Source organism: Protomyctophum bolini (assembly GCF_963924005.1).
Source record: "Protomyctophum bolini genome assembly, chromosome: 8".
Lineage (NCBI taxonomy): Eukaryota > Metazoa > Chordata > Actinopteri > Myctophiformes > Myctophidae > Protomyctophum > Protomyctophum bolini.
In genome coordinates this window covers 46,962,002-47,034,090 of record NC_137869.1, presented here as the reverse complement: position 1 = coordinate 47,034,090, position 72,089 = coordinate 46,962,002, and the positions used below count along the sequence as shown (strand labels likewise).

Below are 72,089 nucleotides of genomic sequence, written 5' to 3'. Positions count from 1 at the left end.
CCATTCTTGGTGACATAACTAAGGTATGTTTCAAGGTTGGTTTAAGGTCAATAACGGGTCTAAATGATTTAGAATAGCATGCTCTGTTGCACTGGCCTAAAAGTGGGTCCTTAAAAACTGCTTCAACTTCTGAGATGTATGTATCTAGGTATATATGTGTGTATGTATTTAAAAGGGGGGCTTTTTTGTAAAAATCCCAGCCCACAATACCTTCATGTATGTATGTATGTATGTATGTATGTATGTATGTATGTATGTATGTATGTATGTATGTATGGCGGGGTATGTACAGTATGTTGGTGTCCTCCAACAGCAATTCTTGGTGACGTAACTAAGGTATGTTTCAAGGTTGGTCAATAACGGGTCTAAAGGATTTGGAATAGCAGAGAGCTCTAGCACTCAGTGCAGCAGTCGTACCCAGACAGACAGCAGAGAGCTCTAGGACTCAGAGCAGCAGTCGTACCCAGACAGACAGCAGAGAGCTCTAGGACTCAGAGCAGCAGTCGTACCCAGACAGACAGCAGAGAGCTCTAGGACTCGGACATGGCCTACTTGTGTGCAAGGCGCAAGTTGGCATCTCAAGAGTGTGCATTTCTAGTTGTTACTATTGTTGTCGTTATTATTGCTGTGGGTATTATCTTTGTTGCCCTGTGTCGTGGCAAGGTAAATGCAGATGGCCACCCAAAGAGCCTGGTTCTGCTCGAGGTTTCTTCTGCTGTTCTTTTCCTTGCAACCGTCACCAAAAACTGTCTGGCAATTTATACCGGGGTAGAGTGGCCGGTAGAGCAGACGGATGGAAACCGCGAGGTTCCCAGTTTGAAACTAGGCTCCCCCAGAGTTAGTATTGAAGTGTCCTTGAGCAAGACTCTGAACCCCTAATTGTCCCTGATGTGCAGGTTGGTGCCTTGCTTGGTTACCTCCGCCATCAGTCTATGTGAAGTGCTTTGGATAAAAGCGCTATATAAATGCACCATTTATAGTGATTTGACACTTTACATTGATTGTATTGAACAGCAATGACAAAGTTTACTTATACAAATTGTACTCAATATTGAATCGATGCTTACCTTGTCGACGTCATCTTGACAAACTCCTTCCTCATGAGGTAAGCTCGTCCAAGAGCCTGAGTCATTGTGACCAGAGTGAACAGCTTCTCATCTCGCAACTCCTCCAGGGTACCCAGCAGACCAGCTTTGAAGAACACCTGAACACAATGTTACAAAACACTGTCACTAAACAGTCAAATCAACTTTTATATGGATAATGTTAAAACAGGTTCACAGTGTGTTCACCTTGGTGTGTCCAAACTTGTACTCATCATGAGGTACGTCAATGGACCCAAGCAGCTTCTCTGAAGCTTTCTTGTTGTCCATGAAGGCGCCATCGGGGCACGCGCTGGCGTTCAGTACTTTGTACCTGTTTTTATAAAAGTTCATGGTCATTTTGCGCTGGCATTCTATACTTTTGTAAAAGTGGGTCATTTTGCATTGACTTGGTTTGGAAATAAAAGCTGGGGGGAAAGGAATGAATACCTCTGCTTGAAGTCAGCGTATGGGATTCTGCTGGGGAAGCCCTTTCTACAGATCCTGATGCCCTCCAGCACACCGTTACACCTCAGCTGGTGGATGACCAGGAAGTTCTCCATCAGGCCTGTACAGATTCAGTATTAGATGAACATTATTAGAAGAACAAACTCTGGCCAAAGTTGCATTAAATGACTGCCTCACAATGATAGTTTAACATTTTTATTTTCAGTGTTTACCTGGACACTTCTTCTCGTTGGGAATCAGGCAACGCACAAAGTGAGGATGAGTGCTCCTCAGGTTGGTCATCAGCATCCCCAAGTTTGCCTATTGAGACATAAAATAGCCAATTAGGTTTATTACTAGTAAAAAGTCATACAACTTTTTTCTCCTCTACAATTATTTGAGCTATACTTTGCAGATTCAAAACATACATTAACCACTTAAGCCATATTTTAAACTTCAGTCACAATAGAAATGGTTTCATTCCAAAATGAATATATGTGCCTATTTCTTACATGAATTGAATGTTGATAATAATAATGCTTCACTCTTACAGGAATATAATGTTGATAATAATGAATACAAAATCTTACCCTGAATGCACTAGACACAGTCTGCATGGAACCACCCTTCTTCTTGCCTCCCTTCTTTGTATTATCTGTTTATATTTGTTAGAATCATGAGTTATTATCATTAGTCATACAGAATGCAAATGCCTCCCTTCATGCCAGATTCTGAGTGTTCATAGTATTAACTCAAAATTCTATTTGGCTGTAGAAGAAGACGGCCTCCTCCACTACCGACACAGCAATGGTGAAGGTGGCCGCGCTGATCGGATTATTCACTCGCTAAGTCTTTAGACGCATATATTTTAGATGCGCGGTCATGGGGAAGAGCTATTGAGCCACTAAACACAGTCGCGTTATTTATCCAGTGCGATTTGCAATGGACCACCTTGCTCTTTTGTCAATGCATTGTGCCTGAAGGGGAAGCAATCAAGCATGGAGCTGCCGCTCGAGGGGAGCTTTGATTAGCGGTAAGCAAAAATGCCTGCAGTTTCTATTTGCTTGTATTCCCCATCGATGATGGTCCTTTAATAGGTTTATGAGGTTAATATTATGATATGTTTGTAACCATTTTAATTAAAGCAATAAGCCATGCAAGCCCAGTTTACCCTGTATTTCATAATGGCTGACAGGGTCGGAGACTCTCTGCTATGCGTTGGGTGTCACTACACATCTCAGCCATTACAAAATACCCGGTAACCTGAGACCTCTTGTGGCTTATTGCTTTCATTAAAATTGCCTAGAGGGTGGGCTGGTGGGTGTGTTGGACGTCACAAATGTAACAGGTGCACCGCTGCTCTGAACCGCACCAAACTTGACTTGTCACCAACACTGACACAGAGGTCGGCCATCAGAATAGCTGGCCACTTGTTGCCACAGGCACACCATTAATCAGTTCCCAGCATCCCAGAACACATTGCATTATCTTAATAAACATACCTTCAGGCTCAGGTGGGGGATAGAACACAGCCAGGATTTTAATTGAAGACTTCTGGAACAGCTGAATGACAGAGTCGTTAAGAGGATCTTTGTTCTTGTCCAGCCAGCCTGTGATGCTGTAGTCCACCGTTCCAGCGTAGTGGACCAGGGAGAAGTGAGCCTCGCCCTTGCCTTTGCCAGGCTTGGGCTTCTCAAAGGCCTTGTTCTTTCCCAGATGGGCTAAAACCAGCGCCTCTGCGAAGGATTTGTCTGTAGCCTTCGGGAACATGCACTGCTCTTCAAGGATGGAGAAGATGCCCAAGGGCTGTGTAAAGGAGACAAAAAAGACACATCACCAAATACAATATTAACATCATGTCCATTAAAGATGGAGTGCCACAACCTTTTTATTTTTTCCAGTTTTTCATGTGTCTATGAGGTGACAGTACTTCATTAGACACCCTGGAGTTGTTTGTATGTGCAATGGTGTATTAACTTTGTATTTAGGGTTTCTTCCTGGAGGCTGAACCCTTGACAGTCAAACGGGCCAATGAAGTAAACAGTAATATAGTGACATCAAACTATCAGCCCCTCCCCTAACCCCTCCCCCTTTACCATACAACTACAGCTGTGGGTGCGTCTTCAGTTCAGGTGGATCACCACCCACCAGGCAAACCAGGCATACTTAATGAACTGGTGGGTGTGTCCACATAAAAGCATGATTTTAACAAATACTGTACACTTTTTGGAAAAAGTTCTTCCCCCTTATATTGTAATAATACCTGATGATCATGTTTTAGGGTGGAAAAAAATGGTGGCACTCCATCTTTAAAATAAGTAAGTATATAAGGCCTTGCCGAGCAATGAGGTACATAGAGGTACAATGAGCCTATCTCTTGTAGCATGAGGTGTATGTACACGCACACCCCCTGGACATGACGCTAGTATGTTACATGTATCGATTGGACCACGATCCAAACCCTTGATGCTGAGTGCCAAGCAGGAAGGCACTGGGTCCTATTTTTAGAGTCTTTGGTACGACCCGGCCGGGGATCGAACCCCCTCAGGGCAGACACTCAAAACAAAAGGCCACTGAGCTGGTGCAATTAAACTAAAGCACAGAATAACTGTATACCTTCTCAATGCAGATAGCCAAGTCCATGATAATAGATACAAATGTAATAATAATTGTATACCTTCTCAATCAGCTCAATGCAGATAGCCAAGTCCATGCCGAAGTCAACGAGATCCCAGGGAATTCCCTCTTTCATGTACTCTTCTTGTTCCAGAACAAACATGGTGTGGTTGAAAAACTGTTGCAGTTTCTCATTGGTGAAGTTGATGCACAGCTGCTCCAGGGTGTTGAACTGTGAGTGGAAATATCATTATTAGTCCAATCTCTTGTAATTGTGTTGTGTAATATTGTGAAAATTACACAAACATTATTAGGCCTAAATTCTCCCACTTAAAACAAGTCCATGCTTACATCAAAGATCTCAAAACCAGCGATGTCCAGCACACCAATGTAGAAGTTTCTCTGCTGCTTGGTGTCCAGCATCTCGTTGATCCTGATGACCATCCAGAAGAACTCCTTCTCATAGAGGGACTTGGCCAAGGCACCGACTGAGTTCATTACCTAAGGAAATAGGAACGTTATTAGAGTACGAGTGTGAATTACGCAATTTACAATTTAGACATTTATCAGATTATCTTAATCCAGAGTGATTTACAGTAAATAATAAGGAAAACATGAGGTAGTAGCCTACAAATTGCATAGAAATAGTAATCGAGGAGCATAGGTAAACCAAGAATCATCAGTCAGTAAGTAGTATAATCTAAAAATAAATTTATAATCTGTACATTGAAACTATACACACTATAGGGTGCAAGGTCAAATGAACCTTATATCATTCTAGCACGCTATCTAAATTGCATTATTATAAAACAGCAAGGTTGTCAAGGCTAGGGCACTAATAGTGGAGTCTGAAGATGATTTAAGACAGTGTGGACACAACTAAAATATCTCTCTATATGTCTAATGGCATGGTGTGTTAATAATATATAAATGTGTGTATGAAATCAGAACATGGAAATCATGCAACTTTATACTCACCTGTGGCACAGTTTGTCCTTTCGTGACATACTCGTTTCCCACTTTCACCCTGGGGTAGCAGTATGACTTAAGCATCTCTGCTGAGTTTATGCCCAACAGGTAGGCAATCTTGTCAGCCTCTGAAATGTTCATACAATTTGAAATTTACATTTTAGGCATTTAGGCATTAATCCAGAGAGTGATACAGTTGGCACGAGGTACTTCATCAAATGCATTATCCAAATAAACATCAGTCTAAAGTAAACAGTATAATATAAAATCATAATGATAATAGAAATATATTTAAAATAGAGTCGCGATTTGAAATAGAGACACGAGGAATCCACTGGGAACTGAATTCCGTCTTTTATTCATATATGTATACACTATATTTATATTCTATATTGTATAACAATGACCAAAAGCTACTACTTCTACTAGTACTACTAATACTAATATAAATAAAGACCAGCTCACCCTCTGTGCCGTCTGGTTCGGCCTGTTCCTCACGCTGCTTCTGTTTGAACTTCATGACTCCGTGGTGCATCACTGCACCGGTGAACTTGTAGATCAGCTGTTTCTCTTCACCGTTGAAGCCCAGGATGTCGATAGCTTCCTGATGTCAATAAGCAGAGAAGATGCGTTCAAAATATTGAGATAATTTAAGCATTAGATTAACAAATATCCTTTAAAACAGTGTACAACTCAACTGTAAACAAAGCAATATACAGTGGATGCAGGGTATCTATCTGCACATTTATAAAGTGGCAATTTAAGGACTTTTAATACCTATAAAATAAATACAAAATAAAACAAATGAGACCATTACTGCATCAAAAGTAATCAACAAATACTATACTATAATACTTGTCAAGCATTGGCCAAATTGACGAATATTACCTAATAGGAAAAACATGTGAATACATGCAGATCGGCTATTTTCACAATATTGTATCTGAGTCTTACAATTCCAAGTGCTTTAACTCAGTTAAAGTAGATGTTTTTGGGGTGGGGTCACAGCCTAAAAGCTTTGAGAAGCACTGATTTAGTGAATACATTTTGCAGAGCAACTGACTGCAGTCCACAGTAAGTATTAGAAAGTGTTTTTAAAATAATGTCCACTCACGTCAGTAGCGTCGAGCTCCACCTTGTCGTCAATGCTGGCCACAACGATCACACCCATGCTGATCAGTGGGAAGTCGTAGGGGTTGGAGCTGATCAGGCACATTTCTGAAAAGGGATTTAAAAAAGGGTGAACATGTGCTTTTTCGGGCGGCATGGAGTGGCTCAGGGGTAGAGTGGCTGGTAGAGCAGCCGGATCATCCAGATGGGAACTGCAAGGTTCCCAGTTCGATCATTGTGGGCTCCCTGAGAGTTATGTCGTCCTTGAGCAAGACTCTGAACCCCTGATTGCTCATGATGTGCAGGTTGGTGCCTTGGATGGCAGCTTGTGCAGTGCCTTGTAGGCGGTGAGGAGTATTTTGAGGTGAGTTATTTGTTTGAGAGGCAGCCAGTGGAGGTCGTGAAGGACTGTTGTGATGTGAGGCTGAGCTTTGAACAGTTTTGAACTGCATAATCAGTAAAAACCACTTACCAATAATCTCAGGTTTGTGGTTGGTCATCATCTGGAAAAAGATGTGGTAACCTCTCTCTGCAGCAAGCTGGTAGGTCACTCTGGACTTCTCCAGCAGATCTGTATGGGTTGTACATAACTCATAATAATACTAATAACAATGACTACTACTGACTAATTACTACTACTACTACTAATAATAATAATAATAATAATAATAATAATAATAATAATCCTAAAATTAAGGCATATCATTTTGAATCTGTGAACTTCATACTTACATGTCTCAATATCAGCACTGGCTAGTTTGCCCGATGTGCCAAAATGGATTCTGATGAATTTACCCTGTTTGATATACAGTAGCACAATTAGTTGCATCGCTCTACATTGTGGAATCATTGCAGGTTTTCTCATGAGATGTCATTATTTTTACACTTACAAAGCGAGAGGAGTTGTCATTCCTCACAGTCTTGGCATTACCATAGGACTCCAGCAAGGGATTGGCTGCAATAATCTGATCCTCCAGTGACCCCTAGAATGTTTTAGACATCGACCAGTTTGGTCAGAATTGTTTTAAACTGAATTGCTATATTGCATATAAAAGCTTTTATGTTCAAAACATTTATTTGTTAAAGTTAAGAATATATCATATATCAATATATCAGGCTCTACCTTGATTTTACCGCTATCGGCTGCCGATTTTTCTCCACCGGAACTAGCTGTTGCAAAGTACTGGATGACACGCTTGGTGTTCACAGTCTTTCCAGCACCGGATTCTCCACTGGTTAGAAGATAATGCAATTAGTGAATGTGTGTACAAGCCTACAAGGGCCTTGTTTTAATGCCTAGAGATGATGCAAACTTACGTGATCAGGACAGACTGGTTCTCTTTATCTGTAAATTGGAAAGCACACTTTTGGTCATGGATATACAGCTCAAAACCACTATAGTTTAATATTTTTGACATAGTCCAGTCTAGTACTGTACGTACCCATCAGCATGAACTGATAGGCGTTGTCAGAGACAGAGTAGATGTGGGGTGGAGCCTCAATACGCTTCTTGCCCCTGTAGGCATTTACAACCTCCTGGTCGTACACTGGGAGCCACTTGTAGGGGTTCACAGTTGCACAGAACAAGCCGGAGTAGGTCTGAAGGCGAGAAGAGAGAGAACATTAACATCATGCGACATAGCACTAAGCACGCCACATCAGTAGTGATTCCAAGAATTACATTGTGGGCAGGCAAGATGTGTCGTCGTTGTAGATATGCCACTGTGCCACATACTTGTGTAACCCAGGTCATGGAAACTGGGTACTAATGAAGAAATGGAGGAAGTCTACTTAACTTGATTTCCCTGTGTCATGCTACCAACAAATAGCCGGGACAACGGATCACTAGAGCTGGGAATATTCAGTAACGAGTTGCAAACTTGTGGCAATGAGCAATAAGCGTTTTTCTTTGGTTAAAATAAGTGTTAAAAAGCTCTAAATTGTGATTGTACTCCATTTCTATGGAGTGCTTGTTCAGTAACCGGAGTCTCCAGGTCACTCCACAACCTTACATAGATCATCCATGCTGCATAACGCTCTTTGAGGTTATACAGGACGGCGGCTTCACTGAGGTGGGTCATCATGGCCATGTCCTCCATCTTGTCATACTTGGGAGGGTTCATAGGGGTGACGTCTGCCTCAGGCACAGTTCTTTCCTAATACATTTAAAATAAAATAAAAAACACTTCAGAATGTGTTATGATTACAGTAGTACTGTGCCACTGTTTGAATGTAGAATACCAGCTCACCTCCTTCGTTTCGAGCGTTTCCACGGTGACTTTGCCACCGTCCTTCTTGAGAATCTTACACTTGACGTACAGCTCTGCCTTGTCAGTCACATATGCTGCCGTTTTGGCATCAAAGGGCGCAGACTGAGCCTCCATTCTCTCCTTCTCTGACTTACGGAGATATATGGAGGCCTTGCCGTACTGCTCCATCTCTGCGTCCGTACTCATGGTGGCGGCTTTCTGTCGACGGACAAATAGATGGTGTTTTTGCCTTTTATTGACTTGAGATCGGAGCAGATAATAATTTCTATAGGACTACAGCATGTTGGACTATTATTGTTGTTATAGCTTATTGTAGGTTTAATAGAAACATTATGAACACTCACTTTTCCCTTCTACCAGTAGAAATGGAACCTCGTGTGCAACCCCTAAGTGTGAGGGAGGGGAGGGGGGGGGCGGGGGAAACACATATACTCTTTAGGACATGAATGAATTTAATGCCTTTTTTTTAACCATGAATTCAATTGGATTATATTATTCCTGATGTTCATTCTTGTCAAACACCACTTACTAGTTCCACATCTGAAAAGAGGACAATTTCAATTATTTACATGCAAGGGAATAATGAAATTATACTTTCCCATTTTATATTTAGTTATATTTCGACATTACAGTTATATTTCGACATTACAGACATGTTTCTTTTCTTCCTTTTTTATTTTCTTTTGTACTGAAGCAATGCTAGATTTTATTTTCTTACACTACAATTCCATTGTATGAATTAAGGTTACATTCAGAGGTGGGCAGACTAGCAAACTGTATTCAATTATAAAAATAAACATTGTTGCTTTAAAATAGTATTAAGTAACTAAGTATAATACAGTAGATGTAAAAGTACTCACTACATTAATAAAAAGTAATGATCACGAGTGGGAAATGTAAAAACATACGGTAGAATGCAACTTATGTGTGTGTGTGTGTGTGTGTGTGTGTGTGTGTGTGTGTGTGTGTGTGTGTGTGTGCAAATCCAGTTTACAACTTGACACCTCATAAACATCTGAACCGCATGAGTACCAAAACATCAACACGAGAGCGTAAACTAAAGCTGTCAAATTTCATATGTAGTGTATAGTCTCAATGTGTGTTTCTAATTTAAGCATAATGTTACAATTCAATACACCTTTGACTTATGCTCATTATGCTCGTAATTATTATTATTTATTATGCTTATATTATGCTATTATTCTATTGTTTGAATAACATTGCATCTGTATGTTTCTTTTCTCCAGTTTGATGTTAACTTATTCCAACAACTCTACACTCTACACACTGTGCGCGTGCATGCGTGTAACCTCGGATCATGTCTGTAGCTATTTGGCACTATGTACAGAGTTATAAATGAATAGTTAACATGTCTAATAGATTTATCAACAGCATCGCTAAAACTTTCATGATGGACAGCTGCAAGGCTCACTCACCGCCAAGTGGAACTCCAGACTCTTCTGCAAAGGGTTCCATGTCAACCACCACAGCATGCTTATATTGGGTGTTAATTGCAGGCTATGCAGAAAGTAAAAGTAGCAGAGTTGCCTTTCAAGGTCCTTCCATTCCTATTAGGTAGTGCTTATTGTAAGTGACAGGCTGGTATGCATGGTGGGGTGCTGGGTTTCTTCATTTTGGCAAAGTCATTACATTTACTTCAAGTCTTGTCACATAATTGTCAGGGTGGTGGGGTGCCGGCTTTCTTTATTGGTAAAGTCATTAGTATACTTTACTGCATGTCTCATCAGATACATCATTTGGAACGTGTCAATAGTGAGTAAGGTACAGTATACCAAAGTAAGTACTCAAATGCTGTACTTTGGTATACGTTTGAGGAAGTTATCATTTTACTTGAGTATTTCCATTGTATGCTACTTCATAATTCCACTGCATGCACTGCATTTCAGGATGAAACATATTGAGACTATACACTACATTTGAAATTTGACAGCTTTAGTTTACGCTCTCTTGTGTTGATGTTTTGGTAGTCATGTGGTTCAGATGTTTATGAGGTGTGAAGTTGTAAACTGCTCCAACTGGATTTACGGGCATGTTTTCACTCTAGGGACACTGTAACTTAATCTTTTACCGGCCCATAGTTGTATACTTATCACATTTCATTTCAGCATGAGTCTACTGGAAGCCCCCATAGGTCCCATGTTAAACCCAGAAATGTTGCACGTTGAGCAATTTAAGTAGTTAGCATAATATGTGACCATACCATTCGATTCCAATCATTAGTCTTGCACAAAAAACACTCCTTGGGCTAAAAACAGCCATACCCGTCATCACAAATGTGATGAGGTCAGCACAATTGAGCTGACCTCAGGGCCGTTTTGAGCCCAAAGAGTGTTTTCTTGCAAAAGTGAATCATGCAAACCCACTAGTTTGACATGTCACATGATACTTAAAGACTGGTGAAATTTAGATTTAGTTTTTGCTTTATACAGGATGTTAATGGTATGTTCACTTATATTCTCAAATTGCTTGTGTAACTTTTAGCAACCAAGCTGAATTGCATCCATTAGGCCTATAGATAACATTTATATCATACAAGTTTATACTAACCACCATTTCTGGGTTAATGAAATTTCCAGTAGGCCTAAGTACACTACATTACATTCAGTGGTTTTAAAATCTTTTCATATCAAGGTCCATTATTTATTCTTACATTTGAGCCACCATTTAGGTGGTCACCACTTACAATATTTAATAATTTGTTGTCGTCGTCGTCGTCCACAATTCCATGCTGTACAGACGTGGTACCATAGGAGAAATAACAGGCAGTGATCAAAATAACAATTTAGCAGTTAACAGTCTAAATCCATAATATATTCCGACCCCTCCCCGAAATGGCCTAGCTGTCTTGACCCCTTATCCATCATTTATACATTATTGATAATTAGTTTGTACTTAGATTGTTATTCGTCTCAACTGCTCAATTCTTCTACATTCTCTAATTGTGTAGACGTCTTGTAAATCAAGTAATGCAGATTTTTAACAATAATGTAACTCTTGAGAGCATAACATGAAACCAAATGGAACTGTAAAGGTCCATTTGGTTTCATTTTACACTCTCAAAAGTTTAAAAGACAACTTTATTTATTTTTCAACCAAGGTTCATGTTTTAGGTTGTTATTAGCGAAAGTAAAAGGTGAGTACGTTTTTTTTGCTCCTTTTTTGTTTTAGGGATTTTAGCTGTTTTTGGCAGGGGGCGGGGCATCCGATCATGGGGCTAAATATGTATTTCTTTACTAAATGTTATAGCGATTTTTTATTATTATGTACTATTCCTACTAGACCCTTACATCTGTCCAAAAAGATCACAGGATCTACTGAATGTGTCAAACTAACATATTGAGCCTATGACACACAGGGCTGTATTTTGCGTGTCTTAAGGACCAGGTCTTATTCCCTAACTTGAGTAAACTAAAGACCTGGAGGCGTGATCAATGCTCTTTGGCCACTCAGAATAGCCAAATGGCATTGATCACGCCTCCAGGTCTTTAGTTTACTCAAGTTAGGGAATAAGACCTGGTATTTAAGACACGCTCCTGGTGGTATGGATGTTACGGGGACCCCCACATGGTAACTCTGTCATTTCTCGACTGCTTCGGACACGGGGCGGCTCGCCGGAAACGGCCCGCCCCCTGGGCATGTTCCTGGTGGTATGGATGTTCCGGGGACCCCTGGGGACCCCCACATGGTAACTCTGTCATTTCTCGACCGTTTCGGACGCAGGGCGGCTCGCCAGAAACGCCCTGGCAGGCCGGCACCCTGGCCGCGTTCCTGTGGGTTTGGAACTTCCGCGGACCACCCGGGGACCCCCACATGTAGTTGCACCACTCACTTCACAAGGAGCATTCAGTGATTTGGATAACCCCCCCCGTCTACCCCGGTAACATGAGCATGTGCATGCACTACAGTGGGGGGACACTCAACAGGCCAACAGCACGCACACCGAGGCCCGCCCCCGCTCGATCATGATTGGCGGAACGCCCCTCTCTATCCTGATTGAATGCAGGCTGGGCCACCTTACCTAGCCAAAAGATAGATAGATAGATAGATAGATAGATAGATAGATAGATAGATAGATAGATAGATAGATAGATAGATAGCTTTATTGTCATTCAGCAGATACATAAAATGCATAAGAGAACGAAATGTCGTTTCACTGGCTTTTAGTATGCTAGTTAAAAGAGCTAAAATACTATTAAAATCTAAAATCCACTTAAAAACAAATAAATTAAAATAAATTAAAAAGCACCATTAGTTCATTGAGAGACAGATATTGCACAACAGGAGTCCTTAATAGCAGCATATAGGGGGAAAGGTTTTGGGGATATTGCACTTGTTCAAAAGTCTGACGGCTTGGGGGAAAAAGCTCTTGGAAAATCTTGCTGTTTTACTTCCAATGCTTCGATACCTTCTGCCAGAAGGCAACAGAGTGAACAGTCCCTGGTGTGGGTGGGTGGGGTCATTCAACAGAGTGAACAGTCCCTGGTGTGGGTGGGTGGGTGGGTGGGGTCATTCAACAGAGTGAACAGTCCCTGGTGTGGGTGGGTGGGTGGGGTCATTCAACAGAGTGAACAGTCCCTGGTGTGGGTGGGTGGGTGGGGTCATTCAACAGAGTGAACAGTCCCTGGTGTGGGTGGGTGGGGTCATTCCTGATGTTGTTGGCCCTAGACAGACAGCGGTTGTGTGCAATGTCCTTGATGGAAGGCAGTGATGTCCCGATGATTTTCTCCGCTGTCCTCACTACTCTCTGAACTGTTTTCCAGTCTGCTTCATTGCAGCTTCCAGACCAGACAGAGATGCAGTTTGTCAGGATGCTCTCTATAGTTCCCCTGTAGAAAGTAGTGAGGATGGGAGCGGGGAGTTCGGCTCTTCTCATCCGGCGCAGAAAGAACAGACGTTTCTGGGCTCTCTTCACAAGAGAGGACGTGTTTGAGGACCATGACAGACTGTCTGTGATCTGTACCCCCAGGAACTTAGTGCTGCTCACTACAACCACTGCAGTGTCCTCTATGAGGAGTGGTGAGTGGCTGCGCTGGTTCTTTCTGAAGTCAACAATGACCTCTTTTGTCTTGTTGACATTCAGGACCAGGTTGTGTGTGTTGCACCAGCCCACTAGCTGTCTCACTTCTTCCCTGTAGGCCGTCTCGTTGTCGTCCTTGATGATGCCCACAAGTGTGGTGTCGTCCGCGTACTTCACCATATGATTGGTACTGAACCTGGCACAGCAGTCATGGGTCATCAAAGTGAACAGCAGTGGACTCAGGACACAGCCCTGGGGAGAACCAGTGCTCAGGGAGATGACGCTGGAGTTATTACCGACTCAGACAGATTGAGGTCTGTTCGTTAGGAAGTCCAGCAGCCAGTTACACAAGGGAGTGCCCAGACCCAGGGGGAACAGTTTGTCAACCAGTTGCTGGGGTATAATAGTGTTAACACTATTATAGTGTTAACGCACACTGGTGTTCTTACCGTCTAGATGGGCCAGGCTCCGATGTAGAACCGTAGCTATTAGCTTAAACGAAACATACAGGTTTTTTTTACCCCAGGGGTTAACTGGGCAGGGAGGAACTCATTATATGGTCAGCACACTCTATAGTACTTAGGGGGGATTATCACAAAAAAGGGAAAAAAAGTGATATTTGAATAAAGTGAAATCAAAGAATATAGCTTTAAATAATGGGATGAATAATAAATAATGGGATGAATAATAATATTTACAAACAACTTATGAACAACTTCAAATAAGTCCAGAGTCACTTATAATACTAAGACATGGTAACACTGCTCGCATGGCTACTGTGAATATGCTGATGTCAAGGTTGGGTTTGACATGTTTTTGTTTCTGTCCTGCTATGCCAACAGGACGTGAGGGCACTTCACATCGACTGTCAATATGGATATCCAGACCCTGGCAGTCTCCTGCCAGACTGACAGTTCAGCAATGAATGACAACCAAATAAGAGGTAAAAGAAAAAAAAGAAACAACACAGCTTTCTTGGTGGGTATCTATTTTTTTGCAGGTGGCATGTCTGTGTGCATGCATGTAGGGCTGGGTTTCGTTAAACATGTTTTATCTATACAGACTTTAATGATTTGGATACTGGTTCCTGATTATTATTATTATTGTTATTATTAGGGCCCGAGCACTGTACAGTAGTGTGAGGCCCTATTGAAATCTCAATGATTGTTGTTTTATCCACAATAAAACGCTATTGAGGCAAATGGCTCAATAGCGCCCCCTACAAAGGTTTCTGCTTTAAGCCCCACAATACGGTTTTCACGTATGTATGTATGAAAATTGGTACACACCTGCATCATGTCCCGACTTTAAAAAAGTCTCTTGGTGCCATGACATAAACCGAAGAGGAAGTCAGCCATTTTTATTTTTTTGTGGCGTTTTGGCGCAATTGATGTCATTTTCACAGGGAACACTTAAAATAACTGCTAGCAGGATGGTCAGTTCCAAATCAAACTCGCTCAGCGTACACAAAATACCTTAACGATGAAAGTAAAAAATCCTGATTTTTCCTTAGATGGCGTGACCGAGGCGAAGCGTCAATGGTCGGGGTTTAATTCTACTCTCCTGTGGTCTGTCAGATCAGTTGAAGATGCACTGCTCTGGGTTACGGTGTAATTCTCCTCTCTTGTGGTCTGTCAGATCTGTTGAAGATGCACTGCTCTGAGTTTAGGGTGTAATTCTCCTCTCTTGTGGTCTGTCAGATCCTTTGGAAATGCACCGGTCTGGGGAGCACGCCGCGCCCCTGTCCCCGCGGGCCGAGCCCGAGCAGAACCTGGACGTGCCGTCCACCCCTGGAGGCCACCACAAGCGCCACGTCACCGACACATACGGCGCCGGTGGAGACGCCCCCGCCAGCGGCTACCCATGGGCCAGCGACGACATATCGGCGCCCGGCACCTCTGACCTGCTCAAGGGCTACTACGGTGAGAAGTGCTCGGGACCAGAGCGGCCTTACGACTCGCGGTCCGCCGAGCCGGGTCCTTACCTGAAGACGGAACCGGAGCCGTGGGGGGTGGCGGTGGGCCCGCCTGCGTTTAAGAACGGCACCTCCTACCTGCCCGCAGGTAAGCTCCGCCACATGGCGGCACATTCGATTTACAATTTACAATTTAGGCATTTAGCAGACGCTCTTAATCCAGAGCGATTTACATTAAGCAAGAACAAAAAAGCATGGGAATACATCACATAAAAACATTTATCATGAAACATGCGTAAGCTAAGAAAGTAAGTGGATTATCTATATAATGAAACTATACATATATACTACTATGCTATACATATGTACTATGACGTGCTATGACTACATACAATGCAATTATAGTGCGGTCTACATAACATGCTATAAGTCTGTATCAAATGCTATCTAAGTCTACAGAAATGCTATCTAAGGGGGTGGGGTAAGTGCTACGGGCCATGATGGAGTCTGAAAAGGTGGGTTTTCAGACTACGGCGGAAGATTGGGAGTGATGCTGCAGTTCTGACTGCAATGGGAAATGCATTCCACATTTTTGGAGCCAGAAGGTAGAAGAGTTTGGGACGTGTGGAGCGTTGTCCCGGCGTTTTTAGTGAGGGTACTTCCAGCTTCCCGTTCATACACACCTGCATGATGTTGGCCTCGTAGCATAATTGTCTAAGGTCGTTTTTTTGGTCAAATTTAACATTTGTGTCCAACTCTACTCTCGTAATACTGCTGCTTCGTTGTGTCTTATTGCCTATATGTCCTCAGCCAGTTACATGATTCTATGTCCTGAGACTATGTCCAGAATGCTTGTTACTGTCCTCAGCCTATCAGAATGCTTGGTACTTTCTAAAATTACTTGCACAGAAAGTGCTTTTAACCCATTCAGGGCGGGAACCCCTTTTGGTGTTTTAAGGATTATGTTATACTTTATCTATTAAAAAATAGAAGCTCTACAAGCCATAGCGCACCACTGAGTGCTGCGCTACAAGCTTGTAGATCATCTATTTTTGAATTTTTTTGAATATATATTATTTCAGAGCGAATGTTTTTAACTCGAGTATTTGCTTCTGTGGGGTCACTGGCACATATGGCGCATATTTTCAGATGTGGGTCCGCACTCCACAGCCAAATACAGATAATCCTGGGGGTTCTTGACATGAAAAAGGTTGAGCACCACTGACATAGAAACGTAGGTTTTCAGAAAACCTTTATAATGATAATAATAATAATAACCTTTCAAGAACAGGTCACAAAGTGCTTAACAACAAAAGAGAACACAATAAAGAACACAATGATAATAAAACATTGGATAACAGAAGGAAAACAATAACATAGGAAAAAACACAACATTCAAAACTATCAAGGATTAAAAGCAGCTTTATAAAAATGGGTCTTCATGAGTGACTTAAAACGGGGAACCGAGCCTGCAATTCTAATTTCTAGGGGCAGGGCATTCCAGAGTAAGGGTGCACGGACTGCAAAGGCCTGGTCGCCTATAATTTGTTTTAGACAAGTTTTAATGGTAAGTAGAGCCTTGCCTGAGGGTTTCAGCTCGCGGGCAGGCTCATAGGGAACGAGTAGGTCAGAGATGTAGGATGGAGCAAGGCCGGTCGAGGCCTTTAATGTGAATAGTAGAATCTTAAAATCTATATGAGATTGGTAACCAGTGGATGGAGGCCAGGATAGGGGTAATATGGTCAAACTTTCTTGCCTCTGTTAGGAGTCAGGCTGCTTCGTTCTGGACCAATTGTAGCCGGTGAATGGATTTTTTTTGACAGACATAAGTATAAAGGGAGTTGCAGTAGTCGAGGCGTGAGTAGATGAAAGCGTGGATAACTTTAGTTAAGTCGGGGCGTGAGAGGAAGGGTTTGATTTTTGAAATGTTGCGAAGGTGGTAGAATGAGGACTGGACAACCTTTTTTACGGTTGGAATCTAGGGTGACACCTAGGTTTCTAGCTGCGGGTGTGATGTGCTGGTGTAGGGAACCAAGGTTGCTTTCTAAGCGTGCTCTATCCGAAGGTGGGCCAAATATAAGGACTTCGGTTTGGATAAAGTTATTGCCCATCCAAACTTGAATGTCGGAAAGGCAGGAGTGCAGTTTGACTAGGCTAGGGTTCATAAGGCATTTTTTTAAGAACCTGCCTCAGTCCTAGGGGGGTTAAGACTTAAAGGGGAATTTCAACATTTTACTATGTCATTAATATACCTTAGAGCTGTTGTGTGGACATAATAAATGTCCAACGGGTGGAAACGTTGTCATCCTTATACTTTAATATAATATCCATTGGGAACTACAAAACCGTGTGCGGACTACATCTCCTTTTCCTGTGTGTGCTGCATTTGACATGACATAAAAGGTTGTCCACCAGAAATATCTATGAAACTTCAAACGATCACAACCTATACGGACACACCGTGACGCCGGCCAATTTCTTGCTGGAAATCCAATATGGCCACCACAATATTAGCCCCCATTAGATATAATGAAGGGTGAATAGGGGCAACATTTTAAACTGAAGGATATTTTCACGAAACTTCACAGGTTGATCAATGACATGAATATGAATTGTTTTGTATTGCAAGTTTCCATGAAATCCAATATGGCCACCACAATATGGCCGCACAATATTAGCACCCAGAAAAAAGGTTTTGAGCTAGAAATGCAAACTTGGTGTTTATTTCATTATAGTGCATATTTACAAGATGGTGGCTATCCGAAATAGTGCTTTACCATGTTTTCTACCATGATTGTCGACTGTTTTGGCAAACACAAGCCATATTAATCCATTGGCTAAGATGTATGGCACAGAAGGGACATACATTCTTGAGCTTGCATATTGTCAATATGGCTGCAAATGTGATTACATTTCCCGTCAGATCCTATGTAGAGTTGTAGGAATGATTTCAGATCAAATCAACTTTCTAACAACTTCAGCTTTACGGGTTCTACTGAATGTGTCAAACTGGCATATTGAGCCTATGACACACAGCGTGGCTTCCCACCCAGTAGGCTACCTTCACATTCAGTAGATCCTGGGATCTTTTGTGGCCAGATGTAATTTCTTGGGGTCTAGAAGGACTATGATAAATAATTAAAAACAAACGTACATATTTAGCCCCATGCTCGAATGCCCCCGCCCCCCATGTCAAAAACAGCTAAAATCCCTAAAACGAAAGAAAGCAGCAAATGAAAAAAATAAATAACACCCATCTTTTACTCTCTAATAACCTACAACATGAACCTTGGTTGGGGTGGTCGCCAAATTATTTTGAGGGGTCCCCCCCACCAAAAAAACCCAACTTTTTTTCCAACTGGAAAATGGAAATTAAGAGTTTACATAGTACACACATACACCTTCCCTAATGATTATATCTGTTTTCAGTATTTATTTGTCTCTATTATTAAGGTTATATTGTAGCAGTCAATTAATATTGGGGGTCGGGAGGGGCGGGGGTCCTGAGTCATTGCCAAAGCATTTCTGGGGGTCGCCGGCCAAAAACGTTGAGAACCCCTGATCTACGCCAATGGCAGGGAATGTGTTGGTGAATGGACAGAACCTCGATGTTGGGGGCTCATTAAAAATCGTCAGCGACCACGCTGTTAAAATATTTAAGATTCTGATGACTTTTAAAGTTACGATCGCCACATTAGTGGTTCATTTGGGGTGAATTTGGGGGTTTTCAAAATGTTAAGACCCCACTGCTACAGGCAACGGTGAGGGACATTAGACTGAATCACGGGTGGCAGTCACCCATTTTGGACTGAGGCCAATTCTAAAAAAACATTCATAAAAATTAAGAAAGGAATACTGTACATAGTGTACAGAACCCCAAAAGGAGGTCCCGTCCAGAAGGGTTAAAACACCAAAAGGTGTTCCCGCCCAGAATGGGATAATAGACATTCCATTATTTTTGTCTCATGTGTTCTCTTTTCCCCCTAGACTTCCTGCACCTCCCTGTGTGTAAAGAGGAGTTTTCCCTTGAAGAGGAGATTAACTCCAGTCTCGTCCAGGAGGAACCACAACCTCCACAGATTAAATAAGAACAAGAGGAGCTACTACTAACACCAGAAGAGGCTTGTGGGTCAACGTTAGCAGTGGGGAGTCAAGGTGATGAAAACACAGAGACAGAGCCTCTAGCCAGTACCTCAGCTGAACACTTGAAAACACAAGCTTACATACAGCAGTGGGTACCATCACAACCAAATAATATCAACCAGCTCCTCTCTTCAAACTGTTCTGGAACTGACACAGATGACGACGAAGAAGAAGAAGAAGAAGAAGGTGGTGATGGCAACACAGAGGCAGAGCCTCTAGCCATTAGCTCAAAGGAACACATGAAAACACAAGCTTACATACAGCACTGGATACCATCACAACCAATGGATATTGACCTGCTCCTCTCTTCACATTCTTCTGAATCTGAGGATTCTTGTACAGTTTGTGGCAAAAGTTGCATTAAAGGTTATCTAAATGCTCACATGATGACTCATACAGGTGAAAATTCCTTTACATGTACAGTATGTGGTAAAGGCTGTATAAACTCAATTCAACTAAAAAGCCACATGATCACTCATAGAGTTGAAAAGCCTTTTACATGTACAGTTTGTGGCAAAAGCTGTGTTGGAAATGCTCTTCTAGAAAGGCACATGAGGAGTCATACAGGGCAGAAACCCTATGTATGTACAGTTTGTGGCAAAGGCTGTAGTCAGAAAATTCATCTAAAATCACACATGATGACTCATACAGGCGAAAAGCCCTTTACATGTACAGTATGTGGCAAAGGCTGTATTCAAAAGAGTGAACTAAAAAGACACATGATGACTCATACAGGGGGAAAACCCTTTACTTGTACAGTTTGTGGCAAAGGCTGTAGTCAAAAAAGTCATCTAAAAGCACACATGAGGACTCATACAGATGAAAAACCTCCACAGATTAATGATGAGCTACTTCAAAGACCAGAAGAGGCTGGTGGGTCAATGTTGACATTACTAGCAGTGAAAAGTGAAGATGAAAACCTAGAGACAGAGCCTCTAGCCAGTACCTCAGCTGAAAACATGGAAACACAAGAGGAGGAACCAGAAACTCCACAGAGTAAAGAACAAGAGTTGCTACTTCAAAGACCAGGGGAGACTAATGGGTCAACGTTGACATTACTAGAAGTGAAAAGTGAAGAAGATAAAAACACATGGATGGAGCCTCTAGCCAGTACGTCAGCTGAACACATGAGGGGACATACAGGGAGGAAACCCTATGTTTGTACAGTTTGTGGCAAAAGCTGTAGTCAAAGAAATCATCTAAAATCACACATGATGACTCACACAGGGGAAAAGCCCTTTACGTGTACAATATGTGGCAAAGGTTGCAGTCAAAAGGGTAAACTAAAAAGACACATGATGACGCATACAGGTGAAAAGCTTTTTACGTGTACAGTTTGTGATAAGGGCTGTAATCAACAGAGTGACCTACAAATACATATGAGGACTCATACAGGTGAAAACCCCTTTACGTGTACATTTTGTGGCAAAGGGTGTAGTCGAAAGGATAAACTGCAAACACACATGATGGTTCATACAGGTGAAAAGCCCTTTACGTGTACAATATGTGGCAAAGGATTCAGTCAAAAGGGTAAACTAAAAAGACACATGATGACGCATACAGGTGAAAAGCCTTTTACGTGTACAATTTGTGGTAAGGGCTGTAATCAACAGAGTGACCTACAAATACATATGAGGACTCACACAGGTGAAAAACCCTTTACATGTACAGTTTGTGGCGAAGCGTGTAGTCGAAAGGATCAACTTAAAACTCACATGAGGACACATACCAGCGAAAAGCCCTTTACCTGTACAGTATGTGGTACAGGCTGTAATCAACAGAGTGATCTAAAGAAACATATGAGGACTCATACAGGTGAAAAGGCCTTTACATGTACATTTTGTGGCAAAGGGTGTAGTCGAAAGGATCAACTGAAAACACACATGAGGACTCATACTGGCGAAAAGCCAGATAAGCTCTCAACTTGTGAAATATGTGGCAAAAGTTATAGTCAAAAGTGTCATCTAAAAACACACATGATGACTCATACAGGAGAAAGACCCTTTAAATGTACATTTTGTGGCAAAGGGTGTACTCGAAAGGATGAACTGAAAACACACATGAGGACTCATACAGGGGAAAAACCCTTTACTTGCACAGTTTGTGGTAAGGGCTGTATTCAACTGGGGGATCTGCAAATACATATGAGGACTCATACAGGTGAAAAACCCTTTACATGTACAGTATGTGGAAAAGGGTGTAGTCGAAAGGATCAATTGAAATATCACATGAGGACTCATACAGGGGAGAAACCATATTCTTGTACAGTTTGTGACAAAGGCTATAGTCAAAAAAATCAGCTAACCGTTCATATGAGAACGCATACAGGTGAAAAACCCTGCATTTGTACAATATGTGGCAAAGGATTTCGTCTGCATGGTGCACTAAAAACACACATAATGACTCAAACAGGGGAAAAACCCCATATGTGTGCTCTCTGTGGACTACGATGTGCTCACACAACTCAATTAAAGGCACACATGAGGACTCATACGGGTGAAAAGCCCTTTATTTGTACAATATGTGGCAAAGGGCTTGGTCGAAAGCTTGAGCTAATAGCACACATGAGCACTCATACAGGGGAAAAGCCTTTTACCTGTACAGTTTGTGGCAAAGGCTGTAATCGAAAGTCTTATCTAACAAAACACATGGAGACTCACACAGGGGAAGAAACCCTTTAGTTGAAGTTTGTGGGGAAAAAATGCGTGGGTCACAATGGTTATCTGAAGTTATGAGGATTCATACAGAGGAAGGCTGTGAATAGTAGCAAATACTTTTCACAGAAGCGGTCTGAGGCGAAATAATCTGACAATATCCACATGACCAAATCAAGTGAACACAATTAGTGTCGGTTGATTCTTATTACACTGGTGTTAGATTTGAAGCCTTTGCATGACCAAAACTTACTTTTCACCTGTTAGTGGCAGAAAATAGAAGCTCTGCAAGTTCGCAATGCTAGAATCTTATGAGGTCTTTCAACAGGATCTTTGATCATGAGAGCATGAGATGTTGAGGAGGAGAAGTGTGCTGGAAATGGAAGTTGTACAAGACAGTGGTGAGACCAGCTATGTTGTATACAGACTAAAATGTTGAGGTTCTCCCTGGGAGTAACGAGGATGGACAGGATCAGGAACAATTACATCAGAGGGACAGTGCATGTCGGATGTTTAGGAGATAAAGCCAGAGAGGCCAGTCTGACATGGTTTGGACATATACAGAGGAGGGGTTGTGAATATATTGGTAGAAGGATGTTAAGGTTGGAATTGCTAGGCATGGAGGATGCAAAGGACGGGGTGAGATGGAGGCACATGAGTCGCTGTGGTGACCACTGAAGGGAAAAGCCGAAAGGAAAATGACAATCGATGAAAAGTAAAAGATTTAAATTGTAATTATACAAAAGCCATCTGCTTTTTTTTTAAAAGTTACGTTTCAAAATGATCCGATCAGATTTTCAAATCCTATAGTTTGGGATCCAGGATCAGACAATCCAGTCCGATTTTGGCCGAGGACTTCAAAGAGATCAGCATTAGGACCACCTTGATCCAGATTCTAATCCTACGTATTGCCATTGGATATGAATGGCAAAGTACGGAAGCCAAAGCACTTTCTAATATTTTCCATTGGTTTTTAACCAACACACATATGTAAAGGCGCCTGATGGAGGGGAAAGGAACTGGTTGGAATAACATGTTCTTTCCACGCACTATGTCCAACCAGGGAAATTCCCCCTGTCAGGTGAAAAGAAGCAGGTTGGACTCCTCATGCATTGGAGCATGAGGTCAGTGAAAAAATAAATATATAAATAAATTGAATACAAAATAGTGGAAAAAAAACAAATGGCAACGAATATAAGACCCTGCATATGGAGGTAAAAGGACATGTCTCTAAACTTGTTTTGATTTATAATTGTCCCACTGCTTTGTCCCACTACCTTGTTTTGTTCTCTCTTTTTTACCTAAGGGGTTCTATGTATGTGTGTTTTATGCAGTCTTTTAATCTGTTAAATAAAGTTGTAAATAAGTATAGCAAGTTAGTCTAACTTTTGTATTATTATTATTGTATAATTGTATTATTTTGTTGATGTTTTGCTCATGACCTCTTTATTTGGTTGAATACACCAGTGGTTCCCAAAGTGGGGTCCTTGAGGGAGTTCTAGGGGGTACCCAGCTAAATGATAGTTTGGAACCAAATGGACCCTTAATGGGTCTGTAACTCTGAGAGTGTACAAATGGAACCAAATCCACCCACATTAACATTGATTTTACAATATTGAATTGGGGGTCCCAGAGATATAAATGACATTACATGGGGGTCTGGACTAATATGCATGTCAAACTGGGGGTCCTTGGAATTAAACGGGTTGAGAATGACTGCCGTCAAAATATTTTCTTATGGGGGGTCCCTTGCATATCTCTTTCAATTGGGGTGTCCACAGCCTAATTAGTGTAAATTTGGGGGTCCTTGACATGAAGCAGTTTGGGAACCACTAGAATAGACTCTGCTGGTTGTCAAACATGTGCTACGGTTGTCGAACATGCGCTGCTGGTTGTCGAACCTGCGCCGTGCTCCTGTGCTTGCGGTTAGGGTTAGACTTAGAGATAGGGTTAGTAATTTCAGAACAAGGACGTTCACCTTGTCTTCAATGTTTGGTGTTACGCAATGTTTGTGTTCACACGACCACTCAAACTTTCATTGTCAATGACATTTAATGTTTGTGTAGGACGTTTGTGTTAGAACACGCACTATAAAAGCTGGGCATAGGAGTGGCTATCACCCCTCAAAAATATTTAGATTTTCATATGCCCAGCTTTCCGGGTTTATGTGAACACAAACATTGGCTTGTGATTTGCTGATCACTCCATAGCGATGATTTGATTGGCTGAGCATTAAAGTACCCATTGAAGAGAAAAGTGAAGACGCTAAAGTGATTGGCCGGAATGACATTTGTGATGATTTGATTGGCCTAGCATGGGATGTGACGTATGATAATGTAGGCATATGGTGATGTATGATGATAAGAGCACCTTTGCGTGGAGTGAGGGGTGAATTGAGGACACCACAAGTGATCTGTAAACTTCACAGTGAATGTAAGTAGTAGTGAAAATAGACTATAATCTAAACAAGTTTGTGGCACGAAGCGATCCTTGTAGATTGGCTATTTCCACTAGTTTGGGTCCCGGGGCAAGACATCAAATGTCTCTTTTGGGTTGTAGGCTAAAACAATGTGGGAACCCCTGAAGTACACTATAGATACTTATCTTTGCAATGGGTTTATAAAAATGGTATAGTGGACATGAGTTGGACCCACCCAGAATTAAAACCTCACAAAAAACAACAAAATACAGTTTTTGCCACCTTTTATTGAATGCAATGGTTCATATTTTATGACTGTGCATGGTCCCCTGAATAAGAAAGAAGATAGTATTGATAACAAAATACAGTTTTTGCCACATTTATTGAATGCAACGGGTCATATTTTACGACTGTGCAGGTCCCTTGAATAAGAAACAACATACTGTTGTTGCCACCTTCATTGTCATATTTTATGACTTTGTACGGTGACTTGAACTGGAGAACTTATTCAGCAGCTTCTTTTCCCTGTAACAATAGGAACATAATGTTAGATATTCAACATGAATCTTTAGTTTAAAGAATAATGAACCTTCAGTTATTGAACATTACCTTTGAGTCGCGACTTTTAGATCTCATCTTGTTGACCTGCGATTCAGCGATGTCGGCGCGCTCCTCAGCCTCTTCCAGCTCATTTTGAACCTTCCTACACTTGGTCAGGTGAGAGTTGGCTGCTTCCTCCTGCAATATTATAGACATGGGTCAAAGCTGCCCCATACAGCAGAAGCATGGCAAGCTAGAGATTCCATGTTCCACTTGAGGAAAGCAGCAAGATGGACACTGAAGAATGCTCTGCTGTTGGTCATATGACATTGCATCATAACTGATTCCTATTATTCCTTTTAGTTAAACTATGACGACACACACCACTAACTAACAATGTCTATTTGACTTACCGCTTCCTCTGCCTGTCTCTTGTAGCCCTTCACCTTCAGCTGCAGCTTGTCTACCAGATCCTGAAGCCTGGCCATATTCTTCTTGTCCTCTTCAGTCTGAAGTGAGAGTGAATTTATAACATTAGCTGCATGTCCATCTATTAATTTAGTCAGTGGCATGATGATGGTTATTTAAGTGATATAGCCTACCTGGTATGACAGCTCCTTCACTCTCCTCTCGTACTTGCGCACACCTTTAACAGCGTCTCCACTGCCTTTCGTTGCACCTTCAACCTCTGCCTCCAGTTCACGCACCTTCACAATGGAAACATACATTATGAAGAGATTGTGTTTTATTTCATTGACATATAAGCCGTGTTGACCCATTGAGATCTGAGAGCAGATTCTACACGTCTTCTAAATAATTTTCTGAAAAAACTATTTCATGTGAAGGACCCCCAGAAATGTTCTTGTATTTGTGGCCGCCGACCCCCATCTGAAAATAGTATTGTTCCAGGGACCCCCAGAAGCAAAGATAAGAGTTAAAAACGTTGTGAAATACATAATTCAAAGATTTTCACACGTTTTTACAATACAAAAAAAAATCACAAATAGCAGCTTAAGGACATGCTTGTATATATTCTATTTTTCAATAAAAAAGTTAAAGTTAAGTTAAGTGTTTAAAGCCAAGGTGACACAGATGCATTCCAGGTCTTAATGGGTTGAAGTAAACTACACCTTACCCTGCCCTCCAGTTTCTGGAGCTGCTTCTTGCCTCCCTTCATGGCCAGGTTCTCGGCCTCGTCGAGGCGGTGCTGCAGGTCCTTGACGGAGACCTCCAGGTTCTTCTTCATCCTCTCCAGGTGAGAGCTGGTGTCCTGCTCCTTCTTCAGCTCCTCGGCCATCATGGCCGCCTGGAAAGTCATCGTTGTTGTGAGTTCAAATATACTTTATTGTCCCGCATGTGAAACAATGTCTGCGTCTCCTGCGTCATTCAACGCACGACAATGGCTCTTTAAAATCATGAAAGGTAATAAACAGATACATGTGTGATGTGTCATGAGACCAGAAGGAATCAAACCAGGTAATTCAATCACAATATCTTAGCACTCAGAATATTTAGTAGTAATTGTTGTTGCTATTAAATAGCTTGATTGACTAAATATATTGTTGTACCAGTTCAGTCTGCACTGTAACATTCTGAACCTTATGTTAAGAATGTTCTTTTCCTGAGCACATTATGTTTGATACAAGTGCTGAAAATAGTGATATAGTTCGGGATATAGTTGATTGTCATGGCTGTTTTAACAAGACATCCTTATGCAATGCCATAAGGATGTCTAATTGTCCTGGTACAATGGATCTCTGGAATGGAACTTACATCAGTGATGGCCTTCTTTGCTTTCTCTTCAGCATTCCTTGCTTCTTGAACACTGTCGTCCACTTCACCTTGAACCTGGACCAGGTCAGTTTCAAGCTTCTTCTTGGTGTTCAAAAGGCTTGTGTTCTAAAAGATAAACATTCGGATTAGCAATACAAGTATGCAAGTATGTTATAATGTTGACAGTTTTTTTCTCCAATTGACTTACCTGGGAGTGCAACAGTCCAGCGCGCTCACTGGCGTCCACCAGTTCCTGTTCAGCCACTTTGCGGCCTCTCTCCGTCTGTTCCAGAGCCACTCTCAGCTCCTCGATCTCAGCGACCATGAGGCCGTTCCTACGCTCCACCATGGCGCCTTGTTCCTTCACATCTTCCTGGCCTCTGAGAGCATCGTCAAGGTGCAGTTGGGCATCCTAAAGAAAATATGAGGTGGACATGTTAAGAGAAACGTCAGAATGTTGTTCGGATCATAGACAGTCAAAATGAAGGGACAGTGTCACTGTCACGCCCATAGACTCTACAGGCAGTAAATGAATGAATGAAAATCGTGGTGATTTAATATTTCTATATCCGGTCCAGAAATGCAACCGGAAATGAATACTATTGGCTGGAACCGCAGCGAAGGTGGGTCTTCACTCGGTAGAACCAGTAGAAAAATTACTTTAATTTAAAAATGTGATCAGAATTAACTAAACGCATATCATGATTAAAAAAAAAAGACTTCAATCTAGCGATTGAAAACAAAGTGTTTCTGAAAAGGTTTACTAAGGTTATAAAATCAAGTGTAAAGTTCGCCCAAGGTTCGTCTTGAAAACAGTAGAAGACATCTACTGGGCCATAAATAAGAACAGCAGCTTCAACAAGAAACCAGAAGTGGCTTCATTTCCAGGCAGCGAACAGAGCTAGCCCCTTGGTTCAGATGTTCAGAGCAGTTCCGTTGATTGAATATGTGTCTAGTAACTAATATGTTTTGCACCTTAAGCTGTCCCTGGATGTTCCTCAGCTGCTTCTGGGCCTCAGCAGCCTGGCGGTTGGCGTGGCTCAGCTGAACCTCCATCTCGTTCAGGTCTCCCTCCATCTTCTTCTTGACCCTCAGGGCATCGTTTCTGCTCCTGACCTCAGCATCCAGAGTACCCTGCATGGAGTCGGTCACCCTCTGGCTGTTCCTCTTGATCTGTTCCATCTCTTCGTCCTTCTCTGCAAGCTTCCTGTCAACCTCACCCTTGATCTGGTTGAGCTCCAGCTGGACACGAAGAATCTTAGACTCCTCGTGCTCCAGAGTACCCTGAAATGAAATACAGGATCAAAAGGTTGTAGGACCTTTTAATGTAATGTTGATCATATACTGCTATGCTGTTTGAATATTATTATTGAAAGAAATCTAACATATGGACAATTGTGTTGTTCATCTAGGACCAAAAGTGTTACCTCGGCTTCCTCCAGGGCTGTCTGGATCTCTGACTTCTCTGTCTCCACCTGCTTCTTGGACTTCTCCAGCTCATGGATGCTCTTTCCAGTCTCACCAATCTGTTCGGTGAGGTCTGAGATCTCCTCTGCAAAATGATGAATGCACTTTCAGCGACTATTTTGTATTTGATTTAAAGTTGTAGCCTTTATTTTAGTATTATTTAACTGTTAAAAGAATGATGTAGAGGAAACTTACGTTGCAGGTTCTTGTTCTCACGCTTCATGGTCTCCAGTTGGTCCAGGGACTCCTCGTAGGAGTTCTTCATCTTAAACAACTCGGTGCCGAGAGAACGAGCCTCTTTTTGAGCTCCTTCCAACTCCGCATTGCCCTCTTCATGTTTCTGCTTCCATTCTGCCAAGACCTGCACAACAGCCGTGATGAAATGTGTCATTTACCTCCACTTTCAGGAGGAAACAATTAAAATAATTCATGTAAAAGCAATTCACGTTGCTTAGACAACAGTCCGAGTGGCATTAGTCCGACAACACCGCTGCTCCCGAGATGTGCTGCCAGTTACAACTAACCTGTGGCTTACTGTGAAGTTAGGTTTAGGTTTGGGTTTTGGGTGGAGTGTCGGACTCATGACTGTAGGACTGTTAGTATGTCCGACCAAACACATGCACCCATTTCAAAGCACCTTATCGAAGTTCCTCTGTTTCTTGTCGAGGTTGGCGGCTAAACCGTTGGCCCTCTCCACGTCAATCATGAGGTCTTCCACTTCACCCTGGAGTCTCTGCTTGGTCTTCTCCAGAGAGGCACACTTGGAATTCACAGCCTCGATTTGCTCCTCAGCCTCCTGAAGACGCTGGGCGAGCTTCTTCCTGTTGATCAGTGTTGAAACAAATCAAAGCATTGTGAGCAATATTTTGTAAAGTAAGCAGTGTACTGTACAATGTTGTATAATTGTCTAATGTGGTTTTGTATAATGCTCTTTAGGATTTAATCACAATGACGTATGAGTTTTCTGGGGCTCGTGTTGTGTCTTTAAATGATACTGTATCATCATCATCACAAGCTGTCACCTCTTCACAGACTCTTAATTTTTTGTTGTTTTTTAACCAAATGTTTGCATATAAGTAACAAGTAATAAGTAGTATAAGTAAAATGCTGTGCTGAGCCTGAAGAAGGCCAGTAGTGACCGTTTCTATTTTATTATTGATGTGCACTTGCCTACACATTTATTCCTAAGCCTCAAACCTAGGTGTGCGAAAGTCTTTCTCTACACAAAATAGTGAGCAGTACGTCTAAAAAACCCCACTGATGACTTACTTAGCTTCCTCCAGCTCCTCAGTGCGTTGGACAGCATCAGTCTCATACTTGCTCCTCCACTGACACACCTCAGCGTTGGCCTTGGACATTCCACGCTGCAGCTCAGCCTTGGCCTCTTGCTCCTCTTCAAACTGCTCCCTCAGGAGGTCACAGTCATGGCGAGCTGACTGCACAGCGTGGGCGAGGGCGTTCTTTGCCTGGCAAAAGAAATACAGCAAACTAATGTCAGCTGGATGAAATTACAAAAAGATGGAATTAGGTCTGTTTCGTAAAAAAAGGCTGTTCCTTATACCTTAACCTCCTCTTCAACGAGTCTCTTCAACTCCTCGATCTGCTGGGTGAAGGCCTGCTTGCCTCTGGTGAGCTGAGAGACCAGAGCTTCTTTCTCCTCAAGTTGACGAGCAAACTCACCTAGTTAGACATTTGAATATTAGTTTCAAATATGTAAATCATCTTTGATCAATACATACAACTCCTGGGATAGCCGCTGATAGTATCTCTAATTATGGAATTTGCTCAAGTGCCATCAACAAACCATGTAGGCTAGTAGACATTACAATGATGAACATTTACCATTTTCAGTCAACAGTCTTGCTCTCTGAGCTCCAATATCATTGATCTGGCGAACATTCTCATCACTCTTGGACTTGATTTCACTGAGTTGGTCCTCAAGGGTGCGGCACATCTTCTCAAGATTTCCCTGTTGATTATCATTGGACATATTTAATCACTGAAGTAACCTACAATGTATTCCTTCGTTTCCCCCCCCCCCCCTGATTGGTTAATTGAACGTATTTTGTCATGAATTACACACAAGCACTCTATTCTACCTTTGCCTTAGCAACAGCTTCCATGTTGCTGGACAGGTCATCGATCTCCATCTTGTATTCGCTCTTCTCCTTCTCCAGTTTCTGCTTGACACGCTGGAGGTTGTCGATCTGCTCGCCCAACTCTGCGACGCTGTCCGCCTGCTTCTTACGGAGAGCAGAGGCAGTGGCCTCGTGCTGCAGGGTGGACTCTTCCAGGTCACGACGCAGCTTCTGGAACTCAGCCTCACGCTTCTTGTTCATCTCAATCTGAGCGGCAGTGGCTCCTCCAGCCTCCTCCAGCCTCTCACTGATCTCTTCAAGTTCCCTGGAGAGATCAGCTCTCTGCTTCTCAACCTTGGCCCGAGCGGCACGCTCTGCCTCAATCTCCTCCTCCAGTTCTTCAATACGAGCCTTTCAAATGAAGGGACATATTAAAATCCTAATTTTTCACTTACTTATCATCAATGATTTTAAATAAGATGGAAAAAAATAATACCTGGAGTTCTTTGATCTTCTTCTGCAGCTGGGCTCCCATAGATTGCTCATCCTCAATCTTACTCAGAAGCTGGGCTACTTCAAAGTCCTTCCTGTGGTATACATACAGTACATCATATGTTAGTGGTAGTCATTCTCCATGGCATTTCATATTATTATTGTTGTTGTTATTATTGTGCTCCACATTACTTCTTTATCTTCTCATCAGACTGCTGCTTGTCATTCTCCAGATCCATGATGGCTTCCTGGGCCAGTTTCAGATCACCCTCAAGCTTTCTCTTGGTTCTCTCGAGGTCCATGCGGAGCTTCTTCTCTTGCTCCAGAGAACCTTCCAACTGCACAACAATATAGTTTTCATGTTATTCAGTAGGAAAATAACCATACCGTATTCAAGTTTCAAAACATCCAATTGACTTGATGAACTCACGTCGTCAACTTGCTGTTCCAGCTTGGTCTTGGCCTTGGTCAGAGTGTTGACTTTGTCTTCCTCTGCCTGCAGGTCATCCAGGGTCTGCTGATGGGCCTCTTGGAGCGCCTTCTTCTCCTTGGTCAGCTTAGCAAGACCTTCATCTTGAGAGGCCATCTCCTCAGTCAGGTTCTTCACCTAAATAAGCAGAATGAATGGATCATTATCGTTTTAGAACTTGATATGACCGCTACGATAGAAGAGTGTATAATCGGGAATGGATCATTATTGTTCAATAACTTGATAAGACGGCTACAGTGTATGATCATGAACCTTGTTTTCAGTGGCGTGTTTCTCCTTCTCCACTTTGGCCAAGGTGAGCTCCAGGTCGTCAATGTCCTTCTTGAGCTCAGAGCATTCGTCCTCCAGCTTCCTCTTCTTGGCAGTAAGCTCTGCGTTCATCTCCTCCTCGTCCTCCAGTCTCTCGGTCGTCTCTTTGAGCTTCGCCTCCAACTGGATCTTACTTTTAATGAGACCCTCACATCTCTCCTCAGCATCATTCAGAGCCTCGTCTCCCTGGTTGTCATTGAAAGAGATAAGTGAGAGAACGTCTCAGCATTTGTTCTAGTGAGATTTCGCTCCTATGCCACTTGAATGTGGAACGCCCTACTAACAGCCATGAAGAAATGTGGATGTTTTTTTTAAAGTCAGGCTCTATCATTGTAAGAGCCTGGATGGTACAGAGGTGAGGACAAGGAAGAAGCTGGAGGCCATCAACCTCCAGCAGTGGCATATGCAGTAGATTCACCCTCCCCACAGAAGAACCACACATTGGGTCAGGCCTTTGTGCTGCTAGCCATGTAAATACAATGATGCCAACAGCCGTTGGGCCCACCAGGCATTCTCTGCCATGGTCTACAACTACATTAGATAAAATATACAAGGTCAGATAATAAACAATATGAAATATTATTAGCAACATTTCCTGTACAAGTGTAGCTACTTACTGATGACGCTGCAATGGCAAGGGTATTCTTCTCCTGCGTTAGAGCAACCAACTTCTCTTCTAGGCTCTTCTTCGAGGTCAGAGCACTAGCCAGGTCTGTCGTCATCTTTTCGTAGTTCTCCTTCATCGCTGCGAGCTCCTTCTCAGTCTCAGCGCTCTGCAGAAGAGGCTTTATCTTGTAGTAGACCTTCATCCATGGCCAGTGTTTCACAGCGACGAACGAGCGGAGGTTGAACTGGATGGTGAAAACGGCATCTCTGTGGAAAACAGTTTCATTGGATCATGTTTCCACGTATTATGACTGCAGGCGTAATACTGGTAGTAATAATAGTTACTATTATTGTGTCATAGTTACTTGCACAAGCAGAGCGCGCAAGTACTGCAATCGGTTGGGTATGTAGGCCTACAGTATGTATGTTGGGGTAGGTATGTCGGTGTCCTCCAACAGCCATTCTTGGTGACATAACTAAGGTATGTTTCAAGGTTGGTTTAAGGTCAATAACGGGTCTAAATGATTTAGAATAGCATGCTCTGTTGCACTGGCCTAAAAGTGGGTCCTTAAAAACTGCTTCAACTTCTGAGATGTATGTATCTAGGTATGTATGTGTGTATGTATTTAAAAGGGGGGCTTTTTTGTAAAAATCCCAGCCCACAATACCTTCATGTATGTAAGTATGTATGGCGGGGTATGTACAGTATGTTGGTGTCCTCCAACAGCAATTCTTGGTGACGTAACTAAGGTATGTTTCAAGGTTGGTCAATAAGGGGTCTAAAGGATTTGGAATAGCAGAGAGCTCTAGCACTCAGTGCAGCAGTCGTACCCAGACAGACAGCAGAGAGCTCTAGGACTCAGAGCAGCAGTCGTACCCAGACAGACAGCAGAGAGCTCTAGGACTCAGAGCAGCAGTCGTACCCAGACAGACAGCAGAGAGGTCTAGGACTCGGACATGGCCTGCTTGTGTGCAAGGCCAAGTTGGCATCTCAAGAGTGTGCATTTCTAGTTGTTACTATTGTTGTCGTTATTATTATTGCTGTGGGTATTATCTTTGTTGCCCTGTGTCGTGGCAAGGTAAATGCAGATGGCCACCCAAAGAGCCTGGTTCTGCTCGAGGTTTTTTTCCTTGCAACCGTCACCAAAAACTGTCTGGCAATTTATACCGGGGTAGAGTGGCCGGTAGAGCAGACGGATGGAAACCGCTAGGTTCCCAGTTTGAAACTAGGCTCCCCCAGAGTTAGTATTGAAGTGTCCTTGAGCAAGACTCTGAACCCCTAATTGTCCCTGATGTGCAGGTTGGTGCCTTGCTTGGTTACCTCCGCCATCAGTCTATGTGAAGTGCTTTGGATAAAAGCGCTATATAAATGCACCATTTATAGTGATTTGACACTTTACATTTATTGAATTGAACAGCAACAATGACAAAGTTTACTTATACAAATTGTACTCAATATTGAATCGATGCTTACCTTGTCGACGTCATCTTGACAAACTCCTTCCTCATGAGGTAAGCTCGTCCGAGAGCCTGAGTCATTGTGACCAGAGTGAACAGCTTCTCATCTCGCAACTCCTCCAGTGTACCCAGCAGACCAGCTTTGAAGAACACCTGAACACAATGTTACAAAACACTGTCACTAAACAGTCAAATCAACTTTTATATGGATAATGTTAAAACAGGTTCACAGTGTGCTCACCTTGGTGTGTCCAAACTTGTACTCATCATGAGGTACGTCAATGGACCCAAGCAGCTTCTCTGAAGCTTTCTTGTTGTCCATGAAGGCGCCATCGGGGCACGCGCTGGCGTTCAGTACTTTGTACCTGTTTTCATAAAAGTTCATGGTTATTTTGCGCTGGCATTCTGTACTTTTGTAAAAGTGGGTCATTTTGCATTGACTTGGTTTGGAAATAAAAGCTGGGGGGAAAGGAATGAATACCTCTGCTTGAAGTCAGCGTATGGGATTCTGCTGGGGAAGCCCTTTCTACAGATCCTGATGCCCTCCAGCACACCGTTACACCTCAGCTGGTGGATGACCAGGAAGTTCTCCATCAGGCCTGTACAGATTCAGTATTAGATGAACATTATTAGAAGAACAAACTCTGGCCAAAGTTGCATTAAATGACTGCCTCACAATGATAGTTTAACATTTTTATTTTCAGTGTTTACCTGGACACTTCTTCTCGTTGGGAATCAGGCAACGCACAAAGTGAGGATGAGTGCTCCTCAGGTTGGTCATCAGCATCCCCAAGTTTGCCTATTGAGACATAAAATAGCCAATTAGGTTTATTACTAGTAAAAGTCATACAATATTGTACTTTTTTCTCCTCTACAATTATTTGAGCTATACTTTGCAGATTAAAAACATACATTAACCACTTAAGCCATATTTTAAACTTCAGTCACAATAGAAATGGTTTCATTCCAAAATGAAAATATGTGCCTATTTCTTACATGAATTGAATGTTGATAATAATAATAATGCTTCACTCTTACAGGAATATAATGTTAATAATAATGAATGCAAAATCTTACCCTGAATGCACTAGACACAGTCTGCATGGAACCACCCTTCTTCTTGCCTCCCTTCTTTGTATTATCTGTTTATATTTGTTAGAATCATGAGTTATTAACATTAGTCATACAGAATGCAAATGCCTCCCTTCATGCCAGATTCTGAGTGTTCATAGTATTAACTCAAAATTCTATTTGGCTGTAGAAGAAGACGGCCTCCTCCACTACCGACACAGCAATGGTGAAGGTGGCCGCGCTGATCGGATTATTCACTCGCTAAGTCTTTAGACGCATATATTTTAGATGCGCGGTCATGGGGAAGAGCTATTGAGCCACTAAACACAGTCGCGTTATTTATCCAGTGCGATTTGCAATGGACCACCTTGCTCTTTTGTCAATGCATTGTGCCTGAAGGGGAAGCAATCAAGCATGGAGCTGCCGCTCGAGGGGAGCTTTGATTAGCGGTAAGCTATAGTTTTATCATTAAATAGAGCGCTAATGAACACGTTGAAGGCGTCGTTGGCGGTGCGGGATCTCATTAAAAAGGCATTAAGTCCTTACTCCTTAGCCAAGGATGAGTTAATATAACAATACACCCAGGCTCAGGTTGGGTCCCAATACTTGAATGTGATTGGCTTGTTTCCGTTGTAAATCTCATGATAATCCACACCTTTAATCACTTTATATCATTCCCAGTTGATCCCACAGCTCTGTAGCTGAACTGGGGAAGGGGAGCACTTGATTGCCTTATAATGGCTCATAACATGCACAGTATTTTATCTGAGGATCTAAACAGCAGCAGGTTTCATTTCTGGCTCGGAGGTATTGCGAGATTTGGCTGCCAAACAGGAAACGGTGGGAAGTCTCGCGATACTTTGTACGTTCAGAAAGGTACTTTGTGCTCTTTAGATACCATACCTCTATTTACACAGTGTACACATCGAAAAGCAACACAGCAGACAATAATGTGTGCATGTCTTCTGTTACCAGAAGCGATTACTTTACAAAAGGGCTCAGTCATTCAGAAACAGTGTTTGTTCATGAGCGGGTCACTGAGCTCTCATTGACTCCAATGCATTTCATATATAAATAGTGTTTGTTCCATAGACTGTAAAAAATATGGACAAAGCGTTCCCCGGGTCTAACATGAACGTAAAATGAAGCCTGAAATCCCTTCCACTGTAAGTCGCCATCTTTCAAGATCCGTTTGAGCCCAGTTTGACCATTGGCTGGCCCAGACAACGAGGCGGGACTTCCCCCCTTCTTCTTCGTTGGTTTTTATTTTGACTCGAGTGGGTGGGGGATCCCGTTCATGAACTGTAACGGTAGCCACGCCCCTCAGAACATGCGCGACTTTATGGTCATTTTTTTAATAAATGGGGCCATCATTTTCCAAAAAGAATATTATGACATTAGAAATGAGACTTTAAACTAGTGACTGGAAGCGAAAAGTATTCATGACCATGTTTATTAAGGTAATACAGTCTAGGTGAAGTTGGGCCCAAATACATGGACTTCTATGGGGCTATGGGTTTTTTTGAGCCCAATGATAGCGCCACAACAGGCCATTATAATTTCCTTAGTGGCTTCACAAAAAATCTGTCTGACTGCCCCCCTGGTTTGTTCATGAGCTGGTCACTTAAGCAATATTACACTCGAGGGTGTGGGTTAACGTGATTATTGCCACGACAGGGATGCGGTCAGGAACGAGACGGAGTCGAGTTCCGCAAGCATCACTGAAGTGGCAATAATCACGTTAACCCACACCCTCGAGTGTAATATTGCAATTCTACCACAGTTACCCTTAAAACAAAGAAAATCGCTGAAAGAATATATTTTTTTAATGACAGATGTAGTCAATACGACCACAAATGTCCCAATAAACTAGCTAGCCTAGCCACCTAGTTTGCTAGCGCTCTGGGAGAACAGAGCGGCTGAATTATTTGTTTTGATTAGGTGGTGGTGTGTAGTGGTTTAACCACCGGCTAGAAGGCTGTTTCAACCAATCAAATTGCTTCCTCGAAACGACCTGTGGTATAATGAGCTTTCATTGACTCCAGTGCATTCTAGTTTTGCTCCCATGAAAGTGTCCATGAAAGTTTCATGCCCGTCACGTGACCATTTCCTTTCCTTGCTAAAAACAAGGAAGTGTGGCGTGCTCTGGTGGGCGCAAAGCGTAGATACTTTTGTGAATTTAAAGGACCACTTCACCACTTTTCAACGTATCTTCATATAATAGGTCCTCACTAATAATCATGATAAAATGGCACGATTATTTTCTACTCGGTCTGTGTCTCATAGGAGGGCTGTGCATGGCAGTTTAGAAACCGTCTTCCAGTGACATTAGGCCGATTTTGATTTAAACAAGATTTTTTTTTACAAAGATGCCTGCAGTTTCTATTTGCTTGTATTCCCCATCGATGATGGTCCTTTAATAGGTTTATGAGGTTAATATTATGATATGTTTGTAACCATTTTAATTAAAGCAATAAGCCATGCAAGCCCAGTTTACCCTGTATTTCATAATGGCTGACAGGGTCGGAGACTCTCTGCTATGCGTTGGGTGTCACTACACATCTCAGCCATTACAAAATACCCGGTAACCTGAGACCTCTTGTGGCTTATTGCTTTCATTAAAATTGCCTAGAGGGTGGGCTGGTGGGTGTGTTGGACGTCACAAACGTAACAGGTGCACCGCTGCTCTGAACCGCACCAAACTTGACTTGTCACCAACACTGACACAGAGGTCGGCCATCAGAATAGCTGGCCACTTGTTGCCACAGGCACACCATTAATCAGTTCCCAGCATCCCAGAACACATTGCATTATCTTAATAAACATACCTTCAGGCTCAGGTGGGGGATAGAACACAGCCAGGATTTTAATTGAAGACTTCTGGAACAGCTGAATGACAGAGTCGTTAAGAGGATCTTTGTTCTTGTCCAGCCAGCCTGTGATGCTGTAGTCCACCGTTCCAGCGTAGTGGACCAGGGAGAAGTGAGCCTCGCCCTTGCCTTTGCCAGGCTTGGGCTTCTCAAAGGCCTTGTTCTTTCCCAGATGCGCTAAAACCAGCGCCTCTGCGAAGGATTTGTCTGTAGCCTTCGGGAACATGCACTGCTCTTCAAGGATGGAGAAGATGCCCAAGGGCTGTGTAAAGGAGACAAAAAAGACACATCACCAAATACAATATTAACATCATGTCCATTAAAGATGGAGTGCCACAACCTTTTTATTTTTCCAGTTTTCCATGTGTCTATGAGGTGACAGTACTTCATTAGACACCCTGGAGTTGTTTGTATGTGCAATGGTGTATTAACTTTGTATTTAGGGTTTCTTCCTGGAGGCTGAACCCTTGACAGTCAAACGGGCCAATGAAGTAAACAGTAATATAGTGACATCAAACTATCAGCCCCTCCCCTAACCCCTCCCCCTTTACCATACAACTACAGCTGTGGGTGCGTCTTCAGTTCAGGTGGATCACCACCCACCAGGCAAACCAGGCATACTTAATGAACTGGTGGGTGTGTCCACATAAAAGCATGATTTTAACAAATACTGTACACTTTTTGGAAAAAGTTCTTCCCCCTTATATTGTAATAATACCTGATGATCATGTTTTAGGGTGGAAAAAAATGGTGGCACTCCATCTTTAAAATAAGTAAGTATATAAGGCCTTGCCGAGCAATGAGGTACATAGAGGTACAATGAGCATATCTCTTGTAGCATGAGGCAGCTTTGATGTACACGCACACCCCCTGGACATGACGCTAGTATGTTACATGTATCGATTGGACCACGATCCATAGCTGAGTGCCAAGCAGGAAGGCACTGGGTCCTATTTTTAGAGTCTTTGGTACGACCCGGCCGGGGATCGAACCCCCTCAGGGCAGACACTGAAAACAAAAGGCCACTGAGCTGGTGCAATTAAACTAAAGCACAGAATAACTGTATACCTTCTCAATGCAGAAAGCCAAGTCCATGATAATAGATACAAATGTAATAATAATTGTATACCTTCTCAATCAGCTCAATGCAGATAGCCAAGTCCATGCCGAAGTCAACGAGATCCCAGGGAATTCCCTCTTTCATGTACTCTTCTTGTTCCAGAACAAACATGGTGTGGTTGAAAAACTGTTGCAGTTTCTCATTGGTGAAGTTGATGCACAGCTGCTCCAGGGTGTTGAACTGTGAGTGGAAATATCATTATTAGTCCAATCTCTTGTAATTGTGTTGTGTAATATTGTGAAAATTACACAAACATTATTAGGCCTAAATTCTCCCACTTAAAACAAGTCCACATGCTTACATCAAAGATCTCAAAACCAGCGATGTCCAGCACACCAATGTAGAAGTTTCTCTGCTGCTTGGTGTCCAGCATCTCGTTGATCCTGATGACCATCCAGAAGAACTCCTTCTCATAGAGGGACTTGGCCAAGGCACCGACTGAGTTCATTACCTAAGGAAATAGTAACGTTATTAGAGTACGAGTGTGAATTACGCAATTTACAATTTAGACATTTATCAGATGATCTTAATCCAGAGTGATTTACAGTAAATAATAAGGAAAACATGAGGTAGTAGCCTACAAATTGCATAGAAATAGTAATCGAGGAGCATAGGTAAACCAAGAATCATCAGTCAGTAAGTAGTATAATCTAAAAATAAATCTATAATCTGTACATTAAAACTATACACACTATAGGGTGCCAGGTCAAATGAACCTTATATCATCCTAGCACGCTATCTAAATTGCATTATTATAAAACAGCAAGGTTGTCAAGGCTAGGGCACTAATAGTGGAGTCTGAAGATGATTTAAGACAGTGTGGACACAACTAAAATATCTCTCTATATGTCTAATGGCATGGTGTGTTAATATAAATGTGTGTATGAAATCAGAACATGGAAATCATGCAACTGTATACTCACCTGTGGCACAGTTTGTCCTTTCGTGACATACTCGTTTCCCACTTTCACCCTGGGGTAGCAGTATGACTTAAGCATCTCTGCTGAGTTTATGCCCAACAGGTAGGCAATCTTGTCAGCCTCTGAAATGTTCATACAATTTGAAATTTACATTTTAGGCATTAATCCAGAGAGTGATACAGTAGGCACGAGGTACTTCACCAAATGCATTATCCAAATAAGCATCAGTCTAAAGTAAACAGTATAATATAAAATCATAATGATAATAGAAATATATTTAAAATAGAGTCGCGATTTAAAATAGAGACACGAGGAATCCACTGGGAACTCAATTCCGTCTTTTATTCATATATGTATACACTATATTTATATTCTATATTGTATAACAATGACCAAAAGCTACTACTTCTACTAGTACTACTAATACTAATAATACTAATATAAATGAAGACCAGCTCACCCTCTGTGCCGTCTGGTTCGGCCTGTTCCTCACGCTGCTTCTGTTTGAACTTCATGACTCCGTGGTGCATCACTGCACCGGTGAACTTGTAGATCAGCTGTTTCTCTTCACCGTTGAAGCCCAGGATGTCGATAGCTTCCTGATGTCAATAAACAGAGAAGATGCGTTCAAAAGATTGAGATAATTTAAGCATTAGATTAACAAATATCCTTTAAAACAGTGTACAACTCAACTGTAAACAAAGCAACATACAGTGGATGCAGGGTATCTATCTGCACATTTATAAAGTGGCAATTTAAGGACTTTTAATACCTATAAAATAAATACAAAATAAAACAAATGAGACCATTACTGCATCAAAAGTAATCAACAAATACTATACTATAATACTTGTCAAGCATTGGCCAAATTGACGAATATTACCTAATAGGAAAAACATGTGAATACATGCAGATCGGCTATTTTCACAATATTGTATCTGAGTCTTACAATTCCAAGTGCTTTAACTCAGTTAAAGTAGATGTTTTTGGGGTGGGGTCACAGCCTAAAAGCTTTGAGAAGCACTGATTTAGAGAATACATTTTGCAGAGCAACTGACTGCAGTCCACAGTAAGTATTAGAAAGTGTTTTTTTAAATAATGTCCACTCACGTCAGTAGCGTCGAGCTCCACCTTGTCGTCAATGCTGGCCACAACGATCACACCCATGCTGATCAGTGGGAAGTCGTAGGGGTTGGAGCTGATCAGGCACATTTCTGAAAAGGGATTTAAAAAAGGGTGAACATGTGCTTTTTCGGGCGGCATGGAGTGGCTCAGGGGTAGAGTGGCTGGTAGAGCAGCCGGATCATCCAGATGGGAACTGCAAGGTTCCCAGTTCGATCATTGTGGGCTCCCTGAGAGTTATGTCGTCCTTGAGCAAGACTCTGAACCCCTGATTGCTCATGATGTGCAGGTTGGTGCCTTGGATGGCAGCTTGTGCAGTGCCTTGTAGGCGGTGAGGAGTATTTTGAGGTGAGTAATTTGTTTGAGAGGCAGCCAGTGGAGGTCGTGAAGGACTGTTGTGATGTGAGGCTGAACTTTGAACAGTTTTTAACTGCATAATCAGTAAAAACCACTTACCAATAATCTCAGGTTTGTGGTTGGTCATCATCTGGAAAAAGATGTGGTAACCTCTCTCTGCAGCAAGCTGGTAGGTCACTCTGGACTTCTCCAGCAGATCTGTATGGGTTGTACATAACTCATAATAATACTAATAACAATGACTACTACTGACTAATTACTACTACTACTACTACTACTACTAATAATAATAATAATCCTCAAATTAAGGCATATCATTTTGAATCTGTGAACTTCATACTTACATGTCTCAATATCAGCACTGGCCAGTTTGCCCGATGTGCCAAAATGGATTCTGATGAATTTACCCTGTTTGATATACAGTAGCACAATTAGTTGCATCGCTCTACATTGTGGAATCATTGCAGGATTTCTCATGAGATGTCATTATTTTTACACTTACAAAGCGAGAGGAGTTGTCATTCCTCACAGTCTTGGCATTACCATAGGACTCCAGCAAGGGATTGGCTGCAATAATCTGATCCTCCAGTGACCCCTAGAATGTTTTAGACATCGACCAGTTTGGTCAGAATTGTTTTAAACTGAATTGCTATATTGCATATAAAAGCTTTTATGTTCAAAACATTTATTTGTTAAAGTTAAGAATATATCATATATCAATATATCAGGCTCTACCTTGATTTTACCGCTATCGGCTGCCGATTTTTCTCCACCGGAACTAGCTGTTGCGAAGTACTGGATGACACGCTTGGTGTTCACAGTCTTTCCAGCACCGGATTCTCCACTGGTTAGAAGATAATGTAATTAGTGAATATGTGTACAAGCCTACAAGGGCCTTGTTTTAATGCCTAGAGATGATGCAAACTTACGTGATCAGGACAGACTGGTTCTCTTTATCTGTAAATTAGAAAGCACACTTTTGGTCATGGATATACAGCTCAAAACCACTATAGTTTAATATTTTTTACATAGTCCTGTCTAGTACTGTACGTACCCATCAGCATGAATTGATAGGCGTTGTCAGAGACAGAGTAGATGTGGGGTGGAGCCTCAATACGCTTCTTGCCCCTGTAGGCATTTACAACCTCCTGGTCGTACACTGGGAGCCACTTGTAGGGGTTCACAGTTGCACAGAACAAGCCGGAGTAGGTCTGAAGGCGAGAAGAGAGAGAACATTAACATCATGCGACATAGCACTAAGCACGCCACATCAGTAGTGATTCCAAGAATTACATTGTGGGCAGGCAAGATGTGTCGTCGTTGTAGATATGCCACTGTGCCACATACTTGTGTAACCCAGGTCATGGAAACTGGGTACTAATGAAGAAATGGAGGAAGTCTACTTAACTTGATTTCCCTGTGTCATGCTGCCAACAAATAGCCGGGACAACGGATCACTAGAGCTGGGAATATTCAGTAACGAGTTGCAAACTTGTGGCAATGAGCAATAAGCGTTTTTCTTTGGTTAAAATAAGTGTTAAAAAGCTCTAAATTGTGATTGTACTCCATTTCTATGGAGTGCTTGTTCAGTAACCGGAGTCTCCAGGTCACTCCACAACCTTACATAGATCATCCATGCTGCATAACGCTCTTTGAGGTTATACAGGACGGCGGCTTCACTGAGGTGGGTCATCATGGCCATGTCCTCCATCTTGTCATACTTGGGAGGGTTCATAGGGGTGACGTCTGCCTCAGGCACAGTTCTTTCCTAATACAATTAAAATAAAATAAAAAACACTTCAGAATGTGTTATAATTACAGTAGTACTGTGCCACTGTTTGAATGTAGAATACCAGCTCACCTCCTTCGTTTCGAGCGTTTCCACGGTGACTTTGCCACCGTCCTTCTTCAGAATCTTACACTTGACGTACAGCTCTGCCTTGTCAGTCACATATGCTGCCGTTTTGGCATCAAAGGGCGCCGACTGAGCCTCCATTCTCTCCTTCTCTGACTTACGGAGATATATGGAGGCCTTGCCGTACTGCTCCATCTCTGCGTCCGTACTCATGGTGGCGGCTTTCTGTCGAGGGACAAATAGATGGTGGTGATGCCTTTTATTGACTTGAGATCGGAGCAGATAATAATTTCTATAGGACTACAGCCTCTTAGACTATTATTGTTGTTATAGCTTATTGTAGGTTTAATAGAAACATTATGAACACTCACTTTTCCCTTCTACCAGTAGAAATGGAACCTCGTGTGCAACCCCTAAGTGTGAGGGAGGGGGGGAAACACATACTCTTTAGGACATGAATGAATTGAATGCCTTTTTTTTAACCATGAATTCAATTGGATTATATTATTCCTGATGTTCATTCTTGTCAAACACCACTTACTAGTTCCACATCTGAAAAGAGGACAATTTCAATTATTTACATGCAAGGGAATAATGAAATTATACTTTCCCATTTTATATTTAGTTATATTTCGACATTACAGCCATGTTTACAATTTACAATTTAGGCATTTAGCAGACGCTCTTAATCCAGCTGTGTTTCTTTTCTTCCTTTTTTATTTTCTTTTGTACTGAAGCAATGCTAGATTTTATTTTCTTACACTACAATTCCATTGTATGAATTAAGGTTACATTCAGAGTGCAGACTAGCAAACTGTATTCAATTATAAAAGTAAACATTGTTGCTTTAAAATAATAATAAGTATCTAAGTATAATACAGTAGATGTAAAAGTACTCACTACATTAATAAAAAGTAATGATCACGAGTGCGAAATGTAAAAACATACGGTAGAATGCAACTTTAGTAGTGTGTGTGTGTGTGTGTGTGTGTGTGTGTGTGTCTGTCAGCGTGTGAGAGCAAATCCAGTTTACAACTTGACACCTCATAAACATCTGAACCACATGAGTACCAAAACATCAACACGAGAGCGTAAACTAAAGCTGTCAAATTTCATATGTAGTGTATAGTCTCAATGTGTGTTTCTAATTTAAGCATAATGTTACAATTCAATACACCTTTGACTTATGCTCATTATGCTCGTAATTATTATTATTTATTATGCTTATATTATGCTATTATTCTATTGTTTGAATAACATTGCATCTGTATGTTTCTTTTCTCCAGTTTGATGTTAACTTATTCCAACAACTCTACACTCTACACACTGTGCGCGTGCATGCGTGTAACCTTGGATCATGTCTGTAGCTATTTGGCACTATGTACATAGTTATAAATGAATATTTAACATGTCTAATAGATTTATGAACAGCATCGCTAAAACTTTCATGATGGACAGCTGCAAGGCTCACTCACCGCCAAGTGGAACTCCAGACTCTTCTGCAAAGGGTTCCATGTCAACCATCACAGCATGCTTATATTGGGTGTTAATTGCAGGCTATGCAGAAAGTAAAAGTAGCCTAGGAGTTGCCTTTCAAGGTCCTTCCATTCCTATTAGGTAGTGCCTATTGTAAGTGACAGGCTGGTATGCATGGTGCGGTGCTGGGTTTCTTCATTTTGGCAAAGTCATTACATTTACTTCAAGTCTTGTCACATAATTGTCAGGGTGGTGGGGTGCCGGCTTTCTTTATTGGTAAAGTCATTATACTTTACTGCATGTCTCATCAGATACATCATTTGGAACGTGTCAATAGTGAGTAAGGTACAGTATACCAAAGTAAGTACTCAAATGCTGTACTTTACGTTTGAGGAAGTTATCATTTTACTTGAGTGTTTCCATTGTATGCTACTTCATAATTCCACTGCATGCACTGCATTTCAGGATGAAACATATTGAGACTATACACTACATTTGAAATTTGACAGCTTTAGTTTACGCTCTCTTGTGTTGACGTTTTGGTAGTCATGTGGTTCAGATGTTTATGAGGTGTGAAGTTGTAAACTGCTCCAACTGGATTTACGGGCATGTTTTCACTCTAGGGACACTGTAACTTAATCCTTTACCGGCCCATAATTGTATACTTATCACATTTCATTTCAGCATGAGTCTACTGGAAGCCCCCATAGGTCCCATGTTAAACCCAGAAATGTTGCACGTTGAGCAATTTGAGTAGTTAGCATAATATGTGACCATACCATTCGATTCCAATCATTCGTCTTGCACAGAAAACACTCCTTGGGCTAAAAACAGCCATAGCCGATGAGGTCAGCACAATTGAGCTGACCTCAGGGCCGTTTTGAGCCCAAAGAGTGTTTTCGTGCAAAACTGAATCATGAAAACCCACTAGTTTGACATGTCACATGATACTTAAAGACTGGTGAAATTTAGATTTAGTTTTTGCCTTATACAGGATGTTAATGGTATGTTCACTTATATTCTCAAATTGCTCGTGCAACTTTTAGCAACCAAGCTGAATTTCATCCATTAGGCCTATAGATAACATTTCTATCATACAAGTTTATATACTAACCACCATTTCTGGGTTAATGAAATTTCCAGTAGGCCTAAGTACACTACATTACATTCAGTGGTTTTAAAATCTTTTCATATCAAGGTCCATTATTTATTCTTACATTTGAGCCACCATTTAGCTGGTCACCACTTAGAATATTTAATAAATTGTTGTCGTCGTTGTCGTCGTCGTCGTCCACAATTCCATGCTGTACTGAAATGTACACCTTAGGAGAAATAACAGGCAGTGATCAAAATAACAATTTAGCAGTTAACAGTCTAAATCCATAATATATTCCGACCCCTCCCCGAAATGGCCTAGCTGTCTTGACCCCTTATCCATCATTTATACATTATGGATAATTAGTTTGGACTTAGATTGTTATTCGCCACTTTAAGCAGTTTAAAAAACGCTTATACCTAATTTACTGCAATGCAATTTGCATGAAATGTTCATTGTCTCTGTGTAGCTCAGTCAGTAGACCTCTTGCCTTCGGACCACAAGGTTGTGTGTTCAAATCTGGGTACTGTCAACTCAGCTCGTCAGTCGTATTGGTGCATATTGTTCTTATTGCATATTGTCTTCTTTATTGGTCCCGCCTTATCGCTGCTTGCAGCTATATTGTTTTTATTGTCATTGCCGGGGTAGACAATACATTTTATACACAAGAATCATAACATAATTCGGTTCTCAGTACAAAATTCACATTGTCTCCCCAAGGACCGTTGGGTGGTGACTCGACTCGAACTAACCACGAAACATTAATATCAATAAAATAAAAATATAAATAAACGTAATTAACATTCAGTTTCTGTTGTGCGACGAGCAGATGCAGCAACCCCGCCTACCCGGAAATGTAGTCTCTGGGTTGTTTGACTAGTTTATAACGCTTATTTTGTTACTCTTTGGGTATATTTGTACATTTCCACCTTCAGTCGATGCTTCATATCCATATGAGTGAAAAGGCTGGGGTGATCGGTTTATTTTTCAAACACAGTTCTTATATGAGGCGATCTAAAATCCCCCTATGGAGATTACAATGCAAAAAAAAAGTACATGAACCTGTGGACTGACGCCCTCTACTGACAGTGACGTCAGGACTTCAGTGCTCTACAATTTGCATGTGACAATATAGGGGTGCATGCATTCAATGCATGATAACAACCACTAAGCTGCTAGTCTTCAATTGTTATCATACAAAAATGTGAAGTAGAGATGTACAGTCAAAAATGCAAATAAGAATTTGCCCACCCAGGGCCATTTCGTAATTAACGCACAAATTAGGGGGGTCTGGCTCATGGACTATGGACTAAATGTTTTTTATTGTTATTTATGTTATTTATCTATTTCTTAATAAATTGCTCATTTTGAGATCTGCTATTAAGTGTAAAATCAGTCATTACAACGGCATCAAGGCCCACCCAAAACACATTTTAGTCGACTATGCAGAAAGTAAAAGTAGCCTAGGAGTTGCCTTTCAAGGTCCTTCCATTCCTATTAGCTACGTAGTGCTTATTGTAAGTGACAGGCTGGTATGCATGGTGGGGTGCTGGGTTTCTTCATTTTGCCAAAGTCATTACATTTACTTCAAGTGTTGTCACATAATTGTCAGGGTGGTGGGGTGCCGGCTTTCTTCATTGGTGAAGTCTTAGTATACCTTACTGCATGTCTCGTCAGATACATCATTTGGAACGTGTCAATAGTGAGTAAGGTACAGTATACCAAAGTAAGTACTCAAATGCTGTACTTTAGTATACGTTTGAGGAAGTTATCATTTCACTTGAGTATTTCCATTGTACTATGCTACTTCATAATTCCACTGCATGCACTGCATTTCAGGATGAAACATATTGAGACTATACACTACATTTGAAATTTGACAGCTTTAGTTTACGCTCTCTTGTGTTGACGTTTTGGTAGTCATGTGGTTCAGATGTTTATGAGGTGTGAAGTAACTGCTCCAACTGGATTTACGGGCATGTTTTCACTCTAGGGACACTGTAACTTAATCCTTTACCGGCCCATAATTGTATACTTATCACATTTCATTTCAGCATGAGTCTACTGGAAGCCCCCATAGGTCCCATGTTAAACCCAGAAATGTTGCACGTTGAGCAATTTAAGTAGTTATAGCATAATATGTGACCATACTATTCGATTCCAATCATTAGTCTTGCACAGAAACCACTCCTTGGGCTAAAAACAGCCATAGCCGTCATCACGAATGTGATGAGGTCAGCACAATTGAGCTGACTTCAGGGCCGTTTTGAGTCCAAAGAGTGTTTTCGTGCAAAACTGAATCATGAAAACCCACTAGTTTGACATGTCACATGATACTTAAAGACTGGTGAAATTTAGATTTATTTTTTGCCTTATACAGGATGTTAATGGTATGTTCACTTATTATGCTAATTTCTCAAATTGCTCGTGCAACTTTTAGCAACCAAGCTGAATTGCATCCATTAGGCCTATAGATAACATTTCTATCATACAAGTTTATACTAACCACCATTTCTGGGTTAATGAAATTTCCAGTAGGCCTAAGTACACTACATTACATTCAGTGGTTTTAAAATCTTTTCATATCAAGGTCCATTATTTATTCTTACATTTGAGCCACCATTTAGGTGGTCACCACTTAGAATATTTAATAATTTGTTGTCGTCGTTGTCGTCGTCCACAATTCCATGCTGTACTGACATGGTACCATAGGAGAAATAACAGGCAGTGATCAAAATAACAATTTAGCAGTTAACAGTCTAAGTCCATAATATATTCCGACCCCTCCCCGAAATGGCCTAGCTGTCCTGACCCCTTATCCATCATTTATACATTTTGGATAATTAGTTTGGACTTAGATTGTTATTCGTCTCAACTGCTCAATTCTTCTACATTCTCTAATTGTGTAGACGTCTTGTAAATCAAGTAATGCAGATGTTTAACAATAATGTAACTCTTGAGAACATGAAACCAAATGGAACCGTAAAGGTCCATTTGGTTTCATTTTACACTCTCAAAAGTTAAAAGACAACTTTATTTATTTTTCAAACAAGGTTCATGTTTTAGGTTGTTATTAGCGAAAGTAAAAGGTGAGTACGTTTTTTGCTCCTTTTTTGTTTTAGGGATTTTAGCTGTTTTTGGCAGGGGGCGGGGCATCCGATCATGGGGCTAAATATGTATTTCTTTACTAAATGTTATAGCGATTTTTTTAATTATTATTTACTATTCCTACTAGACCCCAAGAAATTACATCTGTCCACAAAAGATCACAGGATCTACTGAATGTGTCAAACTGACATATTGAGCCTATGACACAAAGCGTGGCTTCCCTCCAGAAGGCATACCTTCACAGGGACCACTGATTTATCAGGTGATGTTAACTAAATCAACCACAGGTGGGTTGAAAATCCACAGGTTGATCTGTGGGTTGAGAACCCCCCCGGGTCCCCATATGATTTTGGGGTTCCCCAGATGAAAGTGAAGTGACAATTGAATGACTTTTAAAACCATTAATGCAAAATAAAAAAATACACAGCCTAGTGCCAAATTGTCTGATAATATGGGTGCGTTCGGAAATCATGCCAAACTGAAGTAGGCATCACAGCAAGTTAAAAAAAATCACACCAGCTTTGCCCTATTCTATAGCTCGAGTTTAGGGCCCTGGCTTGCACACTATAATAGTGTTTCTGATTGTATCTCTACAGTTACAAAACTTAAAAAACACATGTTACCACTCATATTAAAGCTTAGAATGGTGAGCAGTTTTCAATAGCAATTAGGAATATGTTGGTTCCCAGCACACACTTCCAAAATGGGGATATTTACGAGCCTTATTTTAAATTTCTTAGATGTGCAAAATACTGCATTAAAAGACCATTAGTATATTTGGAAGTTTTGTGTAAGTAAAATAACCATTCCAATCAATTCCCCATATTTGAATTATGCATAAAAGTGGTTTCATTGGTCTCTGCACAAAGTAAGGTTCAAAAGTTGATCATATAAAGCACCGAAGTCTGACGTCACTTTCAGTAGAGGGTGCCAAGACACAGGTTCATGTATTTTTTTATTTGCATTGTAATCTCCATAGGGCGATTTTAGGTCGCTTCAAGAACTGTGTTTGAAAAATAAACCGACCACCCCGGCCTTTCTGTCAGGGGAGTGGCTGTGCGTCGTTGTATGATGTACACCCCTGACTGCAAGGGGAAGTGCATTCCACAGTTTTGGAGCCAGAAGGGAGAAGAGTTTGGGACGTGTGGAGTGTTGTCCCGGCGTTGATGTTGATGTAAGCTCAGCTGGTGGTGACTCGACTCGAACTAACCACGAAACATTAAATATCAATGAAATAAAAATATAAATAAACATAATTAACATTCAGTTTATGTTGTGCGACGGGCAGATGCAGCAACCCCGCCTACCCGGAAATGTAGTCTCTGGGTGGTTTGATTCGTTTATAACGCTAATTTTGTTACTCTTTGGGTATATTTGTACATTTCCACCTTCAGTCGATGCTTCATATCCATATGAGTGAAAAGGCTGGGGTGATCGGTTTATTTTTCAAACACAGTTCTTATATGAGGCGATCTAAAATCCCCCTATGGAGATTACAATAAAAAGTACATGAACCTGTGGACTGACGCCCTCTACTGACAGTGACGTCAGGACTTCGGTGCTCTATATTTGTTGTCACAATTTACATGTGACAATATAGGGGTGCATGCATTTAATGCATGATAACAACCACTAAGATGCTAGTCTTCAATTGTTATCATACAAAAATGTGAAGTAGAGATGTACAGCTAGTCAAAAATACAAATAAGAATTTGCCCACCCAGGGCCGTTTCGTAATTAACGCGCAAATTAGGGGGGTCTGGCTCATGGACTATGGACTAAATGTTGTGATGAATTGAACATGGTGGACCCTATCTATTTATACAAGTGAGAAGTCGTACCCATACAGAAGAAAAAAACCCAAAGCCACAACCGCTACGTCGCTATTGCAACACCCACAACACCATCTTACACACTACACCCACACACACTCACACGCCAGTGACGTCACACACTTACCCTTCGTAGGCCTTCGCAGTGGTCCTGGCCTATCTCCTCAAAAACCGTCGTTCGACAAAACTCAGCACCAGCCCACAAAGAATAATCTCGGCATTGGCACTAATAATGCCTCACTTCCACACTCACGCCGCCAATGCATTTCTTTAATACACACATTCTCGGGACAAACACCCAAACACCCACATCCCCGAGCCTTTCCTACACGCAACACGGAATCAATGCTGCCTATGCTGTTGCCAAACACAGGGACACAAACAAGCCCAACACGCCCAGAAAACAACCACGCCACTTACATACATTACAACTCGCTTACAATCACACAGGATTGGGTCTTATATCACCCTGGGATTTTACAATAGCCTATACATTGCATTCCACATTTATTTCTGTCTCATGAAAAGCGTACATCACCTGAAAATTAACAACCATTTATTTTACTTCAATTGACGTTTGCTTTGGACCAATGCAATTACACACACTACAACTCGCTTACAATTCGCTAACCTGGCAACCTGGAGCCAGGCTTCCCTCTCTTCCCAGGCCCGCCCCCACAGAGAAACACATCTCGCGCAGCACAGAATCTGATCTCGCGCAGGACATTGATGAGAGAAAGAAGGAAGAGGACAGATTATATGATCGCTATTTTGCTTCTTCCATCTAAATCTCTTTATTTACAAAATAAATGACTCGACGATTCCCTTAGTTACATCAACATTGTTCTTTGCCATTCATTGGATTGGGCCGAAATATCCCCATTACACCGAGCACTTTGCCTATTTTCGCCAGACAGCCAACTGCCCAGACCCAGTACACATGTATACATACGCCTGCACGCACACGCACGCCTGACGTGCACACACACACACACACACACACACACACACACACACCAACATGCGACTCATTAAATAACTCCATTTCTCCGCACGCGCGCACACAACATTATTCACGTGAAATGCGTCACGCCAATATTGAGATAGCCTACCAATATGTGGGTATAGCCTACAGGGAATTACCGACGGAGTGTATATATACACACACACACACACACAGTCCCGGCTCCCCAAGAAACTGCTGTTTGCCACACAGGGACACAAACAAGCCCAACACGCCCAGAAAAAACCACGCCACTTACATACATTGCAACTCGCTTACAATCACACAGGACTGGGTATTATATCACCCTGGCATTTTACAATAGCCTATACATTGCATTTCACATTTATTTCTGTCTCATGAAAAGCGTACATGACCTGAAAATTAAAAACCTTTTATTTTACTTCAATTGACGTTTGCTTTGGACCAATGCAATTACACACACTACAACTCGCTTAGATTTCGCTAACCTGGCAACACCCTGCCTCTTACGTCACCAGCTCTGTTCTGTCCGTCGAGCTCACACTCTGTCGCATCTTTTTGATGGGCGAGTGGACATTTAATGCAAATAAATTAATTATAGGTCCAGCAAGCAAATCATGATGGTCTGTTTGTGCTCAATAGGTCACAATAACATTCCGAAATTAGGTGTTGTGTTTTGAATGACATTTTCCCCAGTAGTAGTTTCATATCTATCTCAGCTTTTGCCTGATAGCACACATGCTAACGTTAGCAGCATTTGATGACAGGCTGCCACTTGCCGTAGCAACGTACAGTGTGCATGGGAGAGTGGACATTTAATGCAAATAAATTAATTATAGGTCCAGCAAGCAAATCATGATGGTCTGTTTGTGCTCAATAGGTCACAATAACATTCCAAATTTAGGTGTTGCGTTTTGTATGACATTTTCCCCAGTAGTAGTTTCACATCTCTCAGCTTTTGCCTGATAGCACACATGCTAACGTTAGCACCATTTGATGACAGGCAGCCACTTGCCATAGCAACGTACAGTGTGCGCAGACCTAACATTCGTTGCTTACCACAGAAACACACAGCCTTTTAACCACGCGACTTACACACAACAGGTCGGGAGTTATTAAACCGAACGTGGACGCTGTTTCAGTGTTACATTTGCTGCGCATATCGGATTAATTGTAACGGCATGCATGATAAATGTAACAACGCTACAAAACACCATTAAACATATCGTTTTCAGCTTAAAGCAATTATATTTCATTGAAGCAACTCCTTAGCATTGTTTTCATACCATGGATGTGACAAGAAAATGTATCAAACATAAGGGAAATATTAAATAGTATCGGGTGTACCAGTTGGGCCATTTCTTTTTCTTCAATGGGGCAATACATTGATTAAACAAACGTTTGATTGATTGAGTTGTACCATGTTATACAACCCTAAACTAATTTTAGAATACACTACACAATACAATACAAATTTAGAACATATTTTGCACGTTTCATTTTTTTACTCAGAGATCCGTTTAGCTACACATTAATACACACTACACACTAATATTTTCAGGCAACGGACCTACACATGTCAGCTACCATAAACCACTTCAAGTTATTAGGACGAAATAACTGACAGGAGTGATGGTGCTGTGCTGTGAGTAAACTAATAGGGGAGAGCCGCCAAGGATGTAACATTTTGCACATTTAATTTTTTAACTCAGAGATCCGTTTAGCTACACATGTGATATTTTCAGGCAACGGACCTACACATGTCAGCTACCATAAACCACTTCAAGTTATTTTTTTGATAAAACAGGTCGGGAGTTATTAAACCGAACGTGGACGCTGTTTCAGTGTTACATTTGCAATAGATAAACAAGTCCAAAGTAGCTTATAATGATCAGACTTGGCAACACTGTCTCTAGGTTGAACGTTCTACTTTACAAGCTCACACATATGAAATATGTTTTTTTGAATCTTCAAACTGAGACATATTTTATCATAATACTGTTAGCACAGTCATCATACTCCAAGAGCATACAAATGGAACCAAATGGACCCTGATTTTCCCAGAGAGCAAATGGTATCAAATGGGGGTCTGTGGCCTAATGCATTTCAAACTGGGGGTTCTTGGTATTATATTCTCTGCATATCTTATCAACTTGGGGTGAATATTTCACCACAATACTTTACTGAATATTTCACAAGAATATAACACAAGAGTCAAATGTACGGTCAAATGTAATCACAATATAGGCTACAGATGTAAATATTTATGACACAGTAAAATGTCGAAAATTAGTGCTATCCCCCCCCCCCCCCCCCCCCCCACACACACACACACACACGACAGGCAAGGCTGTTGTTTGCATCGTTAGCAGGCAGCAGCTACCTTGGCACTGCTCTCTGTGACTGTAGTTGTTTCACCATGTTTGCGTATTTATGAGAAATAAAAAACACTTTCTGTTATTATAATAATTTATAACCCATCCGTTACTACATGTGCAGGGCACACTACTGAGTTTAAAAACACAGCTGAAACATGAAGTGGACTCTGTCAACTCCCGCAGTTTCCTTCTTCCCATATTGCGCTGCAATGTAACTAGGATTCGCCGGCCGAAGGCCGGCGAAATTCTAGTTGTAAACAAGTGTAATGCTTTATGGTGTCGTCAAAAATAGTAATCTCAGCAAGGCTGATGACTTCTTGATTAGAGTGGGTGACAATATTATCACACGAAAAGATGAAATTACCTCCAGGGTTCCAGGCCCTTAAAACAAGGCTCCAGACTTCCCAAAGAAAAACTGGTCAGGTTACTACTTGGCCTCACTCCTCGAACCCACATCACCCCTGCCCATTTTGACAGACTGGAATGGCTTAGAGTTGACGACAGAGTACAGCATTTTGCAATGGGTCTGGTCCACAAGATTCGATACACCACCAAGATACCCTTGTTAGCAGTCATTAAGACATGTGAATCCTGTGACTCCTTCAAAACTGCTCTCAAAGGGCACCTACGGATGGCTGCAATTCGAAACTGGGCCCGTAAAACCTGAATCCCCTACCCACCCCTTTTCCCCTCACTGTAGGCTATATGTTAGTTTTTTTTCCTTTTTACCTCCTCTATGATAATCTCCTGTTTTTAGCTATATAGAAGAGTATATTTGTACGTCTGTAATTGTTGTGTTGAATTGAACATGGTGGGCCCTATTGTAAACAAGTGTAATACTTGTAGTCTTGTTTGTGTTTAGTTAAACATTCTGACCGAATATTGAGTTGTTTACACAAGTGTCACGTTAGCCCCAAACAACTTAGACAGCTAGTGTCATATTCATTAAGACAGCATGTGGCCATTATTGGTTAGACGCACATTATGTGCATTCTGTGTTTAACCTATTAACTTTAATAGGTGTGTGTGTGCGTGCGTATGTGCGTGCATGCGTCTGTTCATATTACCTCAGTGAGATAATTAATTATACAACTAAATGTCTTTATACAACAGATGTGTGTGTGTGTGCGTGTGTGTGTGTGTGTGTGTGTGTGTGTGTGTGCGCTGTATTAAGCAGATGTCTACCAGTGATTCCTGTGACTCAGCAGCCCTGAGTGAAGACCTGAGCTCTGCTGCCCCCTGGAGGACTGCTGCCTGCATGACTCCCATCTTCACCCCTGAGTATAACAACTACTGCACTGACCGGCAATGACTTGATGCGTGCGAAGGGCGTCCATTTCTTAATAAATTGCTCATTTTGAGATCTGCTATTTTCAGCAAGTGTAAAATCAGTCATTACGACGGCATGCAAGGCCCACCCAAAACACATTTTAGTCGACTATGCAGAAAGTAAAAGTAGCCTAGGAGTTTCCTTTCAAGGTCCTTCCATTCCTATTAGGTAGTGCTTCTTGTAAGTGACAGGCTGGTATGCATGGTGGGGTGCTGGGTTTCTTCATTTTGCCAAAGTCATTACATTTACTTCAAGTGTTGTCACATAATTGTCAGGGTGGTGGGGTGCCGGCTTTCTTCATTGGTGAAGTCATTAGTATACTTTACTGCATGTCTCGTCAGATACATCATTTGGAACGTGTGTGGTGAGTAAGGTACCAAAGTAAGTAGGCCTACTCAAATGCTGTACTTTAGTATACGTTTGAGGAAGTTGTCATTGAGTATTTCCATTGTATGCTACTTCATAATTCCACTGCATGCACTGCATTTCAGGATGAAACATATTGAGACTATATACACTACATCTTGTGTTGATGTTTTGGTAGTCATGTGGTTCAGATGTTTATGAGGTGTGAAGTTGTAAACTGCTCTAACAGTTTGTCTCTGGATTTACGGGACTGTCTACACTCTAGGGGCACTGTAACTTAATCCTTTACCGGCCCATAATTGTATACTCATCACATGTCATTTCAGCATTAGTCTAGAGGAAGGCGTGATCCTCGTTTGTGCCCGAGCATAGGCATGGCTGAGGCATGGTAACGCCCCGCCTGCCTGTGATTGGTCTACTGACACTGCCCGTCTTGACTGTCCTCTGAGACACGAGGTTAGTCCGTGGTGAGATTGAGAAATAAATTATAGGCTAGAGAATGACAGCTTGGCACGCGCAACAGAATGCAGCCTTGTAACTAAGGTCACATTCATACCAGAGAGCTTTGCTGCGATTAAAACGAATCCTGCTGCGCATTTTCAGAAAGTGCACTTCGTTTGGCAGGTGTGAAGGCTCATTCGAATCGTAATGCGTATCGAAGAACCGCATTATACTCCGAGCAAAAACGGGGGTTTCGCTTCGCTTCCAATCGCACTTGATTACGATTCGGTGCAGGTGTGAATGCAATCTGCAGTAAATAAAGTAAATTAAGCAAACAATGTGGCGGGTGAGGAGCTGAACACAGTTGGAGACGGAGAAGGCATATTTTACGCAGCGCAAAGATGTCCTGTTACCGTGGATAGACGTGGTCGAATGAGGAGACTGAAGCCCTGATTGAAATGAGGACGAGTACATTAATCAATTGCTTAAGAAAACACATAAACACTGCAGTGCAATAAAAAAAAAAAGTGTATTATAGCCTACAGAATATTCTGTCTGTCTGTGCGTGCCGTAAACATGGAGTGCTGTCACTGTGTGGGGACTAGTAGGGAGTAGGAACTTTCATCTCGATAAACTTGTAAACATTTTGCGCTGCTGTCTGTTATATCAGTGCGGCTCAGCGCTGTGCCTCCATGCCCAAAAGAACAGTGCGTGGCTGCGTGCGTAGTATAGTGAGAGAGCGAGAGAGGGGGGGTCCAGTCCCAGATGGCACGACACATGCACGTTATGAGTATAATTTTTATCACCATAGATCATTATTATTATTATTATCATTTCACTGTGTAGGCTAGTTTATGAATGGAACACATTGATAAAGGTCCCCCCTGCTGCGTTTCCAATTGCTGCGGATCATGACAGTGTGAAGGCAAACAGCAGCAAATTAAATATGCAAGAATCCCATTTCTCTGCCCATACGCATCCGAGTCTACCGAAGTATTAGGTGAGAATGTGACCTAACTTGTAGGCCTAAGTTCTACTTTTGTAGATGATTTTATTTGGGTGTGTTCTAAAGTTGATTATCGTGTATTAATCTAATTATAGTAAACTAAACCATGGCACCGTTGGAGGTGCAACAAAGAAAGCAGGAAGACCATCCTTCAATATTAGTTGCCTCTTCTACAAAAATAAAACGTACAAGTTAGCGGACTACTTGTATCATTAAGACAGCATGTGGACATTATTGGTTCGACGCACATTATGTGCATTCTGTGTTTAGTAATGTGTGTGTGTGTGCGTGTGTGTGTGTGTGTGTGTGTGTGTGTGTGTGTGTGTGTGCGCGCGTGCGCGCATGCGTGCGTGCGTCTGTTCATATTGCCTCAGTTTGCAGAATTACAGTACATTTCAAGCACAACTCAATACAAAGACTGTTAACTGTGAGTGGACGACCCAATAAAGCATTACACTTGTTTACAAGAGGGTCCACCTTGTTCAATTAATCCAAACATTTAGAGACGTACAAATAGACACTTCTATATAGCCAAAGAACAGAACAGGAATTCATCTTAAAGGAGGTAAAAAGGGAAAAGAAGGGGGTGGGGATTCCGTTTTTACGGGGTCAGTTTCGAATTGCAGCCGTCCGTAGGTGCCCTTTAAGAGCGGTTTTGAAGGAGTCAAGGGATTCTCATGTCTTAATGACTGTTGGTAGGGCGTTCCACATTTTGGTGGCATAGGAGCTAAAATAATTTAGTCCCTTGTTTGTGCCGAATCTGGGTTGTACATGGTTTGCTGCACTCCCTCTGGTGTTGTGGGTGTGGACTTCGTTAACATTAAGGAAGTATTTAGACAGGTACATGGGTATCTTGTGGACCAGACCCATTGCAAGATGCTGTACTCTGTCGTCGACCCTAAGCCATTCCAGCCTGTCAGTGGGCAGAGGTGAGGTGGGTTCGGGGGGTGAGGCCAAGTAGGAGCCTGACCAGTTTGTTTTGGGAGGTCTGGAGCCTTGTTTTAAAGGCACAGTTCACCCGTTTAGCAAGAATATATATATATATATATATATATATATATACATACTATTCAGATCATAAATCTCAACAGTCCACCTTGTTCAATTCATCATAATAAGTTGAAATGGCGGTCTAAACAGACTTAAAGCTGCTATAAGCAATAATAGGTAAAAATGTTAATGACTTCGTTTTTATTTATTTTTTGGTATTCAGACAGCCAGCAATGAGTAAAACGCTCCCTAGTGTCTCTGTGACACATCTAGGGGCCACAATCTGCATTCAAAGATGTTCCTAGAAGCTTTGTCATTGGTCGAAAAAAAAAAAAATAAACAGGTCGAAATTACTAACCAATCAGGAAGTAGACAGGCAAATCGACCAATGGCAAAGCTTCTAGGAAAATCTTTGAATGCAGATTGTGGCCCCTAGTTGTGTCACAGAGACTAAATTATTTTTGGGAGCGTTTTACCCATTGCTGGCTGTCTAAAATAAAAAGGTCATTCAAATTTTTACATAATTATTATTGCTTATAGCAACTTTAATGTCTGTTAATTAAGACTTAATGTCTTTCAGTTCTCTCCCTCCCTGGACCCTAACATTTTAGTCTAGTTCATTTGTCAGTAGACCTATATAAAGTCTTAGTTTTAGTCATCATAATAGCTCCATTGTTTTTATTTAATTTTCCTCAGTGGAAAAAAAGGTAGTTGATGGGCATTATTCGTCGACGAAATCAACACTAATCAGCAGCAGTGTGGTCGTCATGTCTGCATATGTGTCTTAGTGGCGTTGCATGGGTTTGGGTGGGGCCTCTTTGGTGGTTGCTTTGTTCTTTCTGTGTGCTTGTCACGACAAAACGTGGACGAAATAAATGTTTTGTGGTGTGATATTTCAAACGGAGCTATTTCTGTCGAAAAGGGAAGGAAGTTACAAGAAATGACCACAGACTCTGAACATAACATTAGGGTCACATTATGTGTTTGTCTCTGTTGCATCACATGACGTGCTTTCAGAATGACTTCTTTGTTGAGGGGAATTACAGCAGACTCCGAAAACACTCCCAATGACACTGTAAGTTGTGGTTCATTAATGACTAAGCATGCCTTTGAGAATATTCAAAATGTCCTGCTGGCCTTGTCTCCTTTCACTCACAAAATACAGTATGTTTAATTAGTAGAAATTATTCAGAAATATCATTAAACATTTCTTTCCTGACAAAAATAACACTGCCAGTCAGTTATGTAAGAGGATTAAATGACTGTTTTAGGCCAAACAATACCTATATGTCAACATAGGAATCGTTGACAAACAAATATTTTTTATTCTATTTTGACTTAGGGGTCAAATTAGACTACCTGTCTAATGGAGTATGGAGAAGTGAATATTTAGTTATTTACCTCCCTTTGACCTCCTGAAACTTCTGAAACGTGGATGTTCTGGCTTGTTTTAAAGGAAGCCAGTGCTCTACATTTGAAAGGGATTCTACACTTGCTGTATAAGGAGAATTTATCCATGTTTGTTTTAAAGGTGGGAAGGTGGGTGGTACCAGATCGTTGTCGCTTCCTCTAGTCTTGTGGCTTTGGGTGCGGCTTTTAGGTAATTGGTGAGATATGCGTGGGAGGGTCTGGGAAAACAATGTGTGGGGAAATGATGAAGAGTCCTAGGACTGAATGGTTGTGTGGGGAAATGATGAAGAATCCTAGGACTGAATGGTCGATCATGATATGACCTGAATGATTCTCTTCTTTTTGAGAGGTGCTAGCCCCTTCTATATTCAGCTATTAGTGTAGATGTTCCTCTTACACAAACTTAAATTCCCATTGGCAATGAATGGATACTTCCATACGTATACGTATGTGTGAACGAGAAAATCGGTATTTTTTGTACTGCACAAAGACTAAATTCCCATTGACAATGAATGGAGAATTTAAGTCATATGTGTCTGCAGAGCAAATAGACATGTTATGTCATGATGATGTATACGATCATAAGAGCGCCCCCCACTTCACACAGGTGAAGTTTAGGTAATTGGTGAGATATGCGTGGTAGGGTCTGGGAAAACAATGTGTCGAGAAATTATGAAGAGTCCGAGGACTGAATGGTTGATGATTATATGACCTGAATGGTTCTCTTCTTTTTATTTTATTTTGTTGAAATGATGAGCGTAATCTGCTGTGTCAGATTTATCTACAGTATAGTTCACACATCAGGCAGACTGTTACACTCAGTGTTGGAAAGTTATGACATTTACTTAAGTACTGTACTTGAGGTACTTTTACTAGTAAAAATTGGAAATGGGTACTATTCAAATAAATTGAATATTACCAATTTCCAATTTTCACTAGTAACTTTTACTAGTTATTAGTTACTTTGTACATTTGTATTATTATTACAAACCATAGGCTGCATTACCCACGTTAACCCTATATACAGTTAGCCGATCTACAAGTTCAGAATGCATCGCGTTGCGATGCATTGCGAGCTTGTACTTTCTACTTCTGAGTATTTTCTACTTCTGGTAGCCTACTTTAAGCACATTTTCATACAGATGCCTTTGTACTTTTACTGAAGTACATTTTGTATTCCGGACTTTTACCAGATTTTTACCAGAGTTAGGCAGACTGTCGTCTAACACTGGAAATTATATGAATATAAAACTGGAAATTATATGAATATAAAACTGTAATAAACACCCTTTGTTTTTACATTAATCAAATGTTTTATGGTCACAATTCACCAGGATCCTGCACGGATGGCTTGATTCTAGGCATAAAATAATTGATTTGCTCTAAATGGGCTGTCAAAAAAAAGGCTGCCACTGCTATGCCCCATAGTTTTAGGGCCCCAAATTAAGTGTGCACGCACGCGCACACACACACACACACACACACACACACACAGGATGAGTCTGTGGCTGAACATGCTCCTCCTTTTCACTAACTCATCATAGTAGAAATAATCATATTTGATCTGCAGGGGACCCCCACAATAATCATATTTGAACTGGGAAACCCCCACAATAATCATATTTGAACTGGGGACCCTCAAGATAATCATATTTGAACTGGGGACCCCCAAAATAATCATATTTGAACTGGGGACCCCCAAAATAATCATAATTTGAACTGGGAAACCCCCAAAATAATCATATTTGAACTGGGGACCCCCGAAAATAATCATATTTGAATCGGGGCCCCCACCACAGCATTTAGTTTGACTCAGTTACACAGATAAATATTGTGAAACAGCAGATCTACAAGCTCATTGAGCATGTAGTCTATGGACTTTAATGTTGGTTTTGTGTAAATTATGATCGTGGCAGCCAAGTGTATATGGACAATATGAGAACATCAACATACCCCCAAAAATCTGGTCGCTCCTCACTTCGCACCAGTGTGATTTCTAAGAATCCATGTAACATTTTCCGGGCCTCAGACAACGTTCACGTCACGTCAGTAGTGGAGAATCCCCGGGAAACCCAAAGGACCGTGCAGTACGTGTCACGTCATGGAAACAACATTATAACGACCTCACACTTTAGAATGGAAGATAAGACGCTGATGAAAGTGTTTCCTGTTGGCCAATATCTGTCGGTCACACTGCAAGAAACTTCCCCACTATGCAGCCAGTCATACATTTGAAGAGAGAGAGAGAGAGAGAGAGAGAGAGAGAGAAATGACTAATTTGGAGGTTGAACTTCTGCTTTTCAACGCCTTAAATATCAGAGACTCATCAAGCTTGTCAGATCACTGGGCTGGACAGAGGATAAAGATATTGAATTCACCTATTTATTAATTTACTTTATTGTTACTTGGTTTTTGTTTTTTATTCTTTTCACACTAAGCCGTATATCGACGACTAAAACAATGGCGTCTAAGTCTTCTGTGATGTGTGTAGTCCTACTGCTGGTGACCCTGGTCGACATGGGCTCAGCTGGTGGTGAGTTGTATTTGTTTGTAGTACTGTACGGTATACATTTCTTTGTTTACTTTGTTTTGTTTTCCATTTCAGTTCAGTTTTGAGTCTTTTTTGAAGCAGGTTTGTTCTGTTAAAATGTTTAGTGTATTTTTCGCCCCCCTTATGTTATTTATTATTATTTTTGTTTAATTTTTAGAGGTAACGGGAGTATAGTCAGGGGTCCGGAAATAGTGGAAATAATAGCAGACATTTTCTCTATGATTTTTGTTATAGTTTTAGCTATAGTTTCAGTTTGACAACTGTATGCCCTGCAGTCCAATAGAGCTGTGGCGTTAGCATTACAGTGGTAATCGATTAAATGACTAGTATCTGGACCAGAGCAAATGACCAGTTTGACCACAACGTGTGTTCATGTGTTGTTTCCTCTATACAGTTGAGAAGCTGTCATCCTGCTGTACTAAAGTGAGCCGACAGGAGATAACGGAACCCATCTTAGGATACCTGGTCCAGAGGAAGAGCCTTCCGTGTGTCACAGCTGTCATGTGAGTATATCTATCTATCTACTGTCTGTCTGTCTGTCTGTCTGTCTGTCTGTCTGTCTGTCTGTCTGTCTGTCTGTCTGTCTGTCTGTCTGTCTGTCTGCATCCATCCATCCATCTATCTAAACAGTTTTTCTTTTCTTGCAGTTTTCAGACGGAGAAAGGAATGTTCTGCAGTCAGTTGAGCGCTCCGTGGGTGCGACGCAAGATCACCGCGTTTGAGTAAGACGGTCAATCTATACCACGTTAATTTGTCTTATTTTTGAGGGTCGCTAGCCCCCCCCTATGCTCAGCTTTGTGTGTGTGTGTGTGTGTGTGTTTGTGTGTGTGCACACACAAATCCGTATGTGTACACAAAGCCTTGCAGCTTTGTGTGTGTGTGTGTGTGTATGTGTGCACACGTGCGTGCCCCATACGACAATTTGATTGAGGTCTTAAAAAGTGAGGGCAGAAAAGTGAGGATATATATTCAAATATATATCCTTAAACCTTTGCACTTCATTGTGTCCGTGTTTGTTTTTCATGACAGGTCTGCACGCAGGGACGCCTTTTCCAGGTCTTCCTCCCATCCCTCCACCACCGTCTCCTCTCCTACTCCCTCTCTCCTCTCCCTCCTCACCTCCTCTCCTACCCCCTCTTCTTCTTCTCCTTCCTCCTCTCCTTCCCACTCGTCTCCTACCCCCTCCTCTTCCTCTCCTTCCCCCTCTCCTTCCCACTCGTCTCCTACCCCCTCCTCTTCCTCTCCTTCCCCCTCTCCTTCCCACTCGTCTCCTACCCCCTCCTCTTCCTCTTCTTCCCCCTCTCCTTCCCACTCGTCTCCTACCCCCTCCTCTTCCTCTCCTTCCCACTCGTCTCCGACCTCCTCCTCCTCATCCCAGTGATGTGATGTCTCAGCTCAGTATAGGCTGCATGGTGGACGCCATGCATCTCCTCCATTATCCAACCAATGAGTGTGGAGGAGCACGTTGGTGATCAAAGTGGGGTCCCGGGGACCCTCAGAGTTCCTTGAGGGGGGTTTCAAGGGCAAAAAAAAAACACGCAAAACCCTGTTTTATGACTTGTGCGGCGCCTCCCTTTATTTTTTCATTTTACTTTTGTGTCTCCAGCACCTCACTAAAATCTTTCGGCAGATGAGCAGTGGCTTTTTTTTTTAAACAATTTTGTATGATTTGGCTATTCCCCAACAAAAAGAAATATGTACAAACTAATTTCAGAGCCTGGTCTCAGACTTGATTTAGTGGGTTTCAAATGATTACAGCACTTTATTTAATTTATGAATGTAGTTTATTTCGTGAATATATTTATTGACTGATGTAAATTTAAGAATGTATTTATTTCTTGAATATATTTATTGACTGATGTAATTTGTTATGTTCAGTTTTATTTATGTTTTCAGTGTCTTTCAGAAGCAGTTATTTATGAAACGTGATTAAGAGAACTATTGTGGGGCTACAGTATGCATTCCTTAAATACCTTGATTTAATTGTCCATTTGTCTTTTTTTGTTTTGTTTACTGAACAATTGTATGGTTGCAACGCCAATGTTGAATTAAAAAAGGCATCCAGGATAGAACAAAAAGTTTGTGCATGTGATTGTGTTACAGTACATTCTTGAGTATGGCACATACAGTTGAACATAAAAACATCAATATAATAAAAACAGAAAATGTGTTGGCAACATTTACATTGGACATTAACACACATCTGATGTTATACGACCTTTAATGCAATCTAAAGGGTAGGGAAAAAAGGAGCAAGTCAATACATCTATCACAAACAAAAATAACCAATAAGGGTGCATTTCTGACCTCATGCCAATATTTTTTTTTACACCTTTTACACCTCCCCGGACATGTGCGTATTTCACACTAGTCGAAACATAGAAGGGATTTTTGTCCAGTGTCCACTTTATAAAGTCCATGCACTCCAGTGAATAGCATTTATCCATTTAGATAACTTTTTAATTACTTATCTTTACACAGAAACATTACTTATGACTTATTTTTACACAAAAACATAATGTGTGTCTTATAGCATCGTTTAAATGCTTAATTTATAGTTTTAATGTGCAAATTAAAATACTCCACCCCCTGGTGGAGGAGATGTGTAACTGCCACTGAATGAGATTATTATGATTGATTGATTGATTGATTGATTGATTGATTGACATCAGAATTACAGTAGGCTACATTTCAAGCACAGCTCAATACAAAAACTGTTAAGTGGACGACCTAATAAAGCATTACACTTGTTTACAAGAGGGTCCATGTTGAGTTTCACAGCTGTCTTAGCGTGTTGTACCAGAAATATAAGGAGTGAAGAAATACTAGACGGAGAAATAACACTGAAGTAAATAAATAACACACCAGGAGGCATGTAGTGTTGCTGGATCAGTACGACACACGTCCCTAAGCAGATTTATTCACACCTGGTTATATACACAGTAGTCAACAAGCACTTCCGGTCTGGGTTTGTCACTTCACAATAAGAGTCAATCAATAATATATATATATATCATCATCATCATCATACTATAATTCAGCGAATGTCTGAATGTCTGTCTGTCTGAATGTCTGAATGAATGTCACTGACAGAGCGTTATCTCATCATTGGCTGCACCAATCACTCCCACTTTTCACACAGGCATGGACCATAATTATATGGAGGTCTTTTTTCGATTTGACACATTAATGATTAATAATGAATTTATTAGTGGATTAAAACAGCCGTTTACAGCCGTGGTCTTTATTCGTGGTCTATCTCCGACCGAGGCTGGCATGGTTTTCGTTGCGGGTTTGAGTAAATGGCGACGCCCCCCAGTCACTGCGTCACGGCGCCGAGACGCACCATGCAGTGACAACAACTTCTATATGCAGCGACAACAACTTCTATTTTTGTAATCGATTTTACGGATAAATACAGTTTGATAAGGTAAGACATGACAAAGCCCCATACTACCCACACTATACCAGCACTATTGGACCAAATGTTTTAATGTTTGGTTTCTCATAACGCCGCTCGTTCTTCACGAGTCATGGCGAGACTTAATTGTTACATTTTTACAAAGTGAACGTGTACATAAACGTTCATATTTAAAATATAAAGTTCTCACCCCAGGGCCACGAATGTTAGGATTGAGCACGTGTGCGGGTTAGCACCCGTGCATTCAATATTCTACAATAAAAAGCATTTTAATTCAATCCTATGGATATGTGTAACAAAATGATATGTCCAGTTCTTAAACACCCACCCCTTTCTCCCCTCACTGTATATGTTTCTTTTCCTTTTTGACCTTGTTCTGGCCTCAGTGTTTTAGCACCCTTTATGGGCAGGCCAATATATTTTGTTTCTTGTTTTCTGCACAGAGTTCCTCCTGTTAATTAATCCAGGTGCTGCCTATTGAGTGAGCAATCAAGGCATAATCTGCTGCAGTGCAGGGAGTTTAGGCTCACTCAGTGTGAATTCAGCTCAGTATGAGAAGCCAGCTTCATTTGACAGTTAGGTTTTTTGTTTGTGCTTAAAGAGCCAAAGATTGTAAGTACTTTTCCGAATACATTTGTAAATGTTAAGTTTCATTGAAAGAGCTGTGTATTTGGAGTTCTGTGATTATGTGAATTGTGTAATTTTATGGGACATTTACAAATGCTCTTTTTTCTGTCTTTTGTCACAGTTTTACAAAAAGATCTTCTATATAAAAGATTGGTCAAACAAGATCCACTCCTCTCTGACTGACTTTTTATGGAAATATGTTTAGCTCGCTGCATAGCCACACAATGTGTGGTGAGGGCAGAAGAGACCTCCTTTATGATGAATTCCCGTTCTATTCTTTGGCTTTATATAAGTGTCTATTTGTACGTCTCTAAATGTTTTGATGAATTGAACAAGGTGGACCATGGACCCTCTTGTAAACAAGTATAATGCTTTATTGGGTCGTCCACTCACAGTTAAGTCTTTGTATCGAGTTGTGCTTGAATTGTACTGTAATTCTGCAAACTGTTAATAAATATTTCAATCAATCAAACAGACAGACACACACTCACACTTCTCTCGTCTCTTACAGGCGTACAGCAGGCATGTCTGAGTGTCAGCCATCAAGTTGCGGGGTTACACACCGGCATTCCGACGCATCGCCATTCCGATCATTGACTTCTATTGATCGGAATGGCGGGGTTTCTCCCCTTTGGTTAAGACCCCGCCACTCCGACGATTAAACACATCGCTATTCCGAACCCTATTGATCGGAATGGCGGGGTTTCTCCACTCCGACCCCCCCCCCCCCCCCCGCCTCCGATACGTACATCAATCCAGCCCCCTCACCACCCCACTCCGTGCATGTGCGTGGGGAGGCGGCCTTTTTTCCGTACGGTCGAGATGTCTGTCTGACGGACAGACTCTATCTCTATTATTATTATTATTATTATTATTATTATTATTATTATTATTATTATTATTATTATATTATTATTATTATTATTATTATTATTATTATTATTATTATTATTATTATACTGATGACAGAGTATGATTGCCGGACAGCGAGTCTTCTTCAATGATCGATAAGATATTATATAGCCTGCATGCTGCGTAACCTCAAAGCAGTCACGTAGGCCTACGTGTTGCCCTGCAGTGGGAATATTAAAACGCAATAATATAATGCTTGTCACATATATTGTATTATAAACATTGTCATCATCATCATCATCATTGTTGTCATCATCTTATTATTATTTGTATTATTAGTTGTTGTTGTTGTTATATAGGCCTAGGCTATGATTCTTGTTATTGTTGTTATTTTCAATCTTCCTTGTGAATAGGCTACTAATCCAATATTTTCATGTTATCTTACTTGTGAGTAGTATCTAATGCGCAGCCTTAAGCCTATCTTCCACACCCAAAAGTTCGCTTAGAAGGTCCGGATCAGAGACCAAAATGTTTAAATATGTTGCATTTTGGTCCGTTTAGTTCACACAGGACTTTGAACCAAATATATGTGAACAAATTGATCGATACTGACAGAATATGCTATTTCTATGGAAAATTACTTCACTGCCAAACACACACACATGCACACACACACACACACACACACACACACACACACACACACACACACACACACACACACACACACACAGAGTGCGAACCCGGTCTCTCTTTTAGGACTGATTCTAATGGAAAAAAGGAGGACACGATTTGAACTCTCTCTCACTCTAACAGATCACAGACACGCACTGCCCAGCTCGCTTTAAAGCCCATGACTAGAGAGAGACTTATTGCATAGCCCACTGTGGTAGAATAGTGAAGTGCATCGCTCCTTTGCAGGACTTGTCGACAACCATACAAACGTTTTTGAACAACGCTTATATATCCACCCATGGTGCAGACCACAAGACGTGAATGTAGCTGCATTCTGCAATGCATTATACGGCATAACTTTGCGCGGCGGCGCATACAAAAAAAAAAAAGCTAACATTCGAATCTGTACATATATAGGCCTATGTGTCGATAGCTTGTAAATCTGTTATTTTTTCCAGCATGTTAACTTAAAACATTGAAATGTGCTGGCTTGTAGAGGGTACTGTATGAATAAGCAAAATTCGTTACTTAGTAGGAACGAACAAACCAACAGCCATGCAGCTTAAAGCTGCTCAGAGAGGAATCTCAACATAAGTGGATTTCATAATGTGCAGTATAGGCCTACATGTGTCATAATAATTAGTAAATCAGTGTACACAATCTGAAGAAAACCTGGAGACTGACATTCAGTAGGCTATAGGTTAATAAAGATCAAATATATGGACTGTACAGTGCAGTACACATTGATGATAGCGGACACCATTAACCTTAACCTAGATATACCTTCAGAACCACTTCAAGAAATACAGTTTGTCAGACACCAAATTAATTTACAGATTGGACTCAAAAGCCAATCACTCGCCTATTAGTTTGCATTGCACAGTGCGCACTGTGCGCTATTTCCGAACGTGCCCTGTGTTGAGGGCCGCGCGGGCTTATGCCTGTTGCAACGTATAGCCTCTAAGGCAGGGATACTCAAATAGATTTACCTGTGGGCCACATTACAAAAATGGCAAGGGGCCAGGGGCCAGTAGATAAAATTACGACATTAACTCTTTGCCTGCCTGCCTGCCTGCCTGTCTGTCTGTCTGTCCATGAGTAGTTATTTGTCTGTCTGTCAATGAGTAGCTGTCTTACTGTCTGCCTGTCTATGAGTAGCTGTCTGCCTGCCTGTCTATGAGTAGCTGTCTGCCTGCCTGCCTAATTGTCCATGAGTAGCTGACTAGCTGTCTGTCTGCCTGTCTATGAGTAGCTGTCTGCCTGCCTGCCTAATTGTCCATGAGTAGCTGCCTGGCTGCCTGCCTGCCTGCCTGCCTGCCTGTCTGTCTGTCTGTCTGTCTGTCTGTCTGTCTGTCTGTCTGTCCATGAGTAGTTATTTGTCTGTCTGTCAATGAGTAGCTGTCTTACTGTCTGCCTGTCTATGAGTAGCTGTCTGCCTGCCTGTCTATGAGTAGCTGTCAGCCTTCCTGCCTGTCCAATTGTCCATGAGTAGCTGTCTGTCTGTCTATGAGTAGCTGTCTGCCTGCCTGCCCAATTGCCTATGAGTAGCTGTCTGTCTGTCTATGAGTAGCTGTCTGCCTTCCTGCCTGTCCAATTGTCCATGAGTACCTGTCTGTCTGTCTATGAGTAGCTGTCTGCCTTCCTGCCTGTCCAATTGTCCATGAGTAGCTGTCTGCCTGCCTGTCCAATTGTCCATGAGTAGCTGTCTGTCTGCCTGTCTATGAGTAGCTGTCTGTCTGACTGCCTGCCTGTCCAATTCTCCATGAGTAGCTGTCTGTCTGTCTGCCTGTCTATGAGTAGCTGTCTGCCTGCCTGCCAGCCAGCAAGTTGGTTAACAGAAAATAAATTGTTATGGCTGAGTAAAATAAAATACAATAAACACAATTTGCCTGAAAATAGATTACCCAGCTATGAACTTTTTCATGAAAAAAAATGAGTAGTGATATGGCTGACTGAGTAAAATAAAACAATCTACCTGAAAATAGATAGCTATAAGTGAAGAGCAACTTCCGCAATTTCCGCAATTACCATTTCCGCAATTTCCGCAATTTCCATTTCCGCAATTTCCTCAATTTTCATTTCCGCAATTTCCATTTAAACCATTTCCGCAATTACCATTTCCGCAATTTCCGCAATTTCCATTTCCGCATTTCCACATTTCCGCAATTTCCGCAATTTCCACAATTTCCATTTCCACCATTTCCGCAATTTCCGCAATTACAATTTCCAACTATTAATGGCAGCTGGGTTTCATCATTCAAATAAAATAGAATTCTGTCCGTTTAGCTATAAAATTATGTCAGGGAATAGGGATACACAGTATATGTCTTTCATTTGCATTGCATCTCCCCCTCCCCCCCCGAAGCTTTTATTTTCGTTCGAGTAATAGTACAACTCTAATAGTATTACTTATAATAATGTAATTAAAGATAACTTCATTCAGATTTATTTATTTTTATTTCATTTTCCAGATTTTTTTTTCTTTTTTTTAGATTTTCATAGCGCTTTTCAGAGCGCTTCCACTTTTCACCGTCTTTGGTCATCTTTTTCTTTGTTTCCCTTCTGGTGCGCAAGTCAAATTTACTATAGGCCTACCTATGTTGCAATGACGTGGTGATGTGGGCACATAATTGAAGACACACACACAGTCACACACGCAACAGATATGTCCAGCATGTAATTATGCATACAAGTTCAGTTTTGCTAAGAAGCAAAGAATTACAGCCAGTTCAGATTTTTTATATGTGTATGAGACAACATTAAACGATAGAGCCTACACTGTTCAAAAATTGACATGCAGCCTACAGTGGGAATATATGAAATTAAGTGGGCTGTCCTATCAAAGTATCAATCATAGAAGAAGGCACTTTCCCGGAATTATTCAGCTTCTCGCTCTCTCGCTGTGCGCAAGGCAGCCTCCCTTTACATAATTACATTCCCCACCGGTTCCGGAAAAAAACTGAATCTCTCTATTCCAGATGGCAGACAAAGCAAGAATAAGTAATAACAGGCGAGACAGATGTACATCATGTATAAGTTTATTTGTATTTAATAAAAGGATAGAAATATGACCTGTATTTAAATAAAAAAACTTTTGACTTTGACACACACACGACACGCACACATGTACGCACGAGCAAATGGAGTGAACGCCCGGAGGGTGCGGGTGTCCTGCAGGGATGCCTGGACTCATTATAGCCTATACGTATGCAGTCAATTATTATTATTTTCTCTCTCGTGCGCTGTCATGTCACATGACATCCTGACCGTGCCGTTTGATTTCATGGACAGATGAACAGAGACAGATCTTTATTTAATGTAATAAAATGGTCGGATTAATAGGCCTATGCTTCGACAAAGGTGAGAATTGGCACGCGCGCGCGCGCACACACACACGTGCGCCTTTCCCTGTGCGTTGGCGGTGTTTAAATTCCGGAGGGGGGGGGGGGGGGGGGTGATTGTGTAGCCTACGTTTCGGACGCCGTTTCGGAGGGTGGAGTGCTTGGTGGGGGCTGGGGGAGGCGGGGTTGTGTGTTGGGTCGGAATGGGGGTGCGTCGGAATGGGGGTGCGTCGGAATGGGGGTGTGTCGAAATGGGGGGGAGTCGGAACGGCGATGCGTCGGAATGCCGCTCTGTTCCCACCTCGCGGTGATGTACACTGTGGTAATCTTTCTCAGTATCCAGTCTTACAGGTCAGTAATGGTTAAACAGGACACACTCCCAGTGTTGTACCATCAGTAATGCGTCAGTAATGAGTAATGAGTTATGATGAATTATGTATTATTTTGTATTGCTTGAGATGACATGATCAGACATTGTGGTACACAGGTAAATTTGTTCACGTATGTTCAAAGTGTTGTCATCTGAATTAAACTATTACATGTATTGTTGCTCACGTATCTTTCTTCTGCTTGTCTCAGGGCTAAGGTGGACTTACATTTACCACAGTATCCAACTGTGGTAATTCTGAAGAACATCAGCTACAGGCCAAACCAGCTTTTGGATAGAGAAAGAATGAGTTTACATGGCAACTATTTTATTAACAAATATGAAATTATCTCTTTCAGGTGCAACATCCCTCGACCTTCTGCTGCAGCCTTTGGTGCCAGTGAAGGACCTGAATGGAGAGGGTAAGTTGTAATACACTGCATGTATGTGTCCACAATACACTACTGTACATTGTCGCAACAGAAAATTAAATTTGGCCTGTTGTGTCCACCATCTGTAGGTTGCGTTCCACATCTTCACCCAAGCAACCAGCACCACTCATGGTGACCACCCTTATGGCTTTTGTGACAAAGAGAGTAAGTATTAAACGCATTACTTTGAGTATACAGGAATTTGTAAGCAGTTT

At 41.5% G+C, this 72,089-nt stretch overlaps 3 protein-coding genes across 3 annotated transcripts in view; 1 reads left to right on the top strand and 2 right to left on the bottom strand.

Annotated features, from left to right (window-relative positions):
- The window catches only part of LOC308320010 (myosin heavy chain, fast skeletal muscle-like), a 17,820-nt gene extending 9,129 nt beyond the window's left edge, over window positions 1-8,691 (bottom strand). The window contains exons 1-19 of the mRNA XM_080770301.1: window positions 8,474-8,691; window positions 8,237-8,380; window positions 7,667-7,823; window positions 7,542-7,569; window positions 7,348-7,456; window positions 7,115-7,207; window positions 6,957-7,020; window positions 6,697-6,795; window positions 6,229-6,332; window positions 5,580-5,718; window positions 5,124-5,242; window positions 4,497-4,646; window positions 4,207-4,377; window positions 3,032-3,335; window positions 2,120-2,184; window positions 1,763-1,850; window positions 1,533-1,650; window positions 1,293-1,416; window positions 1,068-1,204 (exon numbers count right to left, since the gene is read on the bottom strand). Coding sequence (XP_080626427.1) covers window positions 1,068-1,204; window positions 1,293-1,416; window positions 1,533-1,650; window positions 1,763-1,850; window positions 2,120-2,184; window positions 3,032-3,335; window positions 4,207-4,377; window positions 4,497-4,646; window positions 5,124-5,242; window positions 5,580-5,718; window positions 6,229-6,332; window positions 6,697-6,795; window positions 6,957-7,020; window positions 7,115-7,207; window positions 7,348-7,456; window positions 7,542-7,569; window positions 7,667-7,823; window positions 8,237-8,380; window positions 8,474-8,680 — 2,420 coding nt within the window. The 5' untranslated portion in view covers window positions 8,681-8,691. The remainder of the gene's footprint in view (window positions 1-1,067; window positions 1,205-1,292; window positions 1,417-1,532; window positions 1,651-1,762; window positions 1,851-2,119; window positions 2,185-3,031; window positions 3,336-4,206; window positions 4,378-4,496; window positions 4,647-5,123; window positions 5,243-5,579; window positions 5,719-6,228; window positions 6,333-6,696; window positions 6,796-6,956; window positions 7,021-7,114; window positions 7,208-7,347; window positions 7,457-7,541; window positions 7,570-7,666; window positions 7,824-8,236; window positions 8,381-8,473) is intronic.
- Window positions 8,692-14,371: 5,680 nt separating this feature from the next.
- Window positions 14,372-20,739, top strand: LOC308320015 (fidgetin-like protein 2). The gene is made up of 3 exons (XM_080770305.1): window positions 14,372-14,475; window positions 15,233-15,595; window positions 19,435-20,739. Exons 1-3 carry the CDS (start codon window positions 14,406-14,408, stop codon window positions 19,533-19,535), a joined length of 534 nt encoding a protein of 177 aa, XP_080626431.1. The 5' UTR covers window positions 14,372-14,405; the 3' UTR covers window positions 19,536-20,739.
- A 4,402-nt stretch (window positions 20,740-25,141) lies between these two features.
- Window positions 25,142-43,404, bottom strand: LOC308320012 (myosin heavy chain, fast skeletal muscle-like; the record flags this gene model as incomplete). Its single annotated transcript, XM_080770303.1, has 39 exons — window positions 25,142-25,188; window positions 25,273-25,401; window positions 25,617-25,712; window positions 25,806-25,910; window positions 26,339-26,509; window positions 26,977-27,102; window positions 27,185-27,388; window positions 27,952-28,260; window positions 28,404-28,528; window positions 28,639-28,804; window positions 29,081-29,264; window positions 29,713-29,909; window positions 30,005-30,123; window positions 30,286-30,412; window positions 30,543-30,932; window positions 31,018-31,108; window positions 31,206-31,351; window positions 31,444-31,620; window positions 31,756-31,998; window positions 32,430-32,685; window positions 33,893-34,029; window positions 34,118-34,241; window positions 34,358-34,475; window positions 34,588-34,675; window positions 34,954-35,018; window positions 37,776-38,079; window positions 38,947-39,117; window positions 39,239-39,388; window positions 39,861-39,979; window positions 40,318-40,456; window positions 40,968-41,071; window positions 41,436-41,534; window positions 41,681-41,744; window positions 41,839-41,931; window positions 42,072-42,180; window positions 42,266-42,293; window positions 42,391-42,547; window positions 42,961-43,104; window positions 43,198-43,404. The coding sequence occupies 39 exons, from the start codon at window positions 43,402-43,404 to the stop codon at window positions 25,168-25,170; spliced, it is 5,802 nt and encodes a 1,933-aa protein (XP_080626429.1). The 3' UTR covers window positions 25,142-25,167.
- Window positions 43,405-72,089: the final 28,685 nt, after the last annotated feature.

Bases quoted from the DNA above. Each gene is read 5' to 3' on its own strand.
- LOC308320015 (XM_080770305.1), top strand. From the start codon at position 14,406: ATGGATATCCAGACCCTGGCAGTCTCCTGCCAGACTGACAGTTCAGCA. The intron at 14,476-15,232 runs GTAAAAGAAAAA...GTGGTCTGTCAG, and splicing joins GAATGACAACCAAATAAGAG to ATCCTTTGGAAATGCACCGG. The intron at 15,596-19,434 runs GTAAGCTCCGCC...TTTTCCCCCTAG, and splicing joins CACCTCCTACCTGCCCGCAG to ACTTCCTGCACCTCCCTGTG.